The sequence below is a fragment of the Schistocerca americana genome, chromosome 4 (genome assembly GCF_021461395.2).
Source record: "Schistocerca americana isolate TAMUIC-IGC-003095 chromosome 4, iqSchAmer2.1, whole genome shotgun sequence".
Lineage (NCBI taxonomy): Eukaryota > Metazoa > Arthropoda > Insecta > Orthoptera > Acrididae > Schistocerca > Schistocerca americana.
In genome coordinates, this window is record NC_060122.1 from 150,330,185 (window position 1) to 150,402,273 (window position 72,089).

The 72,089-nt window shown below is 42.9% G+C and overlaps 1 protein-coding gene across 1 annotated transcript; it reads left to right on the plus strand.

The window, feature by feature from the left end:
- Window positions 1–39,751: 39,751 nt before the first annotated feature.
- LOC124613316 lies at window positions 39,752–52,858 on the plus strand. Its single transcript, XM_047142012.1, has 3 exons — window positions 39,752–40,075; window positions 52,491–52,766; window positions 52,811–52,858. Exons 1-3 carry the CDS (start codon window positions 39,752–39,754, stop codon window positions 52,856–52,858), a joined length of 648 nt encoding a protein of 215 aa, XP_046997968.1.
- Window positions 52,859–72,089: the final 19,231 nt, after the last annotated feature.

Below are 72,089 nucleotides of genomic sequence, written 5' to 3' on the forward strand. Positions count from 1 at the left end.
TTCCTTGAACATAACTATGCTTGCAAACTAGGGATGCTGTAAACTATCACAGGCACTGTCATCTGGTAAGAAGATATTACATACCCCCCACCCACTCACATTTTTGTCCTTTCTATTGATCTCTTGTGTGCTCATTTCTCTTTGACATCCCTGATTTACCTCAAAATAATTCTCCCACAATATATTCTCTCCAAAATAATTCACCACTGCAAAGTTAGAGTTTAGCTTCTAGTCAGTAGATGGTGTCAATTACAATTTGGAGCAATCGTCTGTGTCATACGATTCTTTAAGCTATGTGTGTTATGGTGTTTTCGGTTTTAGTTAACTCCAATTTTATTTAAAGAGTTTACTGGTCGCAACTTGGCTAATTTACATTGTTAAAATTGTTTTTGCTGGAGTTATTAGGGCCTTATTGTCTAGTTCCTGGCTATCAGATTGAAGCCTTGTTGGTAATTTAGGTATATGATATGTGCTGGTTATGTATAACTCATTTTGTACTCAGGATTAATGGAAGTGCAATTTTACTACTAGCTATTTTAATTTAAGCCATGTGGGCATTGTTGTTTGAATTTCATTTACACTTACTTTTATGGCACTAGCTTGAGTTACCAGAACTTCAGTTAAACCTACATAAATTGATACATTCCTTCTTGGCTTAGATTTACATTTTACCTAATTCCATGTTTGGGTGTTTGTTACTAATCTCAGGTTGTTTAACGAGATAACCATTACCTATTTGTGAGAGATCAAATAATGTTCCTCTGATTTACATAAAGGTCACATTTCTCATTGTTTTTATAGCTTCCAATTGCCTTTTGTGATTGGATGTACTTTAAGATGTTAACTGACTTTTTAACTAAATGTTTATTGACACTTGATGTCTTATTCTGGAATGTTCATTATTGAAATGTTTTTCTGTCTGCCTCAATTCGTAATGTGCTTTGTTGAATTTGTTTTGTAACAGAACTATCTGAGTGAGGTTAAGCTCTACATAATGCCACAGTTTGAAATCTCGAATTAATACTGAGAAAATTTGAAGTACCAAATGTTTATTGCTGACTTTTTGGACTGCTGTAAATAACTGTGGTAATTTCAGCTTGTCAGATTTCATGTATTAAAAAATTGTAGTAACAGGTTGCACAGGTCGTTAAATAAAATCAATTTATCTCTTCTGGGTGACATACTACGTTTCTCATGGCCTGGCATGAGATTTTAAAAACATGAGAAAAGTGAATTGAATATACCAAACACTTTCACAGTTCATGATGCATTGAGTATAACCACAGAGGAGGATGTACCTGCAGTAAGTGTTAGTACATGCCAGTAAATCGATTTTTCTGTATAGGTATGTTAGTGCATTACAGCATAAAAAAGGATCATTTTAAGAAACATAAAAAGCATTTTCACAATATTTTTAAAAAATATGAAAATATTGAATTAGGTTATGTATTTACAATTCATAATGAATCCAATGTACCCATGGAGGAGGGTGATTTTTTCTAAGCGATTTTTGTTTCTGGTGGATGGGAATTTTATTCTACAATAGATGATGATATAATGGACTTATATTTCAGTGATGAAACTGAACATACAAAGATCGAATTTTATTTCTATTACTATCCATACTGAAGCATGTCAGAATCGTCTAGAACTGTTGTTATATTGTACTGAAATGTGAATTCTTTCTTAAGTGGTTTGTTTATTAAATGATTACTATTAACAGCTCTTGTTATCTGATTGTACTGTAACTGTATCTTTTCTACAATATAATTCTCTGTAAGTCTTATCATATATTCCTTGTACAACTTTTGATTGTTGTTATAGTTAAAAGTAAAACCCTTTAACTTCATTACAGTACTTTCACCACTTTTCTCAAAATAGTAAGTCCTGGGTTTGGTGAGGTCCACCCTGTAATCAAATTATTTCCTAATTCACCAGGTCTTTTGCCTAACATACAATCTGTTTCTACTGTGTTTGTTACATTGTCACTTTATACTACAGAATCTGTATAAAAATAAACAAATTCGTTTCCTAGCTTAACCAACATATCATATATCCCAAGTCTTGCATTTGACATAGTGAACTTTGCTATAATGATAATTTGTAGCTGTGTTATTTTCTATCTAATAATCTTTGAAGTTATGCTTTAACTATTTTGTCATTTACAAAGTTTATGTCTACATGGTGTAATTGGTCATCCATAAGTATCTCATAGAACTTTTATAGATCTGTAACATGCTCAGTTTTAATCAGATTCTGTCATGGTCCAAATATTCACCATAACACATTGAGACATATCTCAGCAACTGCACATTTTTCCACATTTTCCTCTATCTTATCAGGCTCTAATTCGATGCCCAATTTACCGTTTTTGAATAAAACCCTATGTTTTCAAATAAATGTAGACTTGTTTTTAATTTTCATAAAATTTTTACATTATTTTTAAATAATGACAAGAACAAACATGAATGCACAGTACAAAGAAAAGTTTTTGTATCATGTGATAGGCAAGAAGACAATATGTTTGAAAGTAAGATAAATTGTGAAAATTAAACAATAACCAACCAGTTTTTGATAAGGTATGTAAATGTGAAGAATGTAGACCTTTTTTTAAAAAATTCCATACTTTATAGATTTCCGAAACCTTACGTTCCTTTTCTATCGCTTGTGGTCCAAATTCCAACCAAACTTCTTTCTTTATCATTGTGATTACATATATCTAATTTTTCTTCTGCACATTTTACACAGAAGGAAAACGGCATCTTTCCATTTTTGTCAGTGCAGGTGGAACTGTATAATACAGTTGGATAAGTGCAAGTATTTTATATATTATTATTCCATAAATTCTTTATTATAATATATTGGTTCATGTATTTTTGTTGGGTGACATACAGGAAAATAATACTGTACTGTAGGGGAAAGACTACAATTATCCATATATTTTATGTTCATGGTAATGCCATCTGCTTTAGTTCTTGATTTCATTGTATTTGTATGACCACCATAGAAACTATCTCTTGGATTCAACAGTTGAATAACTTGAAGATGACTGTTTTAGTTTCTCAAATCTTTTTTATGCTCTGCAGACTAATCCAATCCCATTTGCAAATCTCTGCTAAATTATATCCTGAATTTTGTATCATTATACTTCTCATTAACGTCTTTTGATATTAGTCATCCATTGATTCCTGATTTTTGCTGTTAATTGTTGCAGTTTTAAATCTATGGCAAAGAAATGCATGATAGTGATAAACAGTATTGATTTCTTTATCAGAGTCATCTGTTTTTGCTCCACATATCCTCATTTCACCACCATTAAGACATCTGCTCATTATTAATGTTATCTAAACTGTTTAACCAAACTATTGTCTTCTTACTATAATTCTCTTTCTGTTCTTTATCCAGTATTGCAATTCTTCTATTGTGTAAATATTTAGATAACAGAATGGATTTACACTACATATCTCTGAAAATTGCTCCCTTAGTTCCAAACAGTGTTTTCTCAGTATAGCTACATCAGAGCTACAATCATTGACATCTTTCTTGTTACTGAATACATAGTTTACTTTGACTTTCTGAGCTTGCTATCTTAGAAATATTTCTGTCTTTTGGTTTCATTGAGGCAACTTGATAGTATTTTATATCACAAATAGGTATATGTAATTTTCATTTTCCTGGGTACTGAACAAATGTAGGAACTAACCTTCTTGTTTTAGATCTAACTTTTTATCTCCAATAACATGAGTTTAGTTCCTGTGTAGATAGCATATGGTTTTATTGAATTTTCAATACAATACTTCAGACTGAATTGCATGTAACACTGATGAGATTACAGTTTCTGCATCTTTCATGTCCTACAGATCTCAGAAAAAGGTCTACATTCTTCACATTTACGTACCTTATCAAAAACTGGTTGGTTATTGTTTAATTTTCACAATTTATCTTACTTTCAAACATATTGTCTTCTTGCCTATCACATGATACAAAAACTTTTCTTTGTACTGTGCATTCATGTTTGTTCTTGTCATTATAAGTTTTTTTTTACACTCATCACAAAAATATGACAATCCTAAGGAAGTTGACATGGTGTTACACATATCAAAGTGCGTTTGGTTTGTATACAGCTAATCTTTATTGCTTCTTCACTGTCACAATAGATAACAGAACTGAAATTCTCAGCACATACAATATTTATTTGGATATCTAATAGTTTTTGAACATGTTTAATACATCCTACAGTAAATCTCTCTTTCTTGTACCCTCCTAACTGGTTACATAATATGCAGGCTAACTCTTTTTGTAATATGTGTTTACCTCCTTCTCTAACCTTCTTAATTTCAGCTGCAGTTAGTTTGCTGCCTAAAATTATATCTGATTGACAATCAAACCCTATCAATGCCAAATTTCCATGATGCACATTACCATTTACAGCTAGATTACGACCACCCTAAAAAATTTGAATGATGCAAAATCCGCTAGTTTTTGAATTAAATTACCTCAAAACACCATTTAGCACACTCCTAGAAGTTTCAGTGTACTCTCAATAATGGGTACTACTGACCTAATGACTGCCACAAAAATTTTAAAAATGCAAATTTCTGTTGTTGTTGTTGACATTTTTATCAACATACTTTTTAAAGAGACACTGATGTAAGCAAATATTGAATATGATGTAGATTGGGGAAAGAAACATATACAATTGAGACTTCAATTTTTGGGTTAAGGTTAACTGAAGAATTTAAAAGATATGGAATTTGTCAGACGATTTCATTAAAAACAATTAAAAAATTTTTGATATTTTAAAATGTAATATACTGACTATATTACATTATTTTCAGAAAGTGAGAATAAAGTACCCCCCTCATGATACTATGAGGATTAATGTTACTATTACAGCTATTGTGCAGCTTAGATTAAAATTATTATTAATAATTTTAATATACCTTCTAGCCTTTTGTCATAACTTAAATTTATTACTCTGTTGCGTCTAAGACCTCTAGGAAGTTGTATTACATTAAAACAAAATATGGTTTTTGCTATGTCAATAGACTTGTCAGATGTATTGATATCCTGATCATGCTACACACAACTTGAATGCATTGTTTAGTAATGCTCTACATTCTGTAAAAATCTGATAAAACAACTTTGGATTCATGACTTACATCCTACATATCTCCATTTCTGAAGTTAGTTCTCTTTTCAGCTTCTTGTACCATACAGTTATTGTATATCGATACATACAATTTTGCTGTCAACAGTCCATGCAGAATGGAAATACGACTACTTCACTTTTTCTGTGAGTGAGTTTCTGAAGGACATCATCATCAAATCTGTGAATGTGATTTATGTTAGGTACTCATTTTGGTCTTGATGATGTCTTATGAAGCAATTCTTAATGAAATAGAAGGTCCTCCAATGAAATTGAATTAACTAATTTTTATTTAATTTGCTATAGTCTCTAAAAGCGAGATTTCTAGGTAAATCTCTGAGTTCAACTTTTTTCATGTCACTAAGATTCGTTGTATTCGAAATAGGTGTTGGAGATAATGATTGTCTATCTGGATTTATCCAAAGGTTTAAGCTCATAGCTTGATTTTTAAGCTCAGTAATCTTCATATAGCTGAGATTAATCAGAACTGAAGTAAGTGTCAACATTTTATTCAGCAGTTTGTATAGGAAGAGAAGTATAAGAATAGTGTATAATTTTTTCTTTACATGAGTACAGGAATCTTCCAAATGAAAACTTGTTCTGAATGTAATAAATTAAAGGTTGAAATGGAATTTGGTAAAAAGTTAGCAAAAGTGATATCTACTTGTAAAAATTGTATAAATCCAGAGACTAAAGGATCATATGAACTGAAGAAGAAACAAGTATCAGATAGTTTAAACATTTGTAGTAATTGTAAAGAAATAAAGAGTTTAGAGGAATTTGGGATACAATTAGAAAAAATGCGACCTTTTTGTAAGAAACATGGAAATGAATATGCATAAATCCAGAGACTAAAGGATCATATGAACTGAAGAAGAAACAAGTATCAGATAGTTTAAACATTTGTAGTAATTGTAAAGAAATAAAGAGTTTAGAGGAATTTGGGATACAATTAGAAAAAATGCGACCTTTTTGTAAGAAACATGGAAATGAATATGCTCGAAACCATAATAATAAGCAAAAGTCAAAATTGAAGGCAATGGAAATAAAACTAGATGATATCAAAACTTGTAGTAGATGTAAAGGAACAAAGAGTATAGAGGCATTTGTGAGAAAATTAGGAAAAGCAATATCTCCTTGTAAGAAATGTAAACAAGACTATGTAAAATGAAAAATTTTAAAAAGATTTGGAAATCTATTTTGAATAAAGTTACCCCCACATACAGTGAATTGCTGAAATGGACTAAAGGCAATAAGAGATAATGTTGATGGTGATGCAGCTCACCCCATAACCACATACTATATTCACTTACAATGAATTTCTTGAATAATAATATGCAAGTACAAAACATGTAAATGAGGAAGATCATGAATTTTACTTAGGTTGTGACTACTAGATTTTTACAAAAGAAAATCATTTTATAGAATACTTAAAAATATTTAAAATGAGTGAAGATCATTAACTAAATAAACATCATTTAAAAATACAATATAAACTGTCCTAAAACGCTTGATTGTGACTGTCAACTTCATTAATGATTACAAATTATGTTTATTTATCATGATTTCTAAGTTGGCAAATTCTTGACATCCTGCAATGGAGTCAACAACAACAAAGAATGATACTAGAATGCAAAAATACTAAAGATGCTATAGATAAGATTAAATTTAAAAAAATTATAGATCTGAGAAATCCTCAGGCCTAATATATATATCTAAGAAAGAGCCAGTTAAGAAAACAATAATCAAAGGACATAGAGAAGATACTAATATCTAAATGCAGATAGCATAATATTGTATGAACTATCAAAGGGTGGCTACTGGTCTATATTAAGTTGTAATGACAAAATACCATATTTATAAATGAAGTAATTCCATCTAATCAGACTAAATGTTTTCTATATGACGACCAAGGATCAGTCATTTCTTCTATATAATTTTGCAAGCACCAACCATTTTTTCTATACAATGTTCCAACCATCAATCATTTTCTCTATACAATGTTCCAAGCATTAACAATCTGATGCCTGAAAATTTTAAAAAAAGTAAAAGTCACTACAGTAGATGATGATGTCACATGAAAAGAATAATCCAAGGAATTTTGATGGCAATAAGCTTCATATGGATCAGAAATCATTATGGGATACCAATCGTTGCAGGGGATCTGAGAATATCCTCTAAAGATATAAAAATTATTAAATCATTAGAATATACTGGGATGAGATATGATAACTGATGATTACTTGCAGTGATAAGGGACTAGAATACAGGACTGCTAAACATGCTATTAGATAAGAGAGATAAAACTATATTAGAAAATATTGAACCATCCAATTTGGACAAGCTAACACATAACGAAAAAATACAGTTTAAATAAATGAATCAAGTTTACATTCCTTAATGCTTTCATATAATGGGATTTTATCTTTTTTGTTTGACATTCCTGGGTGGAGAGATTTCTAAACTAAAAATTTTAAACAAAATAAAACTTATTGTACATGATGGTGACACCTGAATAGTAATGGAGACATTTATGGATGTCACCAAAAATAAACTTACATACAATAGTAAGAAAGTCTTAATGATTAGCGATGGAAAGAATATGCCTTGATTTGAACTTGAGGATGTAGCTGAAAATTAGAATATGAAAATACTAAACAAAAAATTAATATTAAATTTGAGACTGAAGATAGGTTACAGTTTCGATCCTTACCATACGTCTTCAGGAGAGACCACCAGAATTTTAATGTAAAAACCATACTTATGAATAGCTTTATTAAATTACATTATCTTTATGTATCTAACTACTATATGAATTATAAATACTCAACCATTTTACATGATTGTATTTCATTATCTTTCTTTTGTATAACATTTTCTACAGCATATATATCAGCATACTTTGTTTTCTGCATTTCCTATTCATAAAAAATACTTTTATTTCCATTTGTGTTGTTGTTGTTGTGGTCTTCAGTCCTGAGACTGGTTTGATGCAGCTCTCCATGCTACTCTATCCTGCGCAAGCTCCTTCATCTCCCAGTACCTACTGCAACCTACATCTTTCTGAATCTGCTTGGTGTATTCATCTCTTGGTCTCCCTCTACGATTTTTACCCTCCACGCTGCCCTCCAATACTAAATTTGTGATCCCTTGATGCCTCAGAACATGCCCTACCAACAGATCCCTTCTTCTAGTCAAGTTATGCCACAAACTCCTCTTCTCCCCAATTCTATTCAATACTTCATCATTAGTTATGTGATCTACCCATCTAATCTTCAGCATTCTTCTGTAGCACCACATTTCGAAAGCTTCTATTCTCTTCTTGTCTAAACTATTTATCGTCCATGTTTCACTTCCATACATGGCTACACTCCATACAAATACTTTCAGAAACGACTTCCTGACACTTAAATCTATACTCAATGTTAACAAATTTCTCTTCTTCAGAAACGCTTTCCTTCCCATTGTCAGTCTACATTTTATATCCTCTCTACTTCGACCATCATCAGTTATTTTGCTCCCCAAATAGCAAAACTCCTTTACTACTTTAAGTGTCTCATTTCCTAATCTAATACCCTCAACATCACCCAAACTTAATTCGACTACTACATTCCATTATCCTCGTTTTGTTTTTGTTGATGTTCATCTTATATCCTCCCTTCAAGACACCATCCATTCCGTTCAACTGATCTTCCAAGTCCTTTACTGTCTCTGACAGAATCACAATGTCATCGGCGAACCTCAAAGTTTGTATTTCTTCTCCATGGATTTTAATGCCTACTCCGAATTTTTCTTTTGTTTCCTTCACTGCTTGCTCAATATACAGATTGAATAACATCGGGGAGAGGCTACAACCCTGTCTCACTCCCTTCCCAACCACTGCTTCCCTTTCATGCCCCTCAACTCTTATAACTTCCATTTGGTTTCTATAAATAGTAAATAGCCTATCGCTCCCTATATTTTACCCCTGCCACCTTCAGAATTTGAAAGATAGTATTCAAGTCAACATTGTCAAAAGCTTTCTCTTAGTCTATAAAAGTTAGAAACGTAGGTTTGCCTTTCGTTAATCTAGCTTCTAAGATAAGCCGTAGGGTCAGTATTGCCACACGTGTTCCAATATTTCTATGGAATCCAAACTGATCTTCCCCAAGGTCGGCTTCTACTAGTTTTTCCATTCGTCTGTAACGAATTCGCGTTATTATTTTACAGCTGTGACTTATTAAACTCATATTCGGTAATTTTCACATCTGTCAACACCTTCTTTCTTTGGGATTGGGATTATTATTATATTGTTCTTGAAGTCTGAGGGTATTTCGCATGTCTCATACATCTTGCTCACCAGATGGTAGAGTTTTGTCAGAACTGGCTCTCCCAAGGCCGTCAGTAGTTCTAATGGAATGTTGTCTACTTCCGGGGCCTTGTTTCGACTTAGGTCTTTCAGTGCTCTGTCGAACTCTTCACGCAGTATCATATCTCCCATTTCATCTTCATCTATATCTTCTTCCATTTCCATAATATTGTCCTCAAGTACATCGCTCTGGTATAGACCCTCTATATACTCCTTCCACCTTTCTGCTTTCCCTTCTTTGCTTAGAACTGGGTTTCCATCTGAGCTCTTGATATTCATGCAAGTTGTTCTCTTTTCTCCAAAGGTCTCTTTAATTTTCCTGTAGGCAGTATCTATCTTACCCCTAGTGAGATGAGCCTCTACATCCTTACATTTAACCTCTAGCCATCCCTGTTTAGATATTTTGCACTTCCAGTCGATCTCATTTTTGAGACGTTTGTATTCCTTTCTGCCAGCTTCATTTGCTGCATTTTTATATTTTCTCCTTTCATCAATTAAATTCAATATTCCAGAATGAGATTTTCACTCTGCAGCGGAGTGTGCGCTGATATGAAACTTCCTGTCAGATTAAAACTGTGTGCCCGACCGAGACTCGAACTCGGGACCTTTGCCTTTCGCGGGCAAGTGCTCTACCAACTGAGCTACCGAAGCACGACTCACGCCCGGTACTCACAGTCTTTCAGGAGTGCTAGTTCTGCAAGGTTCGCAGGAGAGCTTCTGTAAAGTTTGGAAGGTAGGAGACGAGGTACTGGCAGGAGTAAAGCTGTGAGTACCGGCCGTGAGTCGTGCTTCGGTAGCTCAGTTGGTAGAGCACTTGCCCGCGAAAGGCAAAGGTCCCGAGTTCGAGTCTCGGTCGGGCACACAGTTTTAATCTGCCAGGAAGTTTCATATCAGCGCACACTCTGCTCCAGAGTGAAAATCTCATTCTGGAAACATCCCCCAGGCTATGGCTAAGCCATGTCTCCGCAATATCCTTTCTTTCAGGAGTGCTAGTTCTGCAAGGTTTGCAGGAGAGCTTCTGTAAAGTTTGGAAGGTAGGAGACGAGGTACTGGCAGGAGTAAAGCTGTGAGTACCGGGCGTGAGTCGTGCTTCGGTAGCTCAGTTGTTAGAGCACTTGCTCGCGAAAGGCAAAGATCCCGAGTTCGAGTCTCGGTCGGGCACACAGTTTTAATCTGCCAGGAAGTTTCAAATTCAATATTTCTTCTGTTACCTAAGGATTTCTACTAGCCCTCGTCTTTTTACCTACGTGATCCTCTGCTGCCTTCACTACTTCATCCCTCAAAGCTACCCATTCTTCTTCTACTGTATTTCTTTCCCCCATCCCTGCCATTTGTTCCCTTACGCTCTCCCTGAAACTCTGTATAACCTCTGGTTTAGTCAGTTTATCCAGGTCCCATCTCCTTAAATTTCCGCCTTTTTGCAGTTTCCATTTATGTCACTGTATAAATGTAGCTCCAAGATTTGCTCCTAGTATATGTAGTCATTCTTGTATTATTACAAATGGCTGAACAGATTTGGATGAAATGTGGGATGGAGACAGCGTATACTCTGAATTAACACAGAGGCTACCTTTCACATGCACACACACACAAACACACAGACACACAAGGATGGGGGTGCAAGTGAAAAAGAGTGTAACCCATAACGTGTGAATATCGATGCTTTATCCATCCAGTATTTGAATATGTGAGCACTTAGTGACTTGCAACAAACTTTACAATGCCAAAAAAATGATTAAAGAAAAAAGTTTATCATTCACTAAACTTTCGCTGTAAAGCTGTCACATGAAGTATGACATTTTAATTTATTACTTCTAAACTGCTGACTGTATTCGTGACACTTTTACAGTCAGTTTTCACACGTTTCCTCTGAGTCTTTCTCAGTGGTATACTTCAATAACATCTTCTCCGTTTACAACCTATGTCGCTTTGAATAAGACACTCGAGCTTTCAATAGATGATGATGATAATTATGATGTTTGGTTTGTGGGGCGCTCAACTGCGTGGTCATCAGCGCCCGTACGATTATCCAATCTTCGCTCAGTCCAATTTCGCCACTTGCCTGGATGATGATGAAATGATGAGGACAACACAAACACCCAGTCATCTCGAGGCAGGTGAAAATCCCTGACCCCGCCGGGAATCGAACCCGGGACCCCGTGCTCGGGAAGCGAGAACGCTACCGCGAGACCACGAGCGGCGGACTTTTCAATAGAGCTCTCTCCACAATCGTCACTGGGAATGAAGGTCAGTGACCGCCAGGACTAGCATGGTGCTCTGCTTACAAAGATGTAATAGCAACATCTGGAACCTTCCAGAGAGGGCCATAGTGACAGATGCGTGGAAGGCAAGTTGAGCAGCTCCTTCCTGCCACAGGACTGGGTGACATCAAGTGGTGTGAGGGGCCAGCGCCATGTTTGAAACTGCCACCCCCATGTCCCTGCAAGTGTCAAGCTTTCACCTTTGTTTCCACTTAATATCCAACGCTCGTTCCCACGCCCTACTGCTGAAGAAATGTGGACTGAGACCAGTGCTCTGGCTCATCTCAAAAATAAGAGGTATTTTATGCCCCATTAAAGACAATATAGTTCTTCGAATTCCTGACGTGTATGGTGTCCCCTGTGAATGTGGTAGCGTTTACATAGGTCAAACTATTTGCACTATTATTGAGCATTGTGCAGAACATGCGTGACATATCAAACAAAGGGAACTTGAGAAGTGAGCTGTGGCTGAACATTGCCTAGGAAATGGGAATAAAAAATAATTGGAAAATATTTAGGCCCAAACGCCATCATGCTGGAATTCTGTTAGCAAAACAGTGGCCGAAATTAGAATAAATAGCAACAATTTTAACAGAGACCGGGAGTACACACTTAGTAAGGCAAGAGGGCGGGTGCTGGATACTGAGTGGAGGCGAAGACCTAGGCTTGATGCTTATAGGGCTGCAGGAGCGGCAGTTTCAGTCGTGGCGCCAGTTGCTCACGCCATGTGATGTCGCTCGGTCCCATGGTGGGACAGAGGTGCTAGGAGATGCCCAACTTGCCTTCTGTGGATGCATCATTTTGGCCCTCTCTGGCAGGTTCCAAATGCTGCCATTACATCTACCAGCAGAGCAAAGTGCCAGCCCCCACAGTCAGTGTGAGAAATTGCAGGGCACTCTCTCTTCTAATTCGGTGTTATGTCACTTCATGTTCTTAGGGAACATGATCTTTATTGCAAATTTGGAGGTTATACATCATTATGATGGTGGGAAGTAGTTAATGCTCTTGCTTGCGTGCTCTAGGGGAGGAATAACGGTAAGCTTTGCCTGCGTTCAAAGTAAGAGGGTGCCGATTCAAACGATTGCAGTAAAAGCACACGGCGACAGTGTTGGGCCGAGGGAAGCGCATTTTTTCTGCGGAACCTGGGGGAGACATTTCCAGACGGCCGAGTTCTGCAGTCTCATTGTGCAGGCGCTGGTTGGCACCAGTCGGGAGGCAGCCGTGTCCAGGTAGACTGACTAGCGCAGAGAAGTCGCTGCTGGAATGGCCAGCGCATTGTAGACCGGCAATAAAGCAGAGGATGGGCCCTTATTAGACAGGAAGCCGACAAAACAACTGTGAGTGTTCTGCGAATTTCCGTGGGACAGGTCACTGGCGCCCAGACGTCCAGACTCTGTTACAAAACATATATGTGAAGGCATGAGGCTTTTAGCGAGTTTATGGCCGTTCTTTGGAAACTTTGAAATGGGTGCTCCAGAGGAGATAACAAGCTTTTATGGAGGGATATAGTTCCATCCTGGTCATGTTTTTAGTAAAAGACACTGCAAACGCGTGGGAAAGAGGCCGTGAAGCTGTTTTTTTTTCTTTTCTCCCAATTAAGTTTAAAGTCTCTGATTGGTCAAATAGATGTATGCAGAGCAAAGCCCGCTCTCCCAGCATCGAATGCTGGGCTCCAGCTCGTGATTGGCTTGTGCTAAAGTGGAGGAAGTCTAAGATGTAAATGTGCTTTGCTACCGAGCTGAGGAGGAAGCAGAGAGAAAGAGAAGAACACTCTTGTACTGGCGCTTCGCTAGTAAAGAACTGCAGGTCTCTACCTCAACAGTGAGACCTGTGTCCTTTGCTAGTGTGCCTCTTAGAGCCTGTGCCAGTCACCTTCTGAACCGTCAAAGGTTACTGCTTCTAGCATCACGTAAACAACGAGTGATGCGTGGGTCTACTTGTTTGTCTTGAGTCGGCCGTCTAAAAATTTAACATGTTCCATCTCGCACAGTAGTGGCACGGAGTCAAATTGGTTTGGCAGACCAGTAAACGGGTCCACCTGCGACACTGGAATCCGCCAGGGTTTCAGAGGCTCATAGGAAAGACCGCGTACTTGCATTTTTCGGGAGCGCGCCATTAATAACAGGTTGCAGCCGTCCATGACTTCTGTCGCCGAGTGCATCGTGGTGTGCCGCCCTGACCAGCAGGAAGTTGCTACGGCGTAGGGCTCCAATATATGTTACTCAGCACCCTGTTCTTTCGAACCATATTTTTCTTTTCGGAATGGCAGAATATAGATGCTTGATGGTGGCGTAGTTTTGTGCCATAACCCGGATTCACGTGTATGAAATCAGGTAAAGCGATTAGTGTCTCGGTTAGTGTCGTGTGGCGATCCCCAGCTGATCACTTTGTCCACCATAGAGCCCATGTTAGTGATAGCGTTTGTCAAATAAAGATGTTTGTGTGACGTTTCTTTAGTCATTTTTGTTGTCTTGTTAAGGATGAGTAAATCTATTCTCATTTAGCTCACAACTTGTCCCTGAGTTCTGATTAACAGTACCTTCCAATTTCATTATTAAAGTCTAGATTTGAAATGTAAGTAGAAGGTTTTAAATTGGCGTCTCCTGCCAGGATCTCTTGCTTTATTAACGTCATCTTTCATTTGCCGAACCGCTGTCAGGATCTTCGTCCTTGGCACTTCTGTGATGCTGTCAGTTGGCATACTTGCCGAACAGGTCACCATTACTAAGAAAAATATGGTTCATTAGTACGTTGTAGATACTTAATTTTCTGATTATGGTGTTTATTTGTTTAATTTATAGTGCATTTGTCTCAGCGACTTATGTGTCATTTGTCGACCGATTTTCCGTCGTTGCTAACGGCGTTGTCGTATTATTTTAGTGGTGTTTTCTATTGTATTTGGTTGTTTTTAACTCCGAATCTCCTGTACTATTGTCACTGTATTGTACTGCGTGTATCTTGTGAGTTAGGTTGTATAGTTGTCCACGTGTTACACGGATAATTTAAGTTGTTGTTGATAGAGAGTTTGAATGATAACGAGAAGTAGTGCTAGAGAAGTAGACTGGGAGCGGGAAAATAAACCATACTTCGTGGAGGAAGAGCACAATGAAACGGTAGAGGCACAGTTTGAACGTAGGGAGGCGTTGCTGGTGAAGTGTGTTAATAACAACGAGGTCGTACAGCAAGGAAATAAGGGAGACGAAAGCGATATGGCTTTTCTTGAGGGGACAGACAGTGTCAGATCGTGTGTGATAGAAGATGTGAGCGTACCACAACATATCGAAGCAGAGGTGCTCATTAGAAATCAAGGCAGAGAAGACAGGGCGATATCAGAACGCAATATTATGGGTACAACACCGCAGAAATCATGTATAAGTTCAGACTATCACGATACTAAGGAAAATGAAGAGGACTTCAATCTAGTGGCATTCTTAATGGGAATGGAGAATAAACTTGATAGACTGAAGGGAATGGAGGCTGGACTAAAAGGGATGGAGGAGAAAAATAATGAGACGAGAACGGACATAAAAAATATCGGTGCTCAGGTAAATCAGATGCGAGAGGAACACAAGTCATGGGCAAATAAACTCCGGGAAAACCTATTTAAAGTAAACACCAAAGAAATGAAAGGTTTAAAGATTGCACATGATGCTAAGAAGACGGCAGAGAGTGCCAAGACAGTTGCAAGTTTCGCAAGACGAGTAGCAGCTAAAACATCGAAAGCGAGTAAACGCATAGGATTACAAGGACGAGAGGCGGTGATCAATTTGAACAAGAAGATCGAAAGCGTGGAAAAGCGGCAAAATGACGCGGAGCAGCGCATCGACACAAAAATACATGAAGCCACGCATTTTCATGCGACAGCAGGCCATGGACGAATTAGAATCTGAGCTGCTCAAATTAGGGACTGGTCCGGAGGTAACAACTGCAACTCCAGTGAGCGAGACTGAAGAGATCGGGACTCTCCTTTCGCTCAAATCGCAACAGGAAGCGAGCAACGCGCGTGTTGAGAATAAATTGGAGGAGGCGCTAAGGAAACAAATTCAAATACGGCCAAGCGCAAACGCAACAAATGGTTCAAATGGCTCTAAGCACTATGGGACGTAACATCTGAGGTCATCAGTCCCCTAGACTTAGAACTACCTAAACCTAACTAACCTAAGGACATCACACACATCCATGCCCCAGGCAGGATTCGAACCTGCGACCGTAGCACCAGCGCGATTCCGGACTGAAGCGCCTAGAACCGCTCGGTCACAGCGTCCGGCGCGAACGCAACAGAACCAGAAAAAAAATCAGACGGCACGGATAGCTGCATACCGTTAGCAGTGAGCAGAGGATATGGTGAGATGAACGTCGCAATTTCTCGAAGCTGAAGAGAGGGCACAAATGAGGGGACGTCAAACGAGGACGTCGAAAGGTCTGATATTTTCCGAAGGACGGAAGTTGTCGATGAATCGGCATTTGATTTTCAACACTTCTTACAAGTCCGAAATTTTCCTAGATGAGGGCAATTTTACTCACCTACGCACTTGGATATCACAATTTGACCTCTCTTTGCAGCCAAATTGGCCTTTAAAATACAAGCTGGACTTTATTTGGTGACACTTGCAATGGTCAGTTGCGGAGAAAATGCACGGAATATCAGCAACGTGTAGAAGTTACCAGGAGTTCAAGAACAGCTTCCTAAATATCTACTGGTCCAAGGAGACGCAAGAGCCCATGAAACACGAGTTGATTGTTGGCAAAGATTTCGAGAGTTTAGGCTACAAAAGCCCAGTCAAGTTCCTTGATGCAATGATTGACAAGAACCAGTATCTTTACGTACCATACAAAATTGTTAAGGCTTTCGTGGCCACTTGTTGACAAACTGCCTATTGGCTTCTGTCTCAGGTTCTTCGGCCGACGTTCATCTAATGATTTTTCTGACGTTTCGCCAGCACGAGTGGCTGGCATTGTCAAAGCTTCACCCTCCATTGCCGGTGGTGAACTGGAGGCGAGCTCACGCCCACAGGCTATGTGTACCTGTCGCGCCAACGTCCGAGGGCTTATCCACGGTCATTTCCGCCGGTGCGGTTCTCCTCTTGCTACCTGCGACGGTCGTTCGCTGCAGTACGGGAAGCCAGGATCCGTTTACCTTAAGGACTTCCTCTTTCTTGTTGAAACTGTTCGCGTGTTTTTGAATTTCTACAGCTTCTCTGAACAAGCGCGTGTGATAGTGCTTCTCTACAGCCAGAACTTCCGTGTCGGCGAATTTTATTACGTGGTCGGTCTCATTCAGTGCGTGCTCTGCCACGGCCGGTTTCTCCACCTGCCCCAACCTGCAATGTCGCTTATGCTCTTTGATCCTGGTGTTAATTGATCGTCCAGTCATTCCGACATAAACTTTTCCGCATGTGCATGATATACGGTATATTCCCGACATTGCAAGTGGGTCTCTTTTCTCCTTCGCCGATCTAAGACACTCTTTGATCTTCCTTGTCGGTTTGAAAATCGTCTTTACGCCGTGTTTGCGCAGTATACGGCCGATTCTGTCCGTCACTCTGGTAATGTATGGCAGAAAGGCCGTACCCGACATTTCTTTTTCTGGTTCCTTACTTCGCCGAGTGTTTGTCTCTGTTACACTTCTAATGTAATTTCTGGAGTACCCATTGCTCCTCAGAACAGTTTCCAGGTGTTGCATTTCTCGTTTGAGGTGTTGAGGCTCACATATTCGTCCTGCTCTCGTTTCGAGCGTACTAATCATGCCTCTTTTCTGGCTCGAGTGGTGGTTTGACACTTTGTGCAGGTATCGCTCCGTGTGTGTCGGTTTTCGATACACGCTGCGTCCCAGGTTTTCGCCGTCCCTTGTGACCAGCACTTCTAGAAATGGCAGTTTCTTGTCCTTTTCTACTTCCATGGTAAATGTTATGTTGGCATGGAGGCTGTTCAACTGTCTCAGGAATTCACCGAGCTGTTCTTCACCATGACTCCACACCACGAAAGTATCATCGACGTACCTGTACCACACCTTAGGTTTGCACGTCGCCGAGTCCAGTGCCTGTGCTTCGAATTGTTCCATGAAGAAGTTGGCCACCACTGGACTGACAGGACTACCCATGGCGACGGCTTCCAGCTGTTCGTAGAAATCGCCATTCCACGTGAAATAGCTCGTGGTGAGAGATGCATGGAAGAGCTTTTTGATGTCTTGCGGGAACATGGAACCGATGTGCTCCAGAGAGTCACTGAGTGGCACTTTCGTAAATAACGAAACAACATCAAAACTGACCAGGATGTCGTTTGGCGCAAGTTTCAGTTTCTTCAGCTTCTCAATGAAATGTCCTGAGTCCTTAATGTATGTGTCGGTCTTCCCCACGTGTGGCTGGAGCAGAGAGGCCAAGTGTTTCGCCAGTTTATACGTTGGTGAGCCAGGAGCGTTAATGATCGGTCTCAGTGGAACGTTGTTCTTATGGATCTTGGGTAATCCATACAGCCGAGGTGGTACGGCTTCTGCGTTGCGCAGGTTTCTCTGTATGTCCGCCGGCAGAGAAGACGCCTTGATTAATCGATTCGTATTCCGAGTGATACGCTGCGTCGGATCTGCGCTTAGTTTTCGGTACGTCGTCGGATCTAATAGGTCTCGGATCTTTTGCTCATAATCTTCGGTCTTCATTACGACGGTCGCATTCCCCTCCAGCCACACGTGGGGAAGACCGACACATACATTAAGGACTCAGGACATTTCATTGAGAAGCTGAAGAAACTGAAACTTGCGCCAAACGACATCCTGGTCAGTTTTGATGTTGTTTCGTTATTTACGAAAGTGCCACTCGGTGACGCTCTGGAGCACATCGGTTCCATGTTCCCGCAAGACATCAAAAAGCTCTTCCATGCATGTCTCACCACGAGCTATTTCACGTGGAATGGCGATTTCTACGAACAGCTGGAAGACGTCGCCATGGGTAGTCCTCTCAGTCCAGTGGTGGCCAACCGCTTCATGGAACAATTCGAAGCACAGGCACTGGACTCGGCGACTTGCAAACCTAAGGTGTGGTACAGGTACGTCGATGATACTTTCGTGGTGTGGAGTCATGGTGAAGAACAGCTCGGTGAATTCCTGAGACACTTGAACAGCCTCCATGCCAACATAACATTTACCATGGAAGTAGAAAAGGACAAGAAACTGCCATTTCTAGATGTGCTGGTCACAAGGGACGGCGGAAACCTGGGACGCAGCGTGTATCGAAAACCGACACACACGGACCGATACCTGCACAAAGTGTCAAGCCACCACCCGAGCCAGAAAAGAGGCATGATTAGTACGCTCGTAACGAGAGCAGGACGAATATGTGAGCCTCAACACCTCAAACGAGAAATGCAACACCTGGAAACTGTTCTGAGGAGCAATGGGTACTCCAAAAATTACATTATAAGTGTAACAGAGCCAAACACTCGGCGAAGTAAGGAACCAGAAAAAGAAATGTCGGGTACGGCCTTTCTGCCATACATTCCCAGAGTGACGGACAGAATCGGCCGTATACTGCGCAAACACAGCGTAAAGACGATTTTCAAACCGACAAGGAAGATCAAAGAGTGTCTTAGATCGGCGAAGGAGAAAAGAGACCCACTTGCAATGTCGGGAATATACCGTATACCATGCACATGCGGAAAAGTTTATGTCGGAATGACTGGACGATCAATTAACACCAGGATGAAAGAGCATAAGCGACATTGCAGGTTGGGGCAGGTGGAGAAATCGGCCGTGGCAGAGCACGCACTGAATGAGACCGACCACGTAATAAAATTCGCCGACACGGAAGTTCTGACTGTAGAGAAGCACTATCACACGCGCTTGTTCAGAGAAGCTGTAGAAATACAAAAACACGCGAACAGTTTCAACAAGAAAGAGGAAAGCCTTAAGGTAAACGGATCCTGGCTTCCCGTACTGCAGCGAACGACCGTCGCAGGTAGCAAGAGGAGAACCGCACCGGAAATGACCGTGGATAAGCCCTCGGACGTTGGCGCGACAGGTAGATATAGTCTGCGGCCGTGAGCTCGCCTCCAGTTCACCACCGGCAATAGAGGGTGAAGCTTTGACAATGCCAGCCACTCGTGCTGGCGAAACGTCAGAAAAATCATTAGATGAACGTCGGCCGAAGAACCCGAGACAGAAGCCAATAGGCAGTTTGTTTACGTACCATGCTCTGCCGGTGAAATCATTCGTCATTGTTACACCAAACATGCGTCAGCATATCAACAAGTGTTAGCTGGCAGGTGTAATGTGGAGCTCAGTACTTTCAGTAGCACACTTTACGAATTAGAATACGCATTCCGAGCAGGGAATACAGAGGAAAGTCTGACAGATACGCCGCAGGCCCTATGTCGCGTCCACAATGTAACCATTACAATATTAGTAACGGAAACCATTCACGGTCGGTAAATTTCAGCAGTAATGAAGCTGAACAACGAAGAGACTGGAATGGGAACAGCAATAATTATGTACTACGCAACAGAGGGTGGAATGGAAGGAAGAATAAAGGCTTGGACCACAAAACAATGGATGGCGAAACCATGACTCCGGTTTCAACGACAATAGAAGATGGGCGCAATTAAACAACAGAGGAAACGGAAATGGGGCTAAAATCGAGGAAACTGAGATTCGAGGGCCGAACCCAGGTCGAAGGGCACAAGGAAATGATATCCAACGTCAATGACTAGTTAAGTATGCAGAAGAGGCACAAAACGCATCTGCAACTGAATTCGGACCTAGCCTCATCAATGCTATTAGATACGACGATGTTGAAGAGACGTTGCTGGAAGAAAGAGCGGAGTTCGCTCAAAATGACGTGCATGCAATTGTTGTGGTAACCAGAGGAGGGAAGGAAGTTAGAGCAATCCTGGATAGTGGTAGTGAGATTTCGGCCATCGCGGAAGAGACGACTTATAAACAATGTAAGGGGCTGCAAGACTGGGCGGAACTATCGTTGAAGAGGCTAAGAATAAAAGAAGCAATAGTGAGGAAGGTAACTGAAGTAAACATGCAGATAAGGCTAGAACTACTTTGTCAAGGTCACTTGCTGGTGGGAAACTTCCTGATCGTGCCAATACTGACAACTGAGTTGATTATCGGAACCGATTGTCTAAGCGAGTACAATGTAATGCTGGATCTAGGACGTGGTAGAGCGACATTAAATAAGGATAACAGCATCATGCTTCGTTTCAGTGATCGGGCGATATGGTCGCAAGTCCCGGCGAGGTGCCTTAAGATCTGCGCAGATTCAGAAGACTGGCATTTACTGAAGGCGAAATCAGTGTCGAGAGATGAAAGGGATTGCCACTATGACCCAGAGGACACCGAGGACGAGATCCGTCATGCGATACGAGAGAGGGTTTGTGGTATTGACAATATTACCGAATAGGAGAGGGCAGAACTACAAATCGTGCTACTGAACAACATTGAAGTGTTCTGAAGTAAGACAGGAGCCGTCAATAGTTTCCAGTATGCGTTCTGTGTCAAGGAACATCAGAAGTTCTTCGTCCCACCTTATCCCATTCCCATCGCAGGCAGAGAGAAAGTTCGAACAGATGTTCGGAGGATGCTGCAAGAAGGGATCATTGAAACTGTTGTGTCCACATACAATAACCCATTCCGGTAGTTGAAAAGAAAGATGGGTTGATAAGTCTAGTGCTTGGTTCGAGGCAGATCAACCGATAATCTTGCCCTGAACAGACCGTCTGGAGAAGCTGTAAGATCTCTTGCAAAGATTTCATAGTTAGAAAGTGTTTTCGTCCATTGACCTCCGTTCTAGTTTCTGGCAAATTGAATTACACCCTTCGTGTCGTCAATACACGGCTTTCCTAGTTGAAGGACACTGCTATCCGTTCTGGCGATTGCCCTTTGGCCTCAATATATCGTCCGCAGCATTCATCAGGGGGCTGAATGGAATTTTGTAGGAGAGTTTGAAGAACGACATCACGTCCTATGTTGATGATATCCTCATCACAAAGCCCACTTAGGACGAACACAGCAAGGTCCTTGGCGAACTACTAGGAACACTAAGGTAACATGGTGTCACAATTAATTTAGAAATGAAATGAAATGATCGTATGGCATTGTTGGCCGGGAGGCCCCATGTGGGGAAGTTCGGCCGCCGTATTGCAAGTCCTTTTTAGCTGACGCCACTTTGGCAAGTTGCAAGTCAATGATGATGAAATGATGATGAAAGACACACAACACGCAGTCATCACGAGGCAGAGAAAAATCCCTGACCCCGCCGGGAATCGAACCTAGATAAATTCATTCCCGAAATTTCATTACTCTTCATTAACTGTTTTTTGGTGCTGTGATTTTTTCCCGTCAATATATTTGAGTAATATAGACCAAAATAAGATGTTCACTGGCGTAAGCACTGGGATATTACACAATATCAAAAAAATATTTAAATGGTAATGGCCTTTTTGTTAAGGCAGGTGTTACCATGAATGAATCGGATTATATTAACACGATTCATTAATTATTCAGGAATAGTAATGTGAAACAGTATATGACCCAACCATAAGATACTACGATAAAATTGGGAATTAATTAAAGATTGTTACTTCCTTGCCGGCCAGGGTGGCCGAGCGGTTCTAGACACTACAGTTTGGAACCGCGCGGCCGCTACAATCACAGGTTAGAATCCTGCCTCGGGCATGGATGTTTGTGATGTCCTTAGGTTAGTTAGGTTTAAGTAGTTCTAAGTTCTAGGGGACTGATGGCTACAGCAGTTAAGTCCCATAGTGCTCAGACCCATTTGAACCATTTGTTACTTCCTTGTGACTGAGAAACTCTAAGAACTGATTAGTAATTAAAACCTGAGCACCAAGCTTAAAATCCCATCGTAAATCCACAAATCATACTGTTCCGCTGTAAACTTTATCAGAAGCCCAAGTTATACAATCACCAGATAAATTAACGATATAATCTGTAAGGCATAAACAGTTCAAAACAATTTCTACATTATTCATCAACAATATAACAATAACCCCATCCTAGTCACATCCAAATTGTTATCTTTTGGCATATACAACTTATATACCAACATACATATCAAAGAGGCAATCAATATAATAATAAACAACAGACTGAAGTATGCATGGAACAATGGTGATATCAGTCGTCTGTAAGCTGATAGAGACCCCAGAACTTAACAAATCACACAACAACTTTCTGTTCGTCAAGATGTTTTATATTTCTAACGTGAACTGACATTGGAAATAAGTCTTGAAGGAGTATTTGCTGCATATATCTTAACAATCTCCAAAACAAATGTTTATAGGTATCAATCTCAACTAAAAGACAGCACAACACTTCGAATAATTGCTTTTGCACTGCCTATCTTCACTCCTATTAAATATGGTGTTTGGACACTCCTTACCGTTATCTGAACGTATTTAGTCCATTAATATTTTGTTTCATGCTACAAATCTGTGGTTATAACTACAATTACAGAAATGGAAGACTTCCACAAAACTTGAGCCTTACATGGAATAATGCTTTGCTTCTTGTCTTCTGCTACCAATCATGTCACTTGCTAGCCTTAAATCGTACGTACAATACGTACATACCTTCTTAATATTCACATAAACCCAATCGATGACGGTGGTTTAAACTTGTAATACACCTATCACAAATAAAATCAAATTATGACTGGCCACAGTAAACTTGTAGGTTCAGTCACATTAAAAATTAAACTAAAATGTTTGTATTAAAAGTTGTTCAGCCAGTCACGTAATTAATGCTACCTACAAAAATAGAAACGGTCCAGAAAAATTGCAAACATTTCAATAAAAATTGTGTGAATAATATCATAGATAAACAAAATATATAAATAAATAAAGATAAAATAAATTATCATTGCAGAAAACTACTTGAATATTGACATTAAAACAAACCACAAAGAAAATATTAGAAAATATGCTTAAATTATAAGTGAAAAATGAACTCAAAGCACTTCGTATGAAAGAACAAATGATCAACACACATTTGGGGTACTGTGTGGAAAGTTGCTTCACCGACTAGAATATGAATCTATTTCTAAAATCTGGAATCTTATCCAGCAGTAGTTATTTTTCAAATAAAACGAAATCAGTCGAAAGGGACACAAATTCTTCACCTCCTTCATCAACATAGTATAATATTCATTGCAGATGTAGATGCATAACTGAGCAAAGAATTCAAGCCAATTCAACGAAAACAATCAAGAGAAGCTCATTGCCTGTCTCATACTGATTTCGACCATTGCAGTTGAGAAGCAAACTGACTGATAGGCAGCCTACCACAAATCAACGAAATAGTAGCCATAAAGAACGTAAAACCACTCCAGAACATGCAAAAGCAAAGAAGCCCTCACACATAACATAAATAGCAAGCTAAATGATTGTAAAAGCTGAAAAGGGTAATGGTATTGTACTGATGAACAGAGAAACGTACATAGAGAAAATGAGATTTCTTCCAAGCTAACAACATAATAGAACAACATAATCCAATAGCCAGTCTCCAAAAGGAGATTAAATATATTTCAAATAATACAAACTTCATATTCATCAGTTAAGAAGCAAGTTACGTTATGACAATGAGACTCCCAAACATCCTCCTTCAGATCACAACTAAAAATTACAAAAATTGAATCCATGCCAGAATGATAGTAAGTTGTAGGAACAGTCCAACATTCAAACTTAATAAGAAACTTTTCAAAATTCTCAAAGAAACATACATATTCAATAATAGAGAAATACTTAGGAATACAGCAGAATTTAAACACTTTATCAAAGACATGAAAATTTCAGATGGAAACACACTTACCGCATTTGACATTTGAAACCTATATATTCTTCTGCATCATTAGACCATACACAGCAGATTATAAAAGAGCAGATCAGACATGTGCTCTGACAGAAGGGGGTGGGGGGGGGGGGGGGGTTGTGTGGGACTAATCAATCCAGACATCGACTGCAAGATGTGATACCTTTGGTACAAACTTTTATCTCTTTGCCTGTAGTTATCTCGGATTGTCAATATACACGTATTTTATGCAGTGAGTAATAAATACTAATTCCATACATTTGAATTCTGTATATATCATTTTCTTGCTATCTTACCCATTAATTTCAACCCACAAAAAAAGGATCCTATCTACATGTGTTAGAGAACTATTGGAGCTAAAGGATTTGCTCGCTTTTACAACTATTTTAAGTTAAAAAATAAATTCCAAAAGCAAACAGCTGACCAGCCAATGAGTTTGCACCTGCCTGGTTTGCTAGCTGAAATATTTATAAGCATCTTATAAGACCACCATACCCACAAAAACATTATTTACCACTGCAGATATGTAGATGGTACTATAATTTCAATCAGTGGCACAAAAGCTGACATCACTGAGTTGAACCGACAACTCAATGGCTCCAACCAAAATATAAAGTACACTGTACATGGCAGTGTAAACTCTGTAGACTTGTCAATTAGAATAATGAACATCGAAAATAACTGAAATTTTACGTAAATCTGCTAAACACACTACCACCCACAACATTTTGTGTTACTCCACAGCACACAAAATGGCAGTATTCCAGTAGATGGTTAACAGAGCAATTCAGCTCTGAACTTAAATGTAAGTAAGAAATGGGAATAATAAAATAAACAGCCACTGAAAACGCCTATAGCGACACCACAGTAGAGGCATCAATACATTCAATAAAGTTGAGGCTGTCACAATACAACAAACACAACGAAAATAAGATCATCCACAAGTCCCATTTCTGGCTAATGTTTCATATCAAATTGCCAATGTCTTTAGACACAGAGCAATTATTAACACATCTTTCATCATCAACAACAAGACCGGGCAGAAATTATGGGAAAACCACTACACCACACAGGTGTATATAAAATTTAATATTTGGATTATGACTGTTTCTATGTAAGTCAGATAGGCAAATCATTTGGGATCGTGTTCAAGGAACACATTGCAACACTAAGAAACAAAAATTGCCACTCATAAGTAGTAGACATCATCCTTCATGATGCTAAACATCTTTTTGATGACACATGTGTTAGACTTCTCCTCATCCAACTAAAAGCAAAGAACTCTAGATATGCTGGAAAGAGTCAAAATTATAGAAGCACCAAATAAAAGATTCTGTGCCCATTCTAAATGACAAAAGTGGCAACAATTCTTGCTGTATCATCTTTCCTTTTAACAGCAGCTCACATTATTAAATACACCCCCCCCCCCCCCCCCCATACACACACACGTACGTTTACATAATCAAATGAAGAAATTAATGTAAATTTACAATATCTAATGTCTATAAAGTGGGAAAATTAAAACCTGTTTATTATGAACATTAGTATAACCCGAATTGTCATCCCGAATCCTAAATACGCTGATGGATGTTGGAAGTAGTGGTTAATAAGGCACTCTTCAATTATGAATATTTACATATTTCAGACTTATTGCCTGATGAATGATGGCAACAACTTAAACCTTCTGTACCAGAATTTAAAACTCTCTTCTCAACTGTAGACAGTAATATTTCCAAATGGAAATTATTTTTACACTGTTGTGATTGCAATAGCACAGATCATTCTATTGCACACTTACTAACAAATACAGCTTGGGAGTAAATGTGTACACAGATTAGTGCAAGCATCCCAAGAAGAAGAGCGTTCTGCAAAATGTTCAGTTATCAACTAGATATTCACACACACTCTGGGGTGGACTCCCAACACCGTGTTCGAGCCTTTTGTGGACAGCCATGTAAATCGCTATGCTTGCGGAGACCACTACAATAATCGTTGCAATACACTCGTCAGCTTCGACCCCATCACTCTACATCTCCAGCCCCTACCATGATAGGCTGCCATCAGGCCACTACTGTATCGCATGCTGTGGTACCACCCGCCTATGATGCCAGTGAACTGGGATTCCCTACATAATGAGTATGTGCCAAGCAAGATCGTAAGAGATGGAAAACAGCCACCGTGGTATAACAACCGAGTTAGAAAACTGCTGCGGAAGCAAAGGGAACTTCACAGCAAACATAAACATAGCCAAAGCCTTGCAGACAAACAAAAATTACGCGAAGCGAAATGTAGTGTGAGGAGGGCTATGCGAGAGGCGTTCAATGAATTCGAAAGTAAAGTTCTATGTACTGACTTGGCAGAAAATCCTAAGAAATTTTAGTCTTATGTCAAAGCGGTAGGTGGATCAAAACAAAATGTCCAGACACTCTGTGACCAAAATGGTACTGTAACAGAGGATGACAGACTAAAGGCCGAAATACTAAATGTCTTTTTCCAAAGTTGTTTCACAGAGGAAGATTGCACTGTAGTTCCTTCTCTAGATTGTCGCACAGATGACAAAATGGTAGATATCGAAATAGACGACAGAGGGATAGAGAAACAATTAAAATCGCTCAAAAGAGGAAAGGCCTCTGGACCTGATGGGATACCAGTTCAATTTTACACAGAGTACGCGAAGGAACTTGCCCCCCTTCTTGCAGCGATGTACCGTAGGTCTCTAGAAGAGCGTAGCGTTCCAAAGGATTGGAAAAGGGCACAGGTCATCCCCGTTTTCAAGAAGGGACGTCGAGCAGATGTGCAGAACTATAGACCTATATCTCTAACGTCGATCAGTTGTAGAATTTTGGAACACGTATTGTGTTCGAGTATAATGACTTTTCTGGGGACTAGAAATCTACTCTGTAGGAATCAGCATGGGTTTCGAAAAAGACGGTCATGTGAAACCCAGCTCGCGCTATTCGTCCACGAGACTCAGAGGGCCATAGACACGGGTTCACAGGTAGATGCCGTGTTTCTTGACTTCCGCAAGGCGTTCGATACAGTTCCCCACAGTCATTTAATAAACAAAGTGAGAGCATATGGACTATCAGACCAATTGTGTGATTGGATTGAGGAGTTCCTAGATAACAGGACGCAGCATGTCATTCTCAATGGAGAGAAGTCTTCCGAAGTAAGAGTGATTTCAGGTGTGCCGCAGGGGAGTGTCATAGGACCGTTGCTATTCACAATATACATAAATGACCTTGTGGATGACATCGGAAGTTCACTGAGGCTTTTTGCAGATGATGCTGTGGTGTATCGAGAGGTTGTAACAATAGAAAACTGTACTGAAATGCAGGAGGATCTGCAGCGAATTAACGCATGGTGCAGGGAATGGCAATTGAATCTCAATGTAGACAAGTGTAATGTGCTGCGAATACACAGAAAGATAGATCCTTTATCATTTAGCTACAAAATAGCAGGTCAGCAACTGGAAGCAGTTAATACCATAAATTATCTGGGAGTACGCATTAGGAGTGATTTAAAATGGAATGATCATATAATGTTGATCGTCGGTAAAGCAGATGCCAGACTGAGATTCATTGGAAGAATCCTAAGGAAATGCAATCCGAAAACAAAGGAAGTAGGTTACAGTACGCTTGTTCGCCCACTGCTTGAATACTGCTCAGCAGTGTGGGATCCGTACCAGATAGGGTTGATAGAAGATATAGAGAAGATCCAACGGAGAGCAGCGCGCTTCGTTACAGGATCATTTAGTAATCGCGAAAGCGTTACGGAGATGATAGATAAACTCCAGTGGAAGACTCTGCAGGAGAGACGCTCAGTAGCTCGGTACGGGCATTTGTCAAAGTTTCGAGAACATATCTTCACCGAAGAGTCAAGCAGTATATTGCTGCCTCCTACGTATATCTCGCGAAGAGACCATGAGGATAAGATCAGAGAGATTAGAGCCCACACAGAGGCATACAGACAATCCTTCTTTCCACGAACAATACGAGACTGGAATAGAATGGAGAACCGATAGAGGTACTCAAGGTACCCTCCGCCACACACCGTCAGGTGGCTTGCGGAGTATGGATGTAGATGTAGATGTAGATAATTTTGGGTCAATACCAGGTCACCCCAATAAATGCACTAGCACTACTGATGGCTCCTCTGTTTTAATATGGTGTAGAAGCCGTGAGACGTTCACATCCCGCAGACTGGGATGCTTTTCGACAAGCTCCCACCTCTCTGCAGGAGCCGACATAAATCCAGACACATCAGCCCATACGTGCACTATTTCGGCTGGGTGGAGGAAGAGGGTGTTAGATGACTACTGCACTCTGATCCGAGAACAAAACCATAGAGGTAGTGGCAATAACCAAACATGAAGACATGAAATACTTGTACACTTCTCAGTCGATGACTTGTTTCTCTTGCCTGTGAATTATCCACCGTGCATGGTGCTCTAGCAGTACTCATTAATTTTCCGTCACTTTGATAAGCATTTTGTTTCAGTAGAGTATTACATGGCATTTAGTTGCTTTTATTGGCAGTTACCATTAATTCTTGCAAGTAGTCATTGTAGGGCTTCTATTCATACGTAATATTAGATTTTGAGAGAGAAAGGTTTTTTATTCAAATTATAGCATGTTCTCTGAACTGCGTATAATATCACAACCATCCTGTGTGCGACGCGAAGAATGGCTCCTCTGTTATTGACGTGAAAAGGCATTTATTACGAACTACTATCAGTCTGAAACCGAAATACGAAAGTGATAATATCACTTCAAACAAGTGAAACTACTCAAAGCGGACATGCGAGGGGTTGAATTTGTAGACTTAGAGAAAGCTTTTGACAATGTTGACTGGAATACTCTCTTTCAAATTCTGAAGGTGGCAGGGGTAAAATACAGGGAGCGAAAGGCTATTTACAATTTGTACAGAAAGCAGATGGCAGTTATAAGAGTCAAATGACATGAAAGGGAAGCAGTGGTTGGGAAGGGAGACAGGGTTGTAGCCTCCACCCGACGTTATTCAATCTGTATATTGAGCAAGCAGTAAAGGAAACAAAAGGAAAGTTCGGAGTGCAAAGGACTTGCAAGAGCTATTGAACGGAATGGATAGTGTCCTGAAAGGAGGGTATAAGATGAACATCTACAAAAGCAAAACGAGGATAATGGAATATAGTCAAATTAAGTCGGGTGATGCTGAGGGAATTAGATTAGGAAATGAGACACTTAAAGTAGTAAAGGAGTTTTGCTATTTGGGGAGCAAAATAACTGATGATGGTCGAAGTAGAGAGGATATAAAATATAGACTGGCAATGGCAAGGAAAGCGTTTCTGAAGAAGAGAAATTTGTTAACGTTGAGTATTGATTTAAGTGTCAGGAAGTCGTTTCTGACAGTATTTGTATGAAGTGTAGCCATGTATGGAAGTGAAACGGGGACGATAAAAAGTTTAGACAAGAAGAGAATAGAAGCTTTCGAAATGTGGTGCTACAGAAGAATGCTGAAGATAAGATGGGTAGATCACATAACTAATGAGGAGGTATTGAGTAGAATTGGGGAGAAGAGGCGTTTGTGGCACAACTTAACTAGAAGAAGGGCTCGGTTGGTAGGACATGTTCTGAGGCATCAAGGGATCACCAATTTAGTACTGGAGGGCAGTGTGGAGGGTAAAAATCGTAGAGGGAGACCGAGAGATGAATACACTAAGCAGATTCAGAAGGATGTAGGTTGCAGTAGGTACTGGGAGATGAAGAAGCTTGCACAGGATAGATTAGCATGGAGAGCTGCATCAAACCAGTCCCAGGACTGAAGACCACAACAACAAGATTATGTACAACCTATACAGGAACAGGACTATAGTTCTAACGGTCGGAGGATATGAAAGGAAAGCAGTAACTGAGAAGGTAGTGAGAAAGGACCTATATGTTGGGCGAGCACGAAGGGAAACGAAGAAGAAATTTGCGAAGAAAATTAAAGTTCATGGAGAGCACATAATAATTTTAAGATTCGTCGATAACATTATTATCCTTCAATCGGGTTTTTCTGGGTACAGTAAGCAGATTCAAATATATACAGATTATAGTAATTGCGCAGAGATCGAGAGTTGCAAAAGATAACTCGAGTAGAGTGCTGAGTGTAACCAGTCTTCGCAATAAATATCAAAACTACATGCTTTCTACTTAATTCTTGAGGCTTTCGTGGCCACTTGCTGACGTATTGTTCGTTGGCTTTTGTCTCGGGTCTTCACCCGATGTATGTTGAATGCTTTTCCTTTCGTTTCGTCGGTACGAGCGACTGGCATTGTCAAAGATTCACTTCCGCCACCAGCAATGGATACGTCGTCCTTTCCGCCACTCTTCATCAACTTCATCTTAGTTGCGCTTGTCCTTTAGCGATATTCTCTTCTGCGTATGCCGTCCGTTATACTGAACAAGTGTTATAAGTGTTCTTTATCTTCCACAAGGTGTGCAAGGCAACTTCTGAGAGGTCTGAAAGACAGGAGAGGAGGTACTGGAGGAAGTAAGGCTGTGAATCGCAACGTTTACGTGTGACACACCTCCCAAAAGACGAAAACCGAATTTCGGAAACCGTTTTCCTGTGTCATGTTTACATGTTAAGGTCGGAAGCGGATTTGCTAACTCGGTTAAATATGGCGTCTGGAAAACAGCTGATCCAGTTTCTGATTCCATCAACACAGTCGTTATTTCTCTTCACTTAAATATTACAGATTCGCGCGCAGTCTAATATTTCTGCTTCTCCTTCACTGCACAACAGGGCCATCTTAACCGAATATTCTGAAAACAAGACGTAACTTGACAATCCAAGCCCATTTCAAAACCGGTTGCTTTTACATGGAAGCGAAAGTCGATTGTGGTTTCAAAACCAGCAACTAGAACGGATTTCCAAAATCGATTTTTAAGTGTTTACGTGACCACCCAGAAGCGGTATTGCCAAATCGGTTTACGAAATCCGGTTTCGGAAGCCCCACATAAACGAGGTGAATAAGTGTCGTTGTCATGCTTGGATTTCTCAGTCGATAGAAATCTTATCCACGGAAGGCAAAAGTATATCTCCGAGTCCCGGTTCAGCATGCAGTTATAGTCTGACAGGAAGCTTTAAGTCAGCATACATTCCACTGCAGAGTGAAAATTAATTCTAATTCTGGGAAAAATTCCCTGGGCTGTCGGTAAGCAATTCCTCGTTGGTGTCAACTTTATTCAAGAGTCATCTGCGTTGTCTATAATACATGATTTTACGAATTCATACACTTGCCTTTTTGCTGGTGTAGCACGTATTGATTTCTACTGTCTGTCTTGGCATTGGCTTGCACGACGAAAGTGAAATAAAGCATAATCGATGTTCTGGTCAGTCTGTGAATGTCCAAGTCTTGAATGACAGACTACAGAAAAAGTGTTATCGTGTCCCCACTAATTTTGGAACAATTTAGTCCGCACGAATGACAGACTACAGAAAAAATGTCATCGTGTCTGCACTAGTTTTGAAACAATTCAGTCCGCACTTCTCCAGGTATCATTAATATTTGATGCAATAAGCTAACGTGAGCGTAGAATCGAAAAGTATTTTCTTTCTCGTCCACCTGCTATACTGTAGTTGGGCAAGAAATGGAGTGCATGGATCTTTGGTCGGCATGCCAGAAAGCAGTAGTTCGACACCCAGTTTAGATAGAGACCACTGAGATCCAGGCATAGTACGAAGATATTCTTTTTATTTTCCTTTTCTAAGTCCGCACTGATCTTTGTTCGCTGTCTCATCACTATTCTTTCTATCGAATAGAATAGCCGTCAGTTTACAAGCGTGGGACAGCTGCTTGGTAATCTTACCATTTAGGTAGTGTGATGACATTACTCTTCTGATAATTGAATCATTAGTTGCCTGTTCCATATATTTTTGACACCATATCAGATATTTTGTTCTTCGGTCTTACATTGGTTTTCTGCTTTTGCAGAGTGCCGGGGGATAATAAGTTCTTTCATTTTTACCTTCTACCCTCTTCTAAATAACTACCCTCATTTGTTTCAGTTGCTTTATTTCCCACTACTTCGGAAAATTGATACTTCGCCTCATTTCAACACCTGGTTGTGCTTTACAGGTAAGTGTAAACCAAGGCATTTAACTGTGTAAACCACAATATCCTTTTAAGTAAATTAGAATATTATGGTGTAACAGGAAATGCTGCAAAATGGTTCAAATCTTATATCTCTGGCACGAAACAAAGGGTGTTATTAGGTAACAGACATGTATTAAGCTATCAGGCTTCATCCAACTCGGAACTAATTACATGTTGGGTCCCTCAAGGTTCCATTTTAGGGCCCTTACTTTTTCTTGTGTATATCAATGACCTTTCATCAGTAACATTACCAGATGACAAGTTTGTTTTGTTTGCTGATGATACAAACATTGCAATAAATAGCAAATCAAGTGTAGTCTTCGAAAGATTGGCTAATAAAATATTTTTGGTCATTAATCACTGGTTCCTAGCCGATTCTTTGTCACTAAACTTTGAAAAAACACACTACATGCAGTTCAGAACTTGTAAGGGGTGTCCCACGAGTATATGCCTAACATATGATGACAAGCAGATAGAAGAAGTGGACAGTGCTAAATTCTCAGAATTACAGCTGATAATAAATTTAACTGGGAGGAGCACACCACAGAACTGCTGAAGCATCTTAACAAATCTCTATTTCCAATGCGAATTGTGTCAGACATAGGGTTATAAAAATTAAAAAGCTGGCATACTATGCTTACTTTCATTCCATAATGTCATATGGGATTACTTTTTGGGGTAATTCATCAAGCCAAGCTAATGTTTTCCGTGCACAAAAACGTGCAGTAAGAGTTATATGTGGTGTGAACTCAAGAACACCCTGCTGAAGCCTGTTTAGGGAACTAGGGGTACTAACTACTGCTTCCCAATATATTTATTCCTTAATGAAATTTGTCATTAAAAATATATCACTTTTTCAAACCAACAGCTCAATTCATGGATAAATGCTAGAAATAAGAATAATCTTCACAAGGATTTAAAGTCACTTATTCTTGTACAAAAAGGTGCGCATTATTCAGGAACACACATTTTGAATAACTTGCCAGTAGCCATAAAAAGCTTAACAAGCAAGCAATGAAATTCACTTTAAGAGAAGCCTAAAGGATTTATTGGTGGCCAACTCCTTCTACTCCATTGACGAATTTCTCAGGAGAACCAACTGATTTTGTGTGTGTGTGTGTGTGTGTGTGTGTGTGTGTGTGTGTGTGTGTGTGTAATATCTAAGTACAATATAACTTCTGCACAATTTCAGTGCAGTAATGTGTTCATTGTAAATAAGTGTGTGTGTAAGTACAATCTAACTTCTGTACCATTTCAGTGCAGTAATGAGTTCATTGTAAATAAGTATTATCGTAGTTCTATTACATGTTTATTACCTTGTAAATAAAAAAGTTTTTTTTATTTCCACTTGTGTCCTGTGGAATGGTACATTAGCTTATTCGTTTGAGTTGTAAATATTTGTCATGTATCACTGTTTTCTGACATTTTCTACATGCTGGAGGACCTCCTCACTACAGATCAATTGGAATGAAAGTAAATCTAATCTAATGTAAGAATTTGGTTTGCAGACTTTTTTCTACCTAAAGTGGTTCATAGTTATTATATTCCCATATCCTCTTGTTCTTTCCAAGTATACTTCCTGCTCGCGTGAATGTGGAAGTGGCTGTTAACTTCAACGATATGCAAGCTTCAGTAAAAGTCTCCCCCCTTATTTTTCCACAGCACTCATATTCCAGGAATCTCGCCCTCATCTGGTGTTAGAGAGATGTTTACGCCGTGAGAGATCATATCGCTCAAGACTACCATGTTTCCGTTGTTCTTCATATTTTTAATCTATCTGCTCTTCCATAGCCGAGTCGCTAAGGCAAGCACACCAGCCTCTGAGGTAGCACTCGACTCAAAGCTAAGCTGATACAAATCTTAGTGGTGGATGAAATTTTCCCCGTCACTATTTGGCCGGCAAGGGGAAGACAAGTCGTGGTGTAAAGTTCCTAATAGCGAGGCTTTGCGCAGGTGTCCTGTATTACATTCCAAACCACTTTTCAGTGCCTCATGAAGTGAAGTCATGAGGCCTGTTGATAGCAATCCACCCATCGGATGTGGAAGCCGGAGTACGCTAAGCGCTGGCAGCGAGTTTTACTCTCACCCTTCTCTCATCGTCATCGTCATCATCATCATCATCATCATCATCATCATCATCATCATCCTACAACACAAACATAGCACCATATATTAATTACACTCACCTATACGCTACAAATACTCTTACACATAAGACACAGCTCTCAAGTGCCTGTAAGGAGACGGGCCTTTGAGTGACTCGGCGGCTGAACCAACCCCTTGAGAGCTCGCAGCTAACAATGTCATACGACTTTAATTTACTTTCTTAATCTGTTTGTCAAACAGTCTTCGTACTGGTTTATCATCGGTCTCTCTTCTGTCATGGTGATCCTATGTCTCAGCCATCATTCTTCATATTTTTAATATCTTTGTCATATAGCCTTTGTATCTGCTTAGCATCAGTTTGTGAAGTACGTATATAAATCTGTAGAATGCTGGCGGACGTTAGTTTCCAATTATAAAAATCTAATACGCTTTACATTGTTAGCACTCCAAAATAATATAATCGAATGCAACCCACCTTCTCTATTACACTTCGTTTTTCCCACTCAGTCTAACCTCGGACTGTCCACCTCTCTCTTCAGATTGTCCAGTTTCTCCACAACATGAAAATATCTATCATCCCATGCCTTGATTTATAGAAGACTAGCTGAGTAGTCGACGTTGCCTGGATCCGTATTTATTCCAGTCTTCTATTAGTCCATCTCCTCACCCCCCTCTCTGTACAACTCACCCCTCTACATCTTCATGTCCTCTTCTTTCCTTTCTCTGTCCATCTCCTCCTCTCTCCTCTCCCTGTTCATCTCCTCCACTTTCCTTTCTCTGTCCATCTCCTCCTCCTGCTCTCTCTTTTCAACTGCTCCTTTTTCTCGTGAATGAGCACCCACTCGATGAATGCTCTGAACACACATAACACTTTGAAAGACAAACAGATGAGAAACTTCAGAGGGGAATTTACACTTGACGCCAGTTTTTATGTCTATTTTGTATTAAAAATCTAAAAGGGTGCCATAACGTACTCATTATGAGATAAAATCCATCGTTATTGGTTTAAGGCAATAATTGAAGTGCTATAGTTGTAAACTGTGCATATGTCCTTGGGCATTGTAACTCACAGCATGCAAATTATCCAGGTTATATTCATCCACTATTTGAGAGGGAGAGAATTTAATGACTTCCATCATATTTTACACATAACTTTGACATTTTCCGAAACTTTTGTTCGCTGACCCCCCCCCCCTCCCCCCCCCCCCCAGGATAATGAAAGGAAAAAAAGTTTATTGCTTACTACAGTATTGCATTTTATGCTGTACAAGTTCTGTATTAGTCACGGCGATTTCTTTTTACTATTAACTCTATTCGCAACACATTTTGCAAACAGTATCTACACAGAATGAGATTTTCACTCTGCAGCGGAGTTTCGGTATCTACATATTACCACTGAATTTACGTGAAAATCTATACCACTGTACAACACATTGTTCAGGAGATGGTACGTCATAAACACAGAGACGTGAGCCAAAGATGTTTAATACGCATAAATTTGGGGGTGATGGGTCACTGGTACATACCTAATACATCAAAAATGTAAGTTGAGAGGACTGCAAAAAATTCCCAGGTGGTCAAAATGCCAATTCAATGATTTACCATTGTTTCGGCACCGTTGTCATCCGTTTAGTCTGCGACTGCTGCGGTCGACTTCAGAGGTGACAGCACCTTAAACACAAGATCAATGTCCCATATTGTGATCACACCCACGTTAGAGCAATCTAATCCGCTTCAGATGGTAATCATGTTTTCTTTTTCACTAAAAATAACTAAATAACAAATTAAGGAGTACAAAAACTGCAGGAATCGTGTAATAAACCATCTGTTGTGAGAGGGCCAAGGATCATATGACAATTGTGTCAGAGCGTAGTAGATAATGTAACACAATTCCGTTCTCAGCCTCAAATCATGTCTTCATCTTCACGTTTGCAGCGATGAATGTACATATCTGTTTCTGATAACAAACAAGCAATGCTAGAAACAACACCCGGTCTGCGCTTTGGCCGTATTTTCCTGCTACTGTAAAAAAATAGAATTCAGATTTCTTTCGTTATGGCCGGCTGCTGTGGTCGAGCGGTTCTAGGCGCTTCAGTCCGGAACCATGCGGCTGCTACCTCGCAGGCTCGAATACTGCCTCGGGCATGGATGTGTGTGATGTCCTTAGGTTAGTTAGGTTTAAATATATGTCTAGGGGACTGATGACCTCAGATCTTAAGTCCCACAGTGCTTAGAGCCATATGAACCATCTTTTGTTATGTGCAATCCCAGTGCTATAGACAATGGAAAATCGTACAGTTTATGATAATATCAGCCCTAGATGAACAGTTGAATGCAATGGCATCTGATAGGGTAGTTGTCTGCTACAAGAATTAAGTTTGAATGGTACCAAAGTTCTCATAAGCATGGTAAGTGCTGCAGTAAAGTGAATATGTTCACGTAATAAATCAGCTTATCAACTAGGTATGTTTTTTACACTGGCGCTTTTTTACGACTTCATCCTTGTGACAAAATTCCCACGATAAGTATAGACACATGGAAATTATGTAATTTTCTGTTTGTGAGTGTTAATCATGTGCGTGAAATTAATGATCAAATTTGATGCAACATGGCAAGCACATAGCTCTTATAATGTAAACCGAGTTATACAAAATAGACTTAAAAACTGGCGTCAAGTGTAAATTCCCCTCCGAAGTTTCTCATCTGTTTGTCTTTCAAAGTGTTATGTGTGCTCAGAGCATTCATCGAGTGGGTGCTCATTCACGAGAAAAAATTAAGCTTTCAGTCATCTGAATTGTCGCAAACTTCTAACACAACCGATGAATCAGTAGGTAGAATTATATCGAGCTTAATTATGGAAGATAAGTAAGTTAAGCAGGAAGAGTAATAAATAACACTACACTATTATAACACTACACTATTATAACAGGGGAAACTATTTTTCATGTGCCTTTGGTCACTAGTATCAGACTATACTATATAAAGAGAAATGTGCCGCTCATTTGCTAAAGCTGTCGACGTCTGAAAAGTTCGTAACAGATTGCGAAGGCGAATGGAAGAAAGATCTTCATTTAGGCTACAGTATATACCAACCTGCACGAACAGAAATGTTTTTCATGGCTGAGTTATGTTCCTTGCATAAAAATACAATTCGAGACACATTTTTATATTAGATGCAGGGTTCCACAAGCTCAGTATACACTGGACACTGCTAAACAACTCAGCTGTATGATAAATCTTCATTTATGATCCAACTAGTCTCTCGGTGTCAGAGCCACATCTTCGGAGATACCTATTTATTTCATAATTTATTTCAAACGGTAACCAGTAGGTGGCCCAGTATTCATTGTCCAGTTATGATAAAAATGTTTAACCGTTAAGAGGTCGATAGCCCAATTTAAAATAAGACAGAACGCAGGGAACATCATTACGATACAGGAAATCTAAGATGTACCACCGCCGTGGCAACACGAGGTCCACAGCGACCACCGTAGAATAAATATGTATCTCTGAAGACGTGGCTCTAACGCCACAATACTAGTTGGACCATAAATAAAGATTTATCAAACAGCTCAAGCGGTCTTACTCATCACGTATAGTTCTACAGCTGTGGATGTCCGCAATACAAAATTTGCTGCCAGTAACTGAGGTAATACACACAGGACCAATGCTATTAAATTAGATTTGCGTACAGTACTAAAATATATCAAGTTCTCCGTTGAAGCTACTGATTTCTTTTTCAATTTGCATGTTTAAGTGCACATGTGTGGCCGATTTGGAGTGAAACAGAATGAATGTTGCGTTAGAAATGACTGACCACGAGCAGATACATTAGAAAGTGAATGAGGGAAGAATACTGCAGAACATGGGGTCCTCACCTTTTTTGTGTTTGTTATCGTCAAGAGATGAGATCCCAAAATCACCTGTGAGGGTGTCTGTCTGAAAATGCAATATATTTCGTGTATACCCGCTATCTGGATCGCTCACCACCGAATTTCTCAGAAATTACTTTTTAAGATTGGTTAGCGGATAACGTCTCCCTAAGTATAATTCTTCCCACATTCACGTCACGGCGGTCCTCCGGCTTAAATCACGGGGCAATGCATCGGTACGTGTCACCTGTTGGCTTCCACTGTCGATGTATTCAGAAGGCGAGAATGTGCACAAAGACTCCGTCATATGTTCCCATGCGGCGCTGCGTGATGCATTATGGATGTCAGGATTTTGTGGCGTAGTAGCGTGGAGAACCGTATTGGCGTTATCGTGAATATTCCCTTTGATTCGGAGCGTTCCATCTAAATGAGAGAGAACGCGTCCCCATATGTACAGCGCTGCTGACGAATTCACTTATGCGGAGAGTGTCTTTCGGTGATTTTTTTAAATGTGTGTAAATACACCAAAAAATGAAACTTTGATACTCCGGCAGACCGATTATGGCGTCAGACTAATTACGAAGATACGTGATTCCTCTTTAACGAATGTGTCTAACGGTGAAATAGGAACTTGTTTATTTTGATAGTTTCTGAGCACTAATCAGCCAAAAGCATTCTCAGTTGTGGGGACGTGTGTTACTCGCAACGTATCAAATCACCGTCGGTCAAATCGATACACGGTTCTATTCATCCGCCTGGAGCAGCTGTGCAGTAGCCTAGAAGTACAAAGACTGGATGACGGAGTTTTAAACGGAGAAGCCACTAGCTTTCCACGAGCAGCGAAGAGCGCAGAGCAGGAGAGGAAATCACGACTAAGGACAGGACTTTTATTTATCGAGTGGGTGCTGATAACTTCGAAGTTGAGCCACCTAAATCCGAAAAACAACAACAGTTTAGCGAGTATCAGAGCAGCGTTAGAATCAGTCTGTTTACGTCCTCTCTTACTTGGCGGCTACAGCCTTAAATTAAAGAGAGAAAATAGCCTTCGGTTTGGACGACAAGTAGCGAAGATGAGCGTCGAGGGCGGGCAGACGTGGCGGTCCACAGCGGGTTCTGTGCTCAAGTACAACGTGCGCCTGCTGTTCCTGTGCGGGCTGTGGCCCCTGGGACAGGGCCGGCTCTACGCAGCCTTCACGACGGGCGTGCTGGTCGCCGCCACGCTCCACGCCGCGGGTGCCTTCGTCGGTCTCTGCTCGGAGCCAGGGGGTCTCCAGGAGGTGACACTGTCGCTCGCCAACCTGTTCGTCGTGTGCTCCGCCATTGTCAAGTCGTGCTTCTTCTTGGCGGACCGTACCAGATTCTGTGCGCTGGTCACCACCCTCGATCGGCTGGTGGTAGGGAACGGCCAGTCCAATACACTCCAAACCATAACGATTTTAAAAAATATGTTATTTTACTTATTGGGTACGAGAGTGGTTTGATAAGTCTGCTAAAAAGGCAAGAAAAATATTCGTTTCGTAAACAACTCATCTTACCTCTCGACATAGTCTCCTCTGAGGGATATACAGGGTGAAAAGTATTTAAACCGACAAACTCTGGGAGGCTGTAGGAGACATCAAAACAAATATTTTTCCCTAATGTCATTTTTTCCTATGAGGAGTATTTAAGACGGTAGAGGAAGATTTCTCTGGCGACAAATTAATTAAACCAGAGGCGACATATCTGGGGATCGAGCAGGCCATGGTACAGAACCGCCTCTGCCAATCCACGTTCTGGGAACCGTCGGTCCAGGAATCAACGCACACGACGACTGAAATGTGCCGGCGCCCCGTCATGTTGGAACCACATGCGCTGTCTTGTAGGGAGCGGGACGTTTTCCAGCGATTCTGGCAATGCTCTGGCGAGAAAATTGTAATAGTGCCTGCCATTTATTGGCCTAGGTAGCAGATACGGCCCAATTAAACAGTCCCCAACAACACCGACCCACACATTAAGGAAGAACCGCACTTGATGAGCGCTAGTAACTGTGGCATGTGGGTTATCCTCACTCCAAACATGCGAATTGTGCATGTTGAAGACTCCATCACGCCCGAACGTTTCTTCATAGGTAAACAACACAGAGAATGGAAATGTAGGATGGATTTCACAGTGTCCCACGTACCACTGCGAAAACTGTGCTCTGGGTGAAAAATCAGCTGGTTTCGGGTTGTGGACACGCTGTAAGTGAAATGGAAGTAACAATTGCTCTCAAAGGACTGTTCTTACATTCGTCTGATTTGTCCCCAAGTTACGTGCAGTTGCACGAGTGCTGATTGAAGGATCCCGCTCCACATGCTGCAAGACAGCTTCCTCAAATTGCAACGTTCTTACCGTGCGACGGCGTCCCTGTCCAGGTAATCCGCTAAATGACCCGGTCTCACGCAGACGTTGGTACGCAGCAGCAAAGGTCGCATGATGCGGGATACGGCGATTAGAATAAACCCGCTGTGCAGATCGACCGTTGTGGTGCGCTACGTAGTACGCACCAAGCATGTCAGGGTACTCAATCCATGTGTATCGCTCCATTAGTAAACAGAGACAATGCACTACTACACTGGTGGACAGCAGTTGTCTACAATTGTTGTTGTGGTCTTCAGTCCTGAGACTGGTTTGATGCAGCTCTCCATGCTACTCTACCCTGTGCAAGCTTTTTCATCTCCCAGTACCTACTGCAACCTACATCCTTCTGAATCTGCTTAGTGTATTCATCTCTTGGTCTCCCTCTACGATTTTTACCCTCCACGCTGCCCTCCAATACTAAATTGGTGATCCCTTGATGCCTCAGAACATGTCCTACCAACCGATCCCTTCTTCTGGTCAAGTTGTGCCACAAACTTCTCTTCTCCCCAATCCTATTCAATACTTCCTCATTAGTTATGTGATCTACCCATCTAATCTTCAGCATTCTTCTGTAGCACCACATTTCGAAAGCTTCTATTCTCTTCTTGTCCAAACTATTTATCGTCCATGTTTCACTTCCATACATGGCTACACTCCATACGAATACTTTCAGAAATGACTTCCTGACACTTAAATCAATACTGGATGTTAACAAATTTCTCTTCTTCAGAAACGCTTTCCTTGCCATTGCCAGCCTACATTTTATATCCTCTCTACTTCGACCATCATCAGTTATTTTGCTCCCCAAATAGCAAAACTCCTTTACTACTTTAAGTGCCTCATTTCCTAATCTAATTCCCTCAGCATCACCCGACTTAATTAGACTACATTCCATTATCCTTGTTTTGCTTTTGTTGATGTTCATCTTATATCCTCCTTTCAAGACACTGTCCATTCCATTCAACTGCTCTTCCAAGTCCTTTGCTGTCTCTGACAGAATTACAATGTCATCGGCGAACCTCAAAGTTTTTATTTCTTCTCCATGAATTTTAATACCTACTCCGAATTTTTCTTTTGTTTCCTTTACTGCTTGCTCAATATCCAGATTGAACAACATCGGGGAGAGGCTACAAGCCTGTCTTACTCCCTTCCCAACCACTGCTTCCCTTTCATGTCCCTCGACTCTTATAACTGCCATCTGGTTTCTGTACAAATTGTAAATAGCCTTTCGCTCCCTGTATTTTACCCCTGCCACCTTTAGAATTTGAAAGAGAGTATTCCAGTCAACATTGTCAAAAGCTTTCTCTAAGTCTACAAATGCTAGAAACGTAGGTTTGCCTTTCCTTAATCTTTCTTCTAAGATAAGTCGTAAGGTCGGTATTGCCTCACGTGTTCCAGTGTTTCTACGGAATCCAAACTGATCTTCCACGAGGTTGGCTTCTACTAGTTTTTCCATTCGTCTGTAAAGAATTCGTGTTAGTATTTTGCAGCTGTGACTTATTAAGCTGATAGTTCGGTAATTTTCACATCTGTCAACACCTGCTTTCTTTGGGATTGGAATTATTATATTCTTCTTGAAGTCTGAGGGTATTTCGCCTGTTTCATACATCTTGCTCACCAGATGGTAGAGTTTTGTCAGGACTGGCTCTCCCATGGCCGTCAGTAGTTCCAATGGAATATTGTCTACTCCGGGGGCCTTGTTTCGACTCAGGTCTTTCAGTGCTCTGTCAAACTCTTCACGCAGTATCATATCTCCCATTTCATCTTCATCTACATCCTCTTCCATTTCCATAATATTGTCCTCAAGTACATTGCCCTTGTATAGACCCTCAATATACTCCTTCCACCTTTCTGTTTTCCCTTCTTTGCTTAGAACTGGGTTTCCATCTGAGCTCTTGATATTCATACAAGTCGTTCTCTTATCTCCAAAGGTCTCTTTAATTTTCCTGTAGGCGGTATCTATCTTACCCCTAGTGAGATAGGCCTCTACATCCTTACATTTGTCCTCTAGCCATCCCTGCTTAGCCATTTTGCACTTCCTGTCGATCTCATTTTTGAGACGTTTGTATTCCTTTTTGCCTGTTTCACTTACTGCATTTTTATATTTTCTCCTTTCATCAATTAAATTCAGTATTTCTTCTGTTACCCAAGGATTTCTACTAGCCCTCGTCTTTTTACCTACTTGATCCTCTGCTGCCTTCACTACTTCATCCCTCAAAGCTACCCATTCTTCTTCTACTGTATTTATTTCCCCCATTCCTGTCAATTGCTCCCTTATGCTCTCCCTGAATCTCTGTACAACCTCTGGTTCTTTTAGTTTATCCAGGTCCCATCTCCTTAAATTCCCACCTTTTTGCAGTTTCTACAATTGAAGAGCGTAATACGCCCTCTAACAACTGAAGATTGTAATACGGCCTCTAACAACTGTAGAGCTTAATACGGCCTCCACCGGTTCAAATAATCCTCATATGAAAAAATGACATTATGGAAAAATATTTGTTTTGATGTCCCCTACAACCTCCCAGAGTTTGTCGATTTAAATACTTTTCTCCCTGTATACTGAAGAGCCAAAGAAACTGGTACACCTGCCTAATATCGTGTAGGGCCCCCACGAGTATGCAGAACTGCCGCAGCACGAAGTGGTATGGACTCGACTAATGTCTGAAGTAGTGCTGGAGGGAATTGTCACTATGAATCCTGCAGCGCTGTCCATAAATCTGTAAGAGTACCATGGGGTGGAGATTTCTTCTGAACAGCACGTTCCAAGGCATCCCAGATATGGTCAATAATTTTCGTGTCTCGGCAGTCTGGTGGCCAGCGGAAGTGTTTAAGCTCATAAGAGTGTTCCTGGAGCCACTCTGTAGCAATTGTTGACGTGTAGGATGTCATATTGTCCTACTGGAATTTCCCAAGTCCGTCGAAATGCAAAAAAATGGCTATGAACACTATGGGACTTAAGGGGGGTAGGACATCAAACGGGCCGACTTGGAGCAGGAGAGGAACCACAGGACATTTCATTTTCTACTATCTATACTTTTACAAATAAATTCATAAAACTTTGTCAGCATGACCAAGAAGGATTGAGGACTCACACTCATAGCAGTGGAAGTTCAAAAACGTAGCAAAATACCTTTTTTTTACATGTGAAATTTCATCATTTTGTCACTTACTACTGGCTGCATTTGTTTCTGTGGGTACACTTTTCTTCCTAAGTAAGAGAGATTCTTCGATGAATTTTGCACAGCATACAAGCAGTACTTACAGGTGTATGAAACTCTAGAATTTTCCAAATCTATTAAAAACTGTGGTAAAATTGAGATAATTAACTATAAAATTTTAGTTTTTCTAAACAAGAAGTTTAAAATGTAACAGTTCATTCATTTTTTCATAAATTAAATAAACTCTAGAGTTTCATACACATGTAACTATAGTTTGTATGCTGTGCAAAATACATCGAAGAATCTCTCTTACTTAGGAAGAAAAGTGTACCTATAGCAACAAATGCAGCCATTAGTAAGTGAAAAAATGATGAAATTTCACACGTAAAAAATGTATTTTGCACCGTTTTGGAGCTTCCACTGTTATGAGTATGAATCCTGAATCCTTCCTGATCATGCTTTCAAAGTTTTATGAATTTATTTGTAAAAGTATAGACAGTGGAAATTAAAATGTCCTGTGGTGCCTCTCCTGCTCCAAGTCGGTCCGTTTGACGTCCTACCCCCTTCTGGTCATCAGTCCCCTAGAACTTAGAACTACTTAAACCTAACTAACCTAAGGACATCACACACATCCATGCTCGAGGCAGGATTCGAAACTGCGACCGCAGCGGTCGCGCGGTTCCAGACTGTAGCGCCTAGAAGCGCTCGGCCACCCTGGCCGGCGTCGAAATGCACAATTGCCATGAATGGATGCAGGTGATCAGACAGGATGCTTACGCTCGTGTCGCCTGTCAGAGTCATATCTAGACGTATCAGTAGTCCCATATTATTACACACACTCCACACTATTACACCATTACAGAGCCTCCACCAGCTTGAACAGCCCCCTGCTGACATGCAGGGTCCATGGAATTCATCCGCTCGATACAATTTGAAACGAGACTCGTCCGTCCAGGCAATATGTTTCCAGTCATCAACAGTCCAGTATCGGTGTTGACCGGCCCAGGCGAGGCGTAAAGCTGTGTGTCGTGTAGCCATCAAGGGTATACCAGTGGGCCTTCGACTCCGAAAGCCCAAATCGATTATGTTTCGTTGAATGGTTCCCACGCTGACACTTTTTGATGCCCCACCATTGAAATCTGCAGCAATTTGCGGAAGGGCTGCACTTCCGTCACGTCCAACGGTTCTCTTCAATCGTTCTTGCAGGATCTTTTTGCGACCGCAGCGATGTCGGAGATTTGATGTTTTGCCGGATGCCTGATACTCACGGTACACTCTTGAAATGGTCTACGTAAAAATCCCCACTTCATCACTACCTCGTAGATGCTGTGCGCCGACTACAACACCATGTACAAACTCGCTTAAATCTTGATAACCTGCCATTGCAGCAGCAGTAACCGATCTAACAACTGTGCCCGTCACTTGTCTTATATAGGCGTTGCTGACAGCAGCGCCGTATTCATATCTCTGTATTCGGATACGCACGCCTATACCAGTTTCTTTGGCGCTTCAGTGTAAACGCTGACAGAAAAAAATCGCAACGCCAAAAAAAAAAATTAATGTAGAGTTTGAAATTTCTGGAATGATTAATGTAAACACGAGATAAATCATCGCAAATATCAAATGCTGGTACATTAATAATCGGTGTAAGCACCAGAGAGTCGAATGCAAGAATGCATACGTGCATGTATTTTGTTGTACAGATGCCGGATGTCATTTTATGGGATAGAGTTCCACGTCTGTTGCACCTGACCGGTCAATACTGGAAATGTTAATGCTGGTTATGGACGACGCTGGGGTTGCCGTCCAATGTTGTCCTCTGTCTGCTTGGTTGGAGACAGATCTCTTGATCGAGGAAGCCGACGCATTTCCACACGCTGTACAGCATGTAGAATTACAATAGCGGTAGGTAGGCGAGTGTTATCATGTTGACAAACATCCCTTGAAATGCTGCCCTTGAATGGCAGTACGGCAGTACGAATCACTGGATTGACGGATGAATTTACAGTCACTGTGCGTGAGACAACCATGAGAGTGCTCCTGCTGCCATACGAAATCGCACCCGAGACCAAAACTGCAGGTGTGGGTGCAGTGTGTCTTGGACACAGGCACGTTGTTTGCAGGCCCACAACAGGACTCCTTCTACACTACTGGCCATTAAAATTGCTACACCAAGAAGAAATGCAGATGATAAACGGGTATTCATTGGATACATACATTATACCAGAACTGACATGTTATTACATTTTCACGCAATTTGAGTGCACAGATCCTGAGAAATCAGTACCCAGAACAACCACCTATTGCCGTAATAACGGCCTTGATACGCCTGGGCTTTGAGTCGGCAAACAGAGCTTGGATGGCATGTACAGGTACAGTCGCCCATGCAGCTTCAACACGATACCAGAGTTAATCAAGAGTACTGACTGGCGTATTGTGACGAGCCAGTTGCTCGGCCACCATTGACCAGACGTTTTCAATTGGTGAGAGGTCTGGAGAATCTGCTGGCCAGGGCAGCAGTCGAACATTTTCTGTATCCAGAAAAGTCCGTACAGGACGTGCAACATGTGGTCGTGCATTATCCTTCTGAAATACAGGGTTTCGCAGGGATCGAATGAAGGATAGAGCCACGGGTCGTAACACATCTGAAATGTAACGTCCACTGTTCAAAGTCCCGTCAATGCGAACAAGAGGTGACCGAGACGTGTAACCAATGGCAGCCCATACCATCACGTCGGGTGATACGCCAGTATGGCGATGACGAATACACGTTTCCAATGTGCGTTCACCGCGATGTCGCCAAACACGGATGCGACCATCATGATGCTGTAAACAGAAACTGGATTCATCCGAAAAAATGACGTTTTGCCATTCGTGCACCCAGGTTCGTCGTTGAGTACACCATCGCAGGCGCTCCTGTCTGTGATGCAGCGTCAAGGGTAACCGCAGCCATGGTCTCCGAGCTGATAGTCCATGCTGCTGCAAACGTCGTCGAACTGTTCGTGCAGATGGTTGTCTTCCAAACGTCCTCATCTGTTGACTCAGGGATCGAGACGTGGCTGTACGATCCGTTACAGCCATGCGGATAAGATGCCTGTTATCTCGACTGCTAGTGATACGAGGCCGTTGGGATCCAGCACGGCGTTCCGTATTACCCTCATGAACCCACCTATTGCATATTCTGCTAACAGTCATTGGACTTCGAGCAACGCGAGCAGCAATGTCGCGATGCGATAAACCGCAATCGCGATAGGGTTCAATCCGACCTTTATCATAGTCGGAAACGTGATGGTACGCATTTCTCCTCCTTACACGAGGCATCACAACAACGTTTCATTAGGCAACGCCGGTCAACTGCTGTTTGTGTATGAGAAATCGGTTGGAAACTTTCCTCATGTCGCCGGCTGAAGTGGCCGAGCGGTTAAAGGCGCTGCAGTCTGGAACCGCAAGACCGCTACGGTCGCAGGTTCGAATCCTGCCTCGGGCATGGATGTTTGTGATGTCCTTAGGTTAGTTAGGTTTAACTAGTTCTAAGTTCTAGGGGACTAATGACCTCAGCAGTTAAGTCCCATAGTGCTCAGAGCCATTTGGACCATTTCCTCATGTCAGCACGTTGTAGGTGTCGCCACCGGCGCCAGCCTTGTGTGAATCCTCTGAAAAGCCAATCATTTGCATATCACAACATCTTCTTCCTGTCGGTAAAATTTCGCGTCTGTAGCACGTCATCTTCGTGGTGTAGCAATTTTAATGGTCAGTAGTGTAACCAACACACGGCCATCAATGGCACTAAGGCAGAACCAGCTTTCATCAGAAAACTCGACGTAGCTCCACCCTGCCCTCCAATGAGCTCTAATTTGACACCACTGAAGTCACAAATGGCGGTGGTTTGCGTCAGTGGAGTGCACGCTACAGCGCGACAGGCTCGGAGCTGTCTACGACGTAACCAATTGGTAACAGTTCGTTGTTTATGCTCCAGTCATACTGTGCCTTGTGTTCTTTTAATCGTCGCAGTGTGTGGCTTTTTGTGTGTGCTACTTTTAAACAGTTTTTTTATCTCCATTTTCAGTCACTCCGTTTTTTGTCTTTTGCCTTCCATGATGTTCCCCCTTTTTTATATCTATGTTCCCCATATTCTCTCCTTTGTTATTTTTAAATGTCTTCTATTGTTTGTTCTATGTCTTTCGGCTGAAGAGCAGTGCATATGCTGCTGCCAGGCCGCCCTGATGGGGAATTGAAATACAATAAAGAAAAAAAAAACCTAGTACAGATAGTCTGGTACTCGCTCTGGATTTCGTTCCTATCTCGGCGGTACTGCGTTCTGGTCGTTGCTCGTTGTTGACATTTGCCTGGCTCTGGTTCCGCGTGGTTTTACGTTTGGTGTTTGGCGTAGTGGTTTGCACAAGCCTCCGTTGTTTATCTCTTCCTTGTTGTGTCGCTCATAGTCGGTCGTGGTCGGTTGTTGTCAGTTGTCGTTGGTCTGTCGTCCGACTCGTCCTGTGTTTACCCGGTGGTGCGTGTTCCACCGCCGGCGGCTTCCCCGCCTGGCGGCTCCGATCCGCAGCCCAAGGCGTTCCCGCTGTTGGTTGTGGTTACTACACTGATCATTTTTTATCAATTTTACCAAAAGCAAGGTAACAGCAATAAAACATTCAACAGGAAAGAGATTCTACATATTATTCAACTCCTTGACAATTAAATACGAGACACAGCGTATTCGTAAAAAGCTCACGATAGCATGGCATCCTATTTCAGGTCCAAAGGGCCGTAACCATGTACCGGTAAAAGGCACAAGGGTCCACGTCATACCGGCTCCTCATCACGTAATGAACATTATGGCCGACAAGCCACATAATTGCGTTGTTCTTCGTTCTGGGAAAGAGGGCTGAATCGGGGCGCAGGATAATCTCAGGGGAGATTGCTGCTTCCGTCATCAGGGCACGAAAGGTCAGTGGCCGGGGGAGCCAACTCCAATATCTGTGGCCGCAGGGGACCAAACGATGATATAATGTACCCGTTACATGACAACGACTGTATCGGTCCGTCTCACTAAGGCCAATGCGGAAACGTCGAACTTTCTTGGCGACAAGTTTAAGAACGACTTTGTATCATGAGGACGCCACTTTCATCGGAAAAACAGACAGACTGAAATTGGAATACTCTGTCTCTGGCAACAGGGACTCCACAGAGGACAAGCGATCTGGAACGTCCTGCAACATAACAGCATTTTTACACAGAAATGCGACTGGGAGCTGAATGAGTTACGCAATCACGACTCACGACCCGTCCTCACAGCTTTACTTCCGCCAGTATCTCATCTCCTACACTCCAAACTTCACAGTTCTCCTGCGAACCTTGCAAGGCTAGCACTTCTGGAAGAAAGAATACTGTAGAGAAATGACTTAGTCACAGCTCAAGGGGTGTTTCCAGAACGAATTTTTTAGTCTACAGTAGAGTGTGCGCTGATATTTAACTTCCTGGCAGGTTAAAACTGTGTATCGGAGTGAAAGGCAAAGTTCCCGAATTCGAGTCTCGGTGTGGCACTCAGTGTTAATGTGCCAGGGAGTTTCACATCGGCGCACAGTCCGTTGCAAAGTGAAAAATTTCTTCTGGCTTCATTTTCTCTGTTTCACTCAGTCGTTGCATAGCAGTTCCTTTGAATGTCTCAACAACCAGTGGTTCTTTCAGTTTATCCAACTGCCCTTGTCAAGTACTCGTGAGGGTACGTCGACTATAATTCCCCACAGATGCCGCTATCCTCAAACGCTATACAGCGCGTTCCTGAATAAAACACTTCCCACAAGAAAAGATATGCAAGGATTAACAAACACGGTGGATTTCCGTAAATGTCTGCCCTGTGTCTAGAATAATTGGAAGCAACTTACTTACGTCTCGTTTTCTAAAGATTCAGCTGTCTCCCAAACAGTTTCTTGTCAGTTGGCAGCAGTCTCTGCCATGCACGCAGTAAACAGTGCGTAAGGAAGTGGCAAATGGGAACGAATTCGGTGCTATTAAAATCGAAATGATGGAATATTGGGATGCTACTAGATTTTATTTCAATTTATAGAAGCAAAAAAATCAAGAAAAAGGTTCTGAGAGCCAGTCTGTCACTATCCCTCGGTCAGTTTCCGGATTATAATCATTTCTAGAACACTGCAAAAGACACAATAGAAATCTCCACATGATCTTAGACTTAACAGAAGATTAACACGAGCTGACACAAGAACGTCATCCGGGGCAATTCTTCAACGGGCTACTCCGTCTTCACATGAGATAAGATTTTATACACGGATTCATGTACTACGTCCTCGGAATCTGTCGTAGACTAACTGTGAACTATCCTTAGCAGTTTGGCGCCTGCCCTCTCAGGATGCACTTGTGACTGGTCCATCCCTTCCATCATTAAGCACTGCCAGTATTTGAAATTTTCAGTTATTATGTTCTGATGAATTGTGTGATATTGAAATTATTATTAAAAATTTCTGAGTACAAGAAAGATAATTAGCACGGTTGAAGCTGTAACATAATATTTAAACAGCAAATATAAATAATAAAAGATTCGCCTATTGGTGCCCAGCACAGTAGATGCAATCCCCATAGTCTCTCCCTGTTCCAGTGCGATACGGCTCGCCCTGCCGTTCTCACGCTGCGTGACCATCTGGCGCATAGTTCGATGAGTCTGCCTTGTGAGCCTACCTACTCGCTAGCCTCCAGTAATGAAATCTTCTGATACTGTGCATTAAAGCATAGCAAAAAAAAAAAAAAAGATGTACACTACTGGCCATTAAAATTGCTACACCACGAAGATGACGTGCTACAGACGCGAAATTTAACCGACACGAAGAAGATGCTGTGATATGCAAATGATTAGCTTTTCAGAGCATTCACACAAGGTTGGTGCCGGTGGTGACACCTACAACGCCCTGACATGAGGAAAGTTTCCAACCGATTTCTCATACACAAACAGCGGTTGACCGGCGTTGCCTGGTGAACGTTGTTGTGATGCCTCGTGTAAGGAGGAGAAATGCGTACCATCACGTTTCCGACTTTGATAAAGATCGGATTGTAGCCTATCGCGATTGCGGTTTATCGTATCGCGACATTGCTGCTCGCGTTGGTCGAGATCCAATGACTGTTAGCAGAATATGGAATCGGTGGGTTCAGGAGGGTAATACGGAACACCGTGCTGGATCCCAACGGCGTCGTATCACTAGCACTCGAGATGACAGGCATCTTATCCGCACGGCTATAATGGATCGTGCAGTCACGTACCCATCCCTGAGACAACAGATGGGGACGTTTGCAAGACAACAACCATTTGCACGAACAGTTCGACAACGTTTGCAGCAGCTCGGAGACCATGGCTGCGGTTACCCTTGACGTTGCATCACAGACAGGAGCGCCTGCAGTGGTGTACTCAACGACGAACCTGGGTGCACGAATGGTAAAACGTCAGTTTTTCGGATGAATCCAGATTCTGTTTACAGCATCATGATGGTCGCATCCGTGTTTGGCGACATCGCGGTGAACGCACATTGGAAGCGTGTATTCGTCATCGCCATACTGGCGTATCTCCCGGCGTGATGGTGTGTGGTGCCATTGGTTACACGTCTCGGTCACCTCTTGTTCGCATTGACGGCACTTTAAACAGTGGACGTTCAGACGTGTTACGACCCGTGGCTCTACTCTTCATTCGATCCCTGCGAAACCCTACATTTCAGCAGGATAATGCACGACCGCATGTTGCAGGTCTTGTACGGGCCTTTCTGGATACATAAAATGTTCGATTGCTGCCCTGGCCAGCACATTCTCCAGATCTCTCACCAACTGAAAACGTCTGGTCAATGGTGGCCGAGCAACTGACTCGTCACATTACGCCAGTCACTACTCTTGATTAACTGTGGTATTATGTTGAAGCTGCATGGGCAGCTGTAACTGTACAAGCCATCCGAGCTCTGTTTGACTCAATACCCAGGCGTATCAAGGCCGTTATTACGGCCAGAGGTGGTTGTTCTGGGTACTTATTTCTCAGGATCTATGCACCCAAATTGCGTGAAAATGTAATCGCATGTCAGTTCTAGTATAATATATTTGTTCAAAAAATATCAGTTTATCATCTGCATTTCTTCTTGGTGTAGCAATTGTAATGGCCAGTAGTGTAATAAACGTGAGTAGGGATGTGGCATAAACGCCACACCCTCCCCTGAATTTCTCACCTTTCTCCACTTTCTTCAGTGTTACTTTAATAGTTAGGCAAAGTATCTCCCGCCCGCAGCTGGAGAGCAGCCAGCGCGGCCCGGTGGACGCCGCCCTGCGTTCGCGGCTGGCGGCGTCGCGGCGGCGCGCCGTGCGCCTGACGCTGGCCTTCCACCTGTACGTGCTGTCCGCGCTGGTGGCCTGGAGCCTGATGCCCGCGATCCATCGCCAGCGCCGGCTGCCCTACCAGCAGCTGCGCTGGCTCGACACCTCCTCCGCGGCCGTCTACGGCGCCTCGTACGCGCTGCAGTGCACCGCCACCTTCTTCTGCTCCTTCATCAACACCCACCTGGACGTCTTCTTCATGGCCGTCATGGTCCACGTGGCGGACCAGTTCAGGATCCTCGCGGCGCGATTCGCCGACCTGCGGCTCGACGCGGATTGTAGCCCAGAGTGCCGCATGCTGCAGGATGGGTCGTCGAGGCTGGGCGAAGAACTGTACCGGAAGCTGAGTCTCTGCATCCAGAACCACCAGGACCTCGTGAGGTGAGTGCAGGCGACATTGCTGCTCGCCTGAGCCAGCGGCGAATCGCGCGACAGAAATCCGACTGAAAGAACTCAATAGAAAATGCAAGTAGATCTGATGTGATACCTCTATGATTCAAAATACAGGGTGTCCCACTCAAACCTCCCTGATTTCAAAGACCCAGGGAAAAAAAGCCACAGTAGATACGACAATGAAAAATGCACCACATTGTAGAGCATCTCAAAGAATTTATTTATTTATCATCAGTACACCTTTACTTGAGCCCGACCGGTTGGCCGTGCGGTCTAACACACGGCTTTCTGGGCGGGAAGGAGCTCCTGGTCCCCAGCACGAATCCACCCGGCGGATTTGTGTCGAGGTCTGGTGAACTGGCCAGTCTGTGGATGGTTTTTAGGCGGTTTTCCATCTGCCTCGGCGAATGCGGGCTGGTTCCCCTTATTTCGCCTCAGTTACACTATGTGGGCGATTGCTGTGCAAACAAGTTCTCCACGTACGCGTACACCACCATTACTCTACCACGCAAACATAGGGGTTACACTCGTCTGGTGTGAGACATTCCCTGGGGGGTCCACCGGGAGCCGAATCGCACAATAACGCTGGGTTCGGTTTGGGGCGGCGGAGGGGTGAAGTGGACTGCGGTAGTCGTCGTGGGCATGTGGACTATTGCAACTGCGGTGGGGACGGAGCCTCTCTGTCGTTTCTAGGTCCCCAGTTAACATACAATACAATACAATACACCTCTACATGTGAACCATTTGTAGCATGAAGAATATCGAGTCTATATTCAATTTCTTGCCAAGTTCTTTGTAGCATTTCCTCCATTATTGCTGCAAACGCATTAGTGATACGATGTAGCAACGTAGGAATATCGTCCACTTTAGTCGCACACAAACGGTCCTTCACGAATCTCAACGTGAAGAAATCAAGCGGCATAATGTCGGGTGAATGTGTTGGCCAGGCAATGGGTTCTCTGCGTCCGATCCAGTGGTTGGGAAATTTCCTATCCAGAAACTTGCAAACAGCCATTGACCAATGCGGCGGAGCTCCATCTTGTTGAAAAATGATGTTGGGTTTCAAGTCTTGTATCTGAGGGTACACAAACTGCTCCAACATGTCCAGATACACAGACCCATTCACTGTTTGTTCCGCAAAGAAAAACGGTCCAATAATCCTGTCGTGCATTATCCCACACGAGTCATTTACTTTAGGGCTATCACGAACATATTCAATGACAACGTGCGGATTTTGCGAACCCCAAATTCGAACATTATGCCTATTAACCCTCCCTGATAGATGAAAGATTGCCTCATCTGAGAATAAACATCTTTGCAGGAAGCTGGCATCCAAATCAATACGCTGCAGCATATCCATAGCAAATTGTTGTCGGCGTGGTATGTCGTTCGGCGTCAGATGTTGCAGAATTTGCACTTTGTAAGCAAACATACGAAGACGCTGGTGAACCACGCAATGCAATGTTGATCAATGTACATCAAGTTGTCTAGATGCTTGACGAATTGACTTACTTCGGCTTCTGAGAAACGTTTGTCTGATGTCCTCCACTGTCTCCTCTGAAACTCCGTAACGTGCACTGACAGAATGCTTCAGAACACTTCCTGTTGCTAGAAACTTCCTATACCATTCCTTAAATGTTTCCACATCAGGTGGATCACTTTCATACACTCGACGATGATTTCTTTGCACAGAAATCGGCGATTTTGTTTCTGCAAACCACACTACTGCTTGCATGCGTTGCTGTGGAGTCGCCATTTTCACTTCATGCCACCATACTGCACTCTGGTGACAATACTTGGCACTTCTGATGCGGGAATATAAATTCTTTGAGATGCTCTACAATATGGTGCATTTTTCATTGTCGTATCTACTGTGGTTTTTCTCTCCTGGGTCCTTGAAATCAGGGAGGTTTGAGTGGGACACACTGCATATATGTGAAAGAACTCGTTCCTCTTCTAGCACCTGTCTATCACAGGTCGACGGAAAAATGATAGCAAAAACATGCAGGTTATTTTCGTTTTCTAAGAAGCGTCAGGAAGGAACGAGGACGCAATTATGATAGTCGGGAGGTTGTGAGAGGTATTGAAGTCTTCATATGAGGGAAAGGCATGGGGAACAGGGATATAGCTGATAGAATAGGTATATGTTAGGACTGTTTTCTGAGCAAGGAACAGGGAGCCTGTCGAGGTTTCCTTGGGACAGGATAGGAAAGGGGCGGAGGAAGGGAGGGATGTAATGGTACAGTATTGTAGAGAATTGGGGGGTCAAATGGGTTTTCGAGTTCACAGGGTGTATAAGAGCCACTGAATGGTCAATGCCTTTCTGGGCAAGGGGACAAGAGGCGTGGTGGTGTAAAGTCCCTGATCGCCAGTCTTTGCGACAATGTCCTGGATTCAGTTCCAAGCCTCTCCAGAGTGTTACATCAAGTGAAGGTATGCGACATTTGATGGCGATATGTCCGTCGGATGAGGACGTTAAGCTTGGCACCCCCGTTGGTGCTCTTCGACAGGAGTAGGCTACGTGATGGCACCTGGTTTCACAATGTGCCTTTTCCCATCATCTCCCACATGACACCGACGCTGCAGTACACGTGCACAGATTGCAGTTGCTTATACCTAACAGGAACACTTACATGCACTTTGCGAAGGAAAGGTGCCTTTGGGCATGAAGGACAGGGAAAACCTTTCCGATTAGTCTGCTGAACCTGTTCTTTCGGCTCTCCCAGCTATTCATGCAATACGACTTTACTTTCTTTAATCATCAAAGTTTGTATCATACGGAACAGTGCGTATGTCTTCAAGGGATGAAGCAAGGTTGACTTGACTAACGCTTTGAGGTAATAGTTGGTTTTTATTAAGGAGAAGACAACGTAGTGAAGGATTTATACCGATTAAATGGTGGAATGGTTTCCAATAGTTTGTAGAGCTTTGGGAAATCTGATGCTGAGTTTAGTATCTCTCTGCCGCAAACTCCCGTGGCTTCTTTGCCTGTAGAAGATTCCGTAGAGTTACTGTAGTTTCCAGTGACGTATTAGTGTCACGGTTGCGAACTTAGCGGGAGGGGTGGGGGGTGTCGGGGTAGGGAGGGTGGAGCGTGAGCTGGTGGGTGCAAATCGGGCAGTTTGGTATATGTGATAAAATATCTTGAATGGAGGATGCAGTCACTGGTAGTATATCAATGGGATTCTACAATGTAATTGGACAAATTTTGATCTGGGTATGGGTGGAATACCAGGAGACATACCAGATGGCTTGAGAAATAGTCACATATATACAGGGTGGTCCATTGATCTCACGAAATAAGTATCAAACGAAAAAACTGCAAAGAACGAAACTTGTCTAGCTTGAAGGGGGAAACCAGATGGCGCTATGGTTGCTCCGCTAGATGGCGCTGCCATAGGTAAAACGGATATCAACTGCGTTTTTAAAAATAGGAAACCCCATTTTTATTACATATTCGTGTAATACGTAAAGAAATATGAATGTTTTAGTTGGACCACTTTTTTCGCTTTGTGATAGATGCCGCTGTAATAGTCACAAATATATGGCTCACAATTTTAGACGAACAGTTGGTAACAGGTAGGTCTTTTAAATTAAAATACAGAATGTAGGTACGTTTGAACATTTTATTTCGGTTGTTCCAATGTGATACATGGACCTCTGTGAACTTATCATTTCTGAGAACTCAAGCTGTTACAGCGTGATTACCTGTAAATACTACATTAATGCAATAAATGCTCAAAATGATGTGCGTCAGCGTCAATGCATTTGGCAATACGTGTAACGAAATTCCTCTCAACAGCGAGTAGTTCGCCTTCCGTAACTTTCGCACATGCATTGACAATGCGCTGACGCATGTTGTCAGGTGTTGTCGGTGGATCACGATAGCAAATATCCTTCAACTTTCCCCACAGCAATAAATCCGGAGGCGTCAGATCCGGTGAACGTGCGGGCCATGGTATGGTGCTTCGACGACCAATCCACCTCTCATGAAATATGCTATTCAATACCGCTTCAACCACACGCGAACTATGTGCCGGACATCCATCATGTTGAAAATACATTGCCATTCTGTCATGCAGTGAAACATCTTGTAGTAACATCGGTAGAACATTACGTAGGAAATCAGCATACATTGCACCATTTAGATTGCCAGCGATAAAATGGGGGCCAATTATCCTTCCTCCCATAATGCCGCACCATACATTAACCCGCCAATGTCGCTGATGTTCCACTTGTCGAACCCATCGTGGATATTCCGTTGCCCAATAGTGCATATTATGCCGGTTTACGTTATCGCTGTTGGTGAATGACGCTTCGTCGCTAAATAGAACGCGTGCAAAAAATCTGTCATCGTCCCGTAATTTCTCTTGTGCCCAGTGGCAGAACTGTACACGACGTTCAAAGTCGTCGCCATGCAATTCCTGGTGCACAGAAATACGGTACGGGTGCAATCGATGTTGATGTAGCATTTTCAACACCGACGTTTTTGAGTTTCCCGATTCTCGCGCAATTTTTCTGCTGCTGATGGGCGGATTAGCCGCGACAGCAGCTAAAACACCTACTTGGGCATCATCATTTATTGCAGGTCGTGGTTGACGTTTCACATGTGGCTGAACACTTCCTGTTTCCTTAAACAACGTAACTATTCGGCGAACGGTCCGGACACTTGGATGATGTCGTCCAGGATACCGAGCAGCATACATAGCACACGCCCGATGGGCATTTTGATCACAATAGCCATATATCAACCAGATATCGATCTTTTCCGCAATTGGTAAACGGTCCATTTTAACATGGGTAATGTATCACAAAGCAAATACCGTCTGCACTGGCGGAATGTTACGTGATACCACGTACTTATACGTTTGTGACTATTACAGCGCCATGTATCACAAAGAGAAAAATGTGGTACAACTAAAACATTCATATTTCTTTACGTACTACACGAATATGTAATAAAAAAATAGGGGTTCCTGTTTTTAAAAAAAGCAGTTGATATCCGCTTGACCTATGGCAGCGCCATCTAGCGGACCAACCATATAGCGCCATCTGGTTTCCCCCTTCAAGCTAGACGATTTTCGTTCTTTGTAGTTTCTTAGTTTGATGCTTATTTCGTGAGATATTTAGCCCGCTCATTATCAATAGACCACCCTGTATAGGACGTCCATAATTAAATTACAGGTTCAAAACGGTATAGAAAGAGAACCACTGCTCAGAATGATGTTAAATTTGAACGGTACATTAATGACAAAGGAGGAAATGTCATGGAATAAAAAAAAATTAACGAAAATTTGAGCAATAGATTGCGCTGAAAAGCGTCAGAAGACGCACACTAACAGACGCGCGACACACGGCGGTTTCTCAATTTGCGTCCGAAATCCCCAACATATCTGTCTCCATGGAGGATGGCGCCCCTTTTACAAGAACCGTGCCTGTGCGCTAAGAGCCCTGCAGAAGTTCAGGGGTATGAAGAAAGACATTGGTCCAATGTCTGATAAGGGTGTGGAGAAACTGACTGCAAAATTCGACAAGACAGGTTCTTTTGACGTCCAGAGTGGAAGAGGGAGGAAAGCAATTGATCCGACGTCTGTCGAAGATGTGGCCACTGCTTTGCAGCAGGGGTCGAACGGTGTGAAAATTTGAAGTGCACAAGGAATTGCCAGAACGATGGGCATGTCTGCTAACACGGTGCATAAAATCCTACGAAATACCTTCATTGCTATCCATGCTAAATCACCCATATTTAATAGTTCCTTCCTGTTGACCTGACAGCACGACAAACATTCGATCTGGAATTTACTGTTTGCATGGAAGTGGACAGTCAACGGCCATGGAACATTCTATGGGCAGACGAAGATCATATCCATCTCCAGCGACATGTCAAAATGCAGAACTGCAGAAAATGGGCAACGGAAAATCCGCATGCACAACAGCCGGTACCAATTCATTCTGCGAAGGTGACTGTGTGGTGTGGGTTGACAACTTCGATTGTTCTAGGGCCGTATTTTTTCGTGGAGATTAAGCTTGTGGGTCCTGTTACCTGTACTGCCACTGGTAAATGCTATGAGAGTCTTTTGAGCACCATCGTCAGTCCAGCCCTTCAACAGCGCGGATGTGTGGCTAGTATCATTGTTATGCAAGATGGCGCTCCTCCACACACTGCACAGCCAGTGTAGCTTCTGCTGCAGAGGCATTTAGGATATGCTACACTACAGATCATTAGAATTACTACACCAAGAAGAACTGCAGATAATAAACGGGTATTCATTTGACAAATATATTATACTAGAACTGACATCTGATTACATTTTCACGCAATTTGGGTGCATAGATCCTGAGAAATCAGTACCCAGAACAACCACCTCTGGCCGTAATAATGGCCTTGATACGCCTGGGCATTGAGTCAAACAGAGCTTGGATGGCGTGTACAGGTACAGCTGCCCATGCAGCTTCAACACGATACCACAGTACATCAAGAGTAGTGACGGGCGTATTGTGACGAGCCAGTTGCTCGGCCACCATTGACCAGACGTTTTCAATTGGTGAGAGATCTGGAGAACGTGCTGGCCAGGGCGGCAGTCGAACATTTTCTGTATCCAGAAAGGCCCGTACACGACCTGCAACATGCAGTCGTGCATTGTCCTGCTGAAATGTAGGGTTTCGCAGGGATCGAATGAAGGGTAGAGTCACGGCTCGTAACACATCTGAAACGTAACGTCCACTGTTCAAAGTGCCGTCAATGCGAACACGAGGTGAACGAGACGTGTAACCAGTGGCACCCCATACCATCACGCCGGGTAATACGCCTGTATGGTGACGACGAATACACGCTTCCAATGTGCGTTCACCGCGATGTCGCCAAACACGGATGCGACCATCATGATGCTGTGAACAGAATGACGATTTGCCATTCGTGCATCCACGTTCGTCGTTGAGTACACCATCGCAGGCGCTCCTATCTGTGATACAGCGTCAAGGGTAACCGCAGCCATGGTCTCCGGGCTGTAGTCCATGCTGCTGCAAACGTCGAACTGTTCGTGCAGATGGTTGTTGTGTTGCAAACGTCTCTATCTGTCGACTCAGGGGTCGAGACGTGGCTGCACGATCCGTTACGGTCATGCGGATAGGAAGCCTGTCATCTCGACTGCTAGTGATACGAAGCCGTTGGGAACCAGCACGGCGTTCCGTATTACCCTCCTGAACCCACCAATTCCATATTCTGCTAACAGTCATTGGATCTCGACCAACGCGAGCAGCATTGTCGCGATACGATAAACCGCAATCGCGATAGGCTACAATCCGACCTTTATCAAAGTCGGAAACGTGATGGTACGCGTTTCTCCTCCTTACACGAGGCATCACAACAATGTTTCACCAGGCAACGCCGGTCAACTGCTGATTGTGTATGAGAAATCGGTTGGAAAGTTTCCTCATGTCAGCACGTTGTAGGTGTCGCCACCGGCGCCAACCTAATGTGAATGTTCTGAAAAGCTAATCATTTGCATATCACAGCAAATCGGTTGTCGATTAAATTTCGCGTCTGTAGAACGCCATCTTCGTGGTGTAGCAATTTTAATGGCCAGTAATGTAGAATTGTCAGCCGTCATTTCTCTACAGCCAGGCCGTCCAGATCACCTGATCTTAATCTGTGTGACTTCTGGCTGTGGGGTTAACTGAAAGATGTTGTGTTCAGTGATCAAATTACGATCGTACCGTTTTGAATGTGAGCCCCAAGACGCTCTGATCTCTTATGGAACATGCTGTTTCTCATTGCAACTTATGGCAGAAAACGGTGGACAGCATATTGAACATGTCTTCCGCCAGTCTCACGAGAACTAGAAACCGATGTCTTTTTGCTTTTTATGCGGTTTCCGGCCTCAGGGCAATTAAAAACAGATTTTTCTCATTCGAAGCGGTACCACATCGCCTTGGTGGAATAGATCACCTGATTAATAGTGCCACTACTGTTGACTGCCCAACTTGTGCAGTCATGCATATTGAACAGCATAGTATAATGTGCAGCTCTATTCACAGCTGTATCATTGTGATTCATCTGTCAATTTGCAGCAGACTCCATCTACCTTACAGCGACATCTATTGGTAAAACTTTCGTTAATTTTTTCCATGGCGTTTCCTCCTGCTGTTCAAATCTGATATCCTTCTGAGCATTGATTCTCTTTCTACAAGGTTTGGAAATCATAACTTTAATTATGGCCACCATGTACACTATGTTATCAAAAGTATCCCGACACCCCCAAAAACATACGCTGTTCATATTAGGTGGTATGTGCTGCCACCTAATGCCAGGCACGCCATATCAGCGACCTCAGTAGTCATTAGACATCGTGGGACGCTCCGCGGAACTCACAGACTTCGAACATGGTCAGGTGATTGGGTGTCACTTGTGTCATTGTACGTGAGATTTCCACACTCCTAAACATTCCTATGTCCACTGTTTTCGGTGTGAGTGAAGTGGATCGTGAAGGGACACGTACAGTACAAAAGCTTACAGGCCGACCTCGTCTGTTGACTTACAGAGACCACCGACAGTTGAAGAGGGTCTAGGCCATCACGCAGGAATTCCAAATTGCATCAGGATCCACTGCAAGTACCATTACTGATAGGCGGGAGGTGAGAAAACTTGGATTTCATGGTCGAGCAGTTGCTCATAGGCCACACATCACGCCGGTAAATGGCAAAAGACGCCTCGCTTGGTGTAAGAAGCGTAGACGTTGGACTATTGAACAGTGGGCATACGTTGTGTGGAGTGACGAATCACGGTACACAATGTGGCGATCCGATGTCAGGGTGTGGGTATGGCGAATGCCCGGTGGACCTCATATGCCAGCGTGTGTAGGGCAACAATAAAAATCGGAGGCGGTGGTGTTATGGTGTGGTCGCGTTTTTCATGGAGGGGGCTTGCACCCCTTGTTGTTTTGCGTCGCACTATCACAGCACAGGCCTACATTGATGTTTTAAGCACCTTCTTGCTTCCCACTGTTGAAGAGCAATTCGGGGATGGCGGTTGCATCTTTCAACACTATTGAGCAGCTTTTCTAAACGCACGGCCCGTGGCGCAGTGGTTACACGACAATAACATCCCTGTAATGGACTGGCCTGCACAGAGTCCTGACCTGAATCCTATAGAACACCTTTGGGATGTTTTGAAAGGCCGAGCTGGCCGGAGTGACCGAGCGGTTCTAGTCGCTATAGTCTGGAACCGCGCGACTGCTACGGTCGCAGGTTCGAATCCTGCCTCGGGCATGGATGTGTGTGATGTCCTTAGGTTAGTTAGGTTTAAGTAGTTATAAGTTCTAGGGGACTGATGGCCACAGAAGTTAAGTCCCATAGTGCTCAGAGCCATTTGAACCATTTGAAACGCTGACTTCGTGCCAGGCCTCACCGACCGACATCGATACCTCTCCTCAGTGCAGCACTCCCTGAAGAATGGGCTGCCATTCCCCAAGAAACTTTCCAACACCTGATTGAACGTATGCTTGCGAGAGTGAAAGCTGTCATCAAGGCTAAGGGTGGGCCAACACCATATTGAATTCCAGCATTACCGATGGAGGGCGCCACGAACTTGTAAGTCATTTTCAGCTAGGTGTCCATATACTTTTGATCACATAGTGTATATTAGTGGCATGGGGATAGAGGATATTACTCTTGGGCTTTTTTATTTTTGGATGCACGGAAATATGAGGAGGATGGGGAAATGATCACCTCATATTGGATTGAGGGCGTATGCAGTGTTGCACCCAAGGAGGTTGGCTGATGGGAACAATGGTGGTGGGGTAGTTTTGTAGTGTCTAAGTAAGCGCAATGGTGTGAGTTCGACAGGGGACCACCTATGTATACTGATCAGCCGGAATATTATGACCACCTTGCTAACAGCCAGTATGTCCATCTTTGATATGGATAATGACGGCATCGTGTCGTGGAATGGAAGTAATGAGGCCTTGGTAGGTCGCTGGAGGCAGTTGGCACCACATCTGCACACACAAGTCACCTAATTTCCATCAATTCTGGGGAGAGGGACGATGAATCTGACGCCACGGTCAATCACATCCCAGCTAATGTGTTGGATCAGGATCAGCACATCAATTGCGACTCGCTACTGTGTTCCTCGAATCACTCCATCATAGTCCTGGTCTTGTGGTATGGCGGATTACCTTGCTGAAAAATGCCACTGCAGCCAGTGTACGATACTCCTTGGCCATCATGATGCCTTGCACGAGCTCCACTGGACTCATGAATGCCCATGTGAATGTTCCAATAACATAACGGAGCTGCCACGCCACCATCTTGCCTTTGTCCAGAAGTACAGGTGTCAAAGAGCTGTTCCTTTGGAAGATGACGCATTCGCACCCTCTCATCGGCTTGATGAAGAAGGTATCGGGATTCACCAAACCATGCAATGCTCTACCACTGCGGCAATACCCTATGGTCACGTGCCCATTTTAGTCGTAGCTATCCATGTCGTGATGTTAACATCACTATGAGTATTCGGTGCACTGTGTGGTCGGACTCACTTGTATTCTGCCCAGCATTAAAGTCTGATGTTAGTTCCGCCACAGTTAGCCACCTGTCCGGTTTCAGCAGTCTGCCCAGTGTACGACTTGTGACACCTGCAACGAGGGGTGGCCACCAAACCCCACGAAGTCTGGATGTGGTTTCACCTTGGTTTCGCCAAGTGTTGAAGACACTCACCAGAGCTCTCCTCGACCACCCGACAAGTCGTGCAGTTTCCGAAATGCTCGTATCGAGCCTCCAGGCCATCACAATCCTGCTCTCGGTCAAACTCAGATACATCGAGCGTCTTCTCCGTTTTACACATGGACAGCCCTCTCACTGACACTAGGTGCAACGCACGTGTGTCTGACTAGCAGTCATTCCTGGCAATGTGACGCTGCTGTCGCTTGGACCGGTTTATATCGATAGTAGGTCGGTGGTCATAATGTTCTGCCTATCAGTGTATGTTAAGGTATGCTGCAGTAACATAGGTGGGCAAAGTCTGGTCAGTACATGTGAGTGAGTCTTGCCAGCACCATGCCTGTGTTTATTTGGTGCGACGACCTGCTGGCTATTCCCAAGTGGCTTGCTTACTGTGCTCTAAGCGTGCCGCCCTTGACATGCTGAGTTGATATGCATGCCAGGAAACCGCAAAGATGGATGTGACTAGAATGAGGTTGACACACATAAAAACAAATCGCCGGCCGGAGTGGCTGAGCTGTTCTAGGCGCTACAGTCTGGAACCGCGCGACCGCTACCGTCGCAGGTTCGAATCCTGCCTCGGGCATGGATGTGTATGATATCCTTAGGTTAGTTAGGTTTAAGTAGTTCTAAGTTCTAGGGGGCTGATGACCTCAGAAGTTAAGTCCCATAGTGCTCAGAGCCATTTTTGAAAAACAAATCACGAGTTACTGTGACAAACAGTTTACAGGTACGAAAGGCAAGTGCTCAGTTGAATAGAAAGAAGAAAATCGTTGAGGGGAATGGTTGGGTACACATCATTTTAAGGCAAAATACTGGACGAAAGGAGCAGAAGTAGAATAAATCGAAAATTTGAAAAAATCGTTAAAGAAGTGTGAAGATACAAAAAATGAGCCTGAAGATGAAAAGATTATCTTAGCCTTTAGAGCTGATGGCTGATAAACTTCGATGTATTGCATTGAATGATCCGGAGGAAGAATCGGGAGAAAAGGAACTGCCCACAAAACTCTTATTGAGCAAACCTAAAAAGCACCGAGCAACTACTGTTGCGTCCAGTCAGTATCACTTATCTTCATTTTCGCCTCTGGATATTGTGCTAATTAGTCGAGATCTGAAAGTAACAGTTTAAGAATTCGACAACATAAAGATAAAAATAGAAGGAAATACAAATAACCTACTGTTGTAGGCAAAGCAGACGCAACAAATTATGTATTACCATTTAGGTTAAGGCAAAACAAGTAAAGCTACGGGGACCGCCTACAGATCGCCTCACTCCGCCGTACTGTCGGATGGCGTACTCTCTCGAATTTACCTGTCGCAGTGGGGTCATCTCCCGCCGCCAGTTAAGTCCTCATCTGACTCAGACATTCTCCAACTCTCCCCAGGGGAAAGAGACCACCGGAGTTAGGTGGCCTGCCGTCGTTGTATGAGGTTTCGGAAGATGATCTCTGACCTGGATCTTCCTCATTCACACTGTGAGATAACTACAAGTATTCCAATGTCGTTTTTAAATAATTTGTGTTACGGTATCATAGTTAAGAGTTTTGCTGGTGAAACTGAGGCAGACAGTGTACAAATACAAGACACACACTTGAAATGATAATTAATTAACTCGATCCCCGGTTTTGGAAGAAGAGAATCACCAAAAGAAAAATAGTAAGCTTATGATTTTCCGAAAGATAAATGTGAGTTTCGCGTAATTGTAGTATTACGTTTTCGGAACGAATGGGCAAAATAGCATACATTGTCTTGGAAATTCTGCTTCAGACTGGAGAAAAAAAAAAAAAACAAAGACAGATATGACTGTCGTTGAAGAATGTCAGGCAATATTTTACCTCAACAACTGACTCGGAAGCTAGGCAGTAAGTGGAGAAATGTACGTGCAAATGAGGACTTGACATCTAGAAGTGAAGATAAAAAGTACCAATGCACTTTATTTTCACTGTTTGGTGAATGCTTTGATCGTCTTTTCTTGTTTATTACCGTGGTTTATAAGTTGCTTGTACAACAAAGTTAATAGCGCACACAAAAGCTCTGTCGCTCAGGAGATGGGGATCACTTCTATTAAATTCTATTATCCTGCATTTCTTGGCTGGTTCCCTGTAATTGGAGGCGCTATTGTAGTAAAAGTGCGGAGGTGGTACTTGTTCTTGTGACTTGACACTTAGCTTTTGCTGACTGACGATTTCATGCAAATCATGTTTTTCTAAAATAATATTCGCGTCTGCTTTGCAGTTGTGCCTGATGAAAGAGCTAGATGGCGTACTATAAGGCTCTCAATGTTGCAGGATGGTCCACCTGCTCGACGATGTGATGAGCCCCATAGCTATGACGCAGTTTGTGGTGGGCGCCGTCAACGCCTGTATGGTGCTCTTCCCAGCTACATACGTGAGTAAGGCGCACGTTTCAAGAAAATATAAATATGTTCCATGCCATCGTTCAGCTATAGCCATAGTACTAGAGCTATTCGTTACTTTAAGGTCCGTTCGGTCGCGAAATGAAAGACACAGTGAAAATCAAAAATGTTTTATTTGCAACAGTTAGCTACACCTTCCAGTTGCTTCCCTACAAAGTCGCCGCTCCGACATAGGCATTTTCCACAACGTAGCACCAACTTTCCAAAACCCTCGTTGCGCAAGGTAGCCACCTGCGCTTTTCGCCAATTCTCTACGCTGGTCTACAGCTCGTTGTCTATCCCAAAACGTTTATGTGAGCTGACATGAAACTCAGAGGGAGCCAAATCCGTGCTGCATGGTGTATGATCAAACACTTGCCACCGAAAACGCTGCAGGAGCGTCTTCAGTGCCCCTGCAGTGTGCGGTCAAGAGTTGTCATGAAGAAAGGAATGCATTACAATTACGTTGTGTGGACTGCATGAAATCTCTCAGCAGGCACTCATACTTGGCGGGAGGGCATCTTTACGTGTTCACTGTGCACTCAGAAATGAAAAGAGCTACGTGACGTGATCTACGGCATACTCCAGACACTGACCAACGTATCTGTGGAAAGCTTCATCGAATTTTCAGTGTGATTTTCACATCGCGACCGATCGGACCGTAATAAACGAATACCCCAGATCAATAATAACTCACACTGTATTACATGTGTATTTAATCAAAATACACCAAGCAAAAAAAAAAAAAAAAACTCCACAGAGCATTTGTTGCTTGTTCGAAAGATGGCAAACATACACTACTGGCCATTAAAATTGCTACACCACGAAGATGACGTGCTACAGACGCGAAATTTAACCGACACGAAGAAGATGCTGTGATATGCAGAGAATTCACACAAGGCTGGCGCCGGTGGCGACACCTACTACGTGCTGACATGAGGAAAGTTTCCAACCGTTTTCTCATACACAAACAGCAGTTGACCGGCGTTGCCTGGTGGAACGTTTTTGTTATGCCTCGTGTAAGGAGGAGAAATGCGTACCAACACGTTTCCGACTTTGATAAAGGTCGGATTGTAGCCTATCGCGATTGCGGTTTATCGTATCGCAACATTGCTGCTCGCGTTGGTCGAGATCCAATGACTGTTAGCAGAATATGGAATCGGTGCGTTCAGGAGGGTAATACGGAACGCCGTGCTGGATCCCAACGGCCTCGTATCGCTAGCAGTCGAGATGACAGGCTTCTTATCCGCATGGCTATAACAGATCGCGAAGCCACGTTTCGATCCCTGAGTCTACTGATGGGGACGTTTGCAACACAACAACCATCTGCACGAACAGTTCGACGACGTTTGCAGCAGCACCGACTATCAGGTCGGAGACCGTGGCTGCAGTTACCCTTGACCCTGCATCACAGACAGGAGCGGCTGCGATAGTGTACTCAACGACGAACCTGTGTGCACGAATGGCAAAACGTCATTTTTTCGGATGAGTCCAGGTTCTGTTTACAGCATCATGATGGTCGCATCCGTGTTTGGCGACATCGCGGTGAACGCACTTTGGAAGCGTGTATTCGTCACCGCCATACTGGCGTATCACGCGGCGTGATGGTATGGGGTGCCAATGGTTACACGTCTCGGTCATCTCTTGTTGCCATTGACGGCACTTTGAACAGTGGACGTTACATTTCAGATCTGTTACGACTCGTGGCTCTACCCTTCATTCGATCCCTACGAAACCCTACATTTCAGCAGGATAATGCACGACCGCATGTTGCAGGTCCTGTACGGGCCTTTCTGGATACAGAAAATGTTCGACTGCTGCCCTGGCCAGCACATTCTCCAGATCTCTCACCAATTGAAAACGTCTGGTCAATGGTGGACTAGCAACTGGTTCGTCACAATGTGCCAGTCACTACTCATGATGAACTGTAGTATCGTGTTGATGCTGTATGGGCAACTGTACCTATACACACTATCCGAGCTCTGTTTGACTCAATGCCCAGGTGTATCGAGGCCGTTATTACGGTCAGAGGTGGTTGTTCTGGGTACTGATTTCTCAAGATCTATGCACCCAAATTGCGTGGAAATCTAATCACATGTCAGTTCTAGTATAATATCTTTGTTCAATGAATACCCGTTTATCATCTGCATTTATTCTTGGTGTAGCAATTTTTATGGCCAATAGTGTAAGTTCACCAGATAAAAAATTATTAACCCCTCAAAAAAGCACAGTGATCTTTCTGAAGTCTTAAGATGGTGTAGAACTGGTGTCAAGCGGTCACGCAATTCTCCAGTGATGACGCAAGACATGGTAGTCAAGTGGTGCTTATGCGACATTTGGTGGCTAGTTTTTGTTGTTAATTGGTTATATGACTACATTCACACTGAGTTGACAAAAGGCTAATATCGTGTCGTGGTGCAGCAACTCTACGTGGCACGGGCTCTAGAAGTTGTTGGAAGTCCTCTGCAGAAGTACTGAGCCGAGCTGCCTCTACTGCGTCCATAACTGCGAAAATGTTGCCGGTGCAGGATTCTGTGCACCAACTGACCCCTCGATTATGTCCCGCAAATGTTCGATAGGACTCATGTCGGCCGTTCTGGGTGGCGATGTTGTGCTGTGAGCAAAGGCACTCGCGTCGGTCGTCTGCTGCCATAGCCAATGAACGCCAGAATTCGACGCACTGTCCTAAGCGATTCGTTCGTTGTACGTCCCACATTGATTTCTGCTGTTATTTCACGCAGCGTTGCTTGTCTGTTAGCACTGACAAGTCCAAGCAAACGGGGCTGCTTTCGGTAAATAAGTGAAGGCTGTCGGCTACTGCGTTGACCGTGGTGAGAGGTGCCTGAAATTTGGTATTCTCGGCAGAATCTTGACACTGTATATCTCGGAGTAGCGAATTCCCTGGCGATTTGCGAAATCAGATGTCTCATGCGTCTAACTCCATCTGCCATTCCGCTTTCATAGTCTGTTAATTCCTGACGTGCCGTCATAATCACGTTGGACACCTTTTCACATGACTCGCCTTAGTACAAATGACAGCCCCCCATTCAGTTGGCTCTGAGCACTATGGGACTTAATATTTGAGGTCATCAGTCCCCTAGAACTTAGAACTACTTAAACCTAAATAACCTAATGACATCACACACAGCCATGCCCGAGGAAGGATCCGAACCTGCGACCGTAGCGGTCGCTCGGTTCCAGACTGAAGTGCCTAGAACCGCTCGGCCACGCCCCCCAATGCACTGCCCTTTTATACCTTGTGTACACAATACTACCGGCACCCATATATGTGCATATCGCTGTCACATCACTTTTGTAACCTCAGGTATAGCAGCCGGAATCAGAGCATTACAATGGGCAGACATGAAGACGGTACGAAATGTCAGAAAGCAGGTATCGTGTTTCGACGTGAACAAAGTTGGCCGATTTGTAGTTGTATCAACACTGAGTTTCTAATGGGTCTATAACAAATGGTGCATCGCATTCAGCCATGAAACACGCAATAAGAACAGTGGTTTTAGAAAGATTCTAATCGAGAGGGGCCGGACATGAGTGTCACATATTGTCAGATGCAATCCGGTTTCACACCTGACAGGAATTGTTGCTGTCAGTAAATGCAAATCTTTCTCTACCCATTTCCGAGCGAACGTTGTGAAGGGAACTACATACACTGGACGTCTGGAGTGATGTGCAAGGGTTATTTCAGTCGGAACAGCTTTCAGGCACCGGAGATTTAAAATAGCACACGTGTATGAAATTGTATTAGCTGCTGCTGTGTGTGTGGGTGTGTGTGTGGGTGTGTGGGTGTGTACACTACGCCCATAGCTACTTTATCGTGCTTTAAAAATTGTGGTTTTCACAACGTTATTCTACACTCCTGGAAATGGAAAAAAGAACACATTGACACCGGTGTGTCAGACCCACCATACTTGCTCCGGACACTGCGAGAGGGCTGTACAAGCAATGATCACACGCACGGCACAGCGGACACACCAGGAACCGCGGTGTTGGCCGTCGAATGGCGCTAGCTGCGCAGCATTTGTGCACCGCCGCCGTCAGTGTTAGCCAGTTTTCCGTGGCATACGGAGCTCCATCGCAGTCTTTAACACTGGTAGCATGCCGCGACAGCGTGGACGTGAACCGTATGTGCAGTTGACGGACTTTGAGCGAGGGCGTATAGTGGGCATGCGGGAGGCCGGGTGGACGTACCGCCGAATTGCTCAACACGTGGGGCGTGAGGTCTCCACAGTACATCGATGTTGTCGCCAGTGGTCGACGGAAGGTGCACGTGCCCGTCGACCTGGGACCGGACCGCAGCGACGCACGGATGCACGCCAAGACCGTAGGATCCTACGCAGTGCCGTAGGGGACCGCACCACCACTTCCCAGCAAATTAGGGACACTGTTGCTCCTGGGGTATCGGCGAGGACCATTCGCAACCGTCTCCATGAAGCTGGGCTACGGTCCCGCACACCGTTAGGCCGTCTTCCGCTCACGCCCCAACATCGTGCAGCCCGCCTCCAGTGGTGTCGCGACAGGCGTGAATGGAGGGACGAATGGAGACGTGTCGTCTTCAGCGATGAGAGTCGCTTCTGCCTTGGTGCCAATGATGGTGGTCGTATGCGTGTTTGGCGCCGTGCAGGTGAGCGCCACAATCAGGACTGCATACGACCGAGGCACACAGGGCCAACACCCGGCATCATGGTGTGGGGAGCGATCTCCTACACTGGCCGTACACCACTGGTGATCGTCGAGGGGACACTGAATAGTGCACGGTACATCCAAACCGTCATCGAACCCATCGTTCTACCATTCCTAGACCGGCAAGGGAACTTGCTGTTCCAACAGGACAATGCACGTCCGCATGTATCCCGTGCCACCCAACGTGCTCTGGAAGGTGTAAGTCAACTACCCTGGCCAGCAAGATCTCCGGATCTGTCCCCCATTGAGCATGTTTGGGACTGGATGAAGCGTCGTCTCACGCGGTCTGCACGTCCAGCACGAACGCTGGTCCAACTGAGGCGCCAGGTGGAAATGGCATGGCAAGCCGTTCCACAGGACTACATCGAGCATCTCTACGATCGTCTCCATGGGAGAATAGCAGCCTGCATTGCTGCGAAAGGTGGATATACACTGTACTAGTGCCGACATTGTGCATGCTCTGTTGCCTGTGTCTATGTGCCTGTGGTTCTGTCAGTGTGATCATGTGATATATCTGACCCCAGGAATGTGTCAATAAAGTTTCCCCTTCCTGGGACAATGAATTCACGGTGTTCTTATTTCAATTTCCAGGAGTGTATAACAAACGATTTGTCATTCTATTTTTTATCACAAGTTTTCAAAACTAGAAATTTGTGTTTTTTGTTGTTGGGGAGGGACGGGGTTATACGGTTTGTGCGTTTTTAGAAATTAAGTCCTGGCGAAGTACCTAGCGACAAATCATTGCTCACAGCGGCAGATGAAACTACAGTAAATGTCTTCAGTGGGTTAAACAAACATAAACTTGAAAGTACCTAACTGGAGGCGTGTAGTTCGTCCGGCGAGTCGTGATTTTGCTCCTTTTAAAATGAGACGAAATGCTGATTGCGCCGAAGCCCGAAGGGTATCTTTAACCTATCGTGTGTGGTAGGTGTATTTCAAGCTTGAAAATATTTCTTTGATGTTCTACATCTACATTCTTACTCTGCAATTATCACTTAAGTGTCTGGCAGAGGGTTCATCGAAGCATTTTCATACTACTTCTCTACCATTCCACTCTGGAATCGCGCGTGGGAAAAAGGAACATCTGAATATTTCCGTTCGAACTCTGATTTCTGTTATTTTATTATGATGATTATTTCCCCCTAGGTAGGTGGGTTTCAATAAAATATTTTCGCATTCGGAAGAGAAAGTTGGTGACTGAAATTTCGTAAATAGATCTCGCCGCAAAGAAAACCGCCTTTGTTTCAGTGACTGCTACCCCAACTCGCGTATGATCTTAGTGACACTCTCACCCCTATTGCGCTATAA

Coding starts and splice junctions, on each gene's coding strand:
- LOC124613316 (XM_047142012.1), top strand. CDS start 39,752: ATGAGCGTCGAGGGCGGGCAGACGTGGCGGTCCACAGCGGGTTCTGTG. Junction 40,076..52,490: donor CCACCCTCGATCGGCTGGTG/GTAGGGAACGGC, acceptor TCCCGCCCGCAG/CTGGAGAGCAGCCAGCGCGG. Junction 52,767..52,810: donor TCATCAACACCCACCTGGAC/GTCTTCTTCATG, acceptor GGACCAGTTCAG/GATCCTCGCGGCGCGATTCG.